The 72,089-nt window shown below is 37.5% G+C and overlaps 4 protein-coding genes across 8 annotated transcripts; 2 read left to right on the top strand and 2 right to left on the bottom strand.

Moving 5' to 3' along the window:
* Positions 1-4,610: 4,610 nt before the first annotated feature.
* On the top strand, positions 4,611-8,138 carry LOC104093092 (B2 protein). 2 transcript variants are annotated; one of them, XM_009598805.4, is made up of 7 exons: positions 4,611-4,758; positions 5,632-6,197; positions 6,733-6,833; positions 7,312-7,395; positions 7,516-7,626; positions 7,725-7,766; positions 7,802-8,138. In XM_009598805.4, exons 2-6 carry the CDS (start codon positions 5,642-5,644, stop codon positions 7,764-7,766), a joined length of 894 nt encoding a protein of 297 aa, XP_009597100.1. In that variant the 5' UTR covers positions 4,611-4,758; positions 5,632-5,641; the 3' UTR covers positions 7,802-8,138. The 2 variants fall into 2 exon arrangements, with proteins under 2 accessions (XP_009597100.1, XP_070042009.1); XM_070185908.1 differs by having other exon boundaries at positions 7,725-8,138.
* Positions 8,139-8,935: 797 nt separating this feature from the next.
* Positions 8,936-34,514, top strand: LOC104093091 (plastoglobule-localized metallopeptidase 48, chloroplastic). Of its 4 annotated transcripts, none has more exons than XM_070185906.1 (9): positions 8,943-9,260; positions 9,403-9,460; positions 10,190-10,257; positions 10,846-11,025; positions 11,413-11,509; positions 11,979-12,088; positions 12,187-12,320; positions 12,425-12,601; positions 34,271-34,514. In XM_070185906.1, the coding sequence occupies exons 1-8, from the start codon at positions 9,039-9,041 to the stop codon at positions 12,552-12,554; spliced, it is 999 nt and encodes a 332-aa protein (XP_070042007.1). In that variant the 5' UTR covers positions 8,943-9,038; the 3' UTR covers positions 12,555-12,601; positions 34,271-34,514. The 4 variants fall into 4 exon arrangements, 3 of the variants coding, with proteins under 3 accessions (XP_018625274.1, XP_070042007.1, XP_070042008.1); XM_070185907.1 differs by lacking the exon at positions 34,271-34,514 and adding an exon at positions 30,579-30,986; XR_011411103.1 differs by lacking the exon at positions 12,187-12,320 and having other exon boundaries at positions 8,937-9,260.
* Positions 34,515-34,813: 299 nt separating this feature from the next.
* Positions 34,814-43,631, bottom strand: LOC104098140 (uncharacterized). Its single transcript, XM_009604807.4, has 15 exons — positions 43,376-43,631; positions 42,681-42,795; positions 42,459-42,570; positions 42,312-42,356; positions 42,042-42,109; positions 41,879-41,933; positions 41,725-41,804; positions 41,558-41,641; positions 41,262-41,375; positions 40,539-40,657; positions 40,099-40,216; positions 37,619-37,749; positions 37,342-37,492; positions 37,080-37,159; positions 34,814-35,248 (listed from the first exon to the last, which is right to left on the bottom strand). The coding sequence occupies exons 1-15, from the start codon at positions 43,564-43,566 to the stop codon at positions 35,161-35,163; spliced, it is 1,551 nt and encodes a 516-aa protein (XP_009603102.1). The 5' UTR covers positions 43,567-43,631; the 3' UTR covers positions 34,814-35,160.
* A 1,532-nt stretch (positions 43,632-45,163) lies between these two features.
* Positions 45,164-51,578, bottom strand: LOC104098141 (triacylglycerol lipase 2-like). Its single transcript, XM_009604809.4, has 9 exons — positions 51,293-51,578; positions 50,978-51,088; positions 47,132-47,272; positions 46,886-46,996; positions 46,541-46,684; positions 46,404-46,444; positions 46,098-46,177; positions 45,894-45,989; positions 45,164-45,790 (listed from the first exon to the last, which is right to left on the bottom strand). The coding sequence occupies exons 1-9, from the start codon at positions 51,503-51,505 to the stop codon at positions 45,471-45,473; spliced, it is 1,257 nt and encodes a 418-aa protein (XP_009603104.1). The 5' UTR covers positions 51,506-51,578; the 3' UTR covers positions 45,164-45,470.
* Between the last annotated feature and the right edge of the window lie 20,511 nt (positions 51,579-72,089).

Consider the following 72,089-nt stretch of genomic DNA (forward strand, 5'->3'; position numbering starts at 1 on the left):
CTTTTTTGGACCAGATTTTGTGACATTCTTGCTTGAAAATGAGCCTCAAACTTTCAAAGTAGCTATGTCATCTTTTGATTTGACATTTTGGAAAGAGGCAGTCAATAGTGAGATTCAATCAATTTTGGATAACCATACATGAGAATTGGTTGATCTTCCTCCGGGAAAGAAGTCTTTAGGTTCGAAATGGATCTTTAAGAGGAAAATGAAAGTTGATGGCACTATTGACAAATATAGGAAAAGACTTGTTGTCAAAAGTTATAGACAAAAGGAAGGTTTTGATTACTTTGACACTTACTCGCCAATGACAAGGATAACATCTATTAGGGTTTTAGTGGCACTGGAGGCCGTGTATGGTCTTGAAATCCATCAATGGATGTTAAAACAACTTTCTTAAATGGAGAGTTGGAGGAAGAAATTTACATGGAACAACCTGAGGGTTTTGTGGTTCCTGGTAAAGAAAAGAAAGTGTGCAAACTAGTTAAGTCGCTTTATGGACTTAAACAAGCACCCAAACAATGGCATGCTAAATTTGACCAAACAATGTCGGCAAATGATTTTAAAATCAACGAGTGTGACAAATGTGTGTACATTAAAAACACTCAAGGTCATGAAGTCATTGTTTGTTTATATGTTGATGACATATTGATAATCAACAAAGATATGACAGATATAAATGCTACTAAGCGCATGCTGACTAGCAAATTCGACATGAAAGACTTAGGAGTTGCTGATGTGACCTTAGGAATCAGAATTCACAAGAATCCACAAGGTCTAGCATTATCACAGTCTCACTACATTGAAAAAGTACTTGATAAGTTCAAGTATTTGGATTTCAAGATTTTCAAGACTCCAATTGACGTGAGTTATGCACTTCAAAAGAATGAAGGTGAAAGTGACTCACAACTGGACTATGCAAGAGTATTGGGAAGTTTGATGTATATCATGAATTGTACACGACCCGATATAGCATGTGCTATTACAAAACTGAGTCGGTTTATATGTAATCCCAATCAAATACATTGGATGGCAATAAAATGAGTTTTGGGGTATCTGAAATATACCCAAGACTATGCTCTACATTATAACAAATATCCCTCCTTGGTTGAGGGATATAGTGATGCAAATTGGATCACCGAATCATCTGAAGTTAAATCCACCAGTGGATATGTTTTCACAATTAGGGGTGGACCAGTGTCTTGAAAATCATCCAAACAAATGTGCAACGCCCTTTTTACGATAGAATCTGAATTCATAGCTTTAGACAACGCCGGTGAAGAAGTTGAATGGCTCCGGAATTTCTTGGAAGATATTCCATTTTGGCCCACATCTTTTGCACCTATATGTATACATTGTGATAGTCAAGCAACAGTAGGTAGGGCATGGAGCGTTATGTATAACGGAAAATCTCGTCATATACGGCGGTGACATAATATCGTTAGACAACTACTCTCTAGTGGTGTTATCATAATTGACTACGTGAAGTCAAGGGATAATGTATCGGATCCACTTACAAAGGCCTATCTAGAGAGGCAGTTAAAAGATAATCGAAGGGAATGAGGTTAAGGCCTAGGACAAGTCATCATGGCGGTAACTCTACCTAGCAGACTGGAGATCCCAAGAGCTAGGTTCAAAGAGATCAAACAAAGTCATGAACGACTGCTCAACATTGTCAAATAACTCAACCTATTCTCGTGATGAAGACAATGTTCATAAATCAGGGTAAAACATTAAGGCTTTTTGATGAGTCAATAAAGCTTAAAGCTTCTTAATGATTTGCTAAGTCTGGTAGAAAATGACCAAATAGTGTGTCTATAGGACTACACGTTTAGAAATCACCTATGTGAGTGTGAAGTGTAAGCCGCTTCAAGGGGAATAAAAATAGAGGCCCATTCTCTAAGAACTCATAAAATCAGGCGGTGTTCATGGCTGAAACGAACATAACCGTGAGAACCATAGATGGTTAAGGGTTGATTGTGTGACGCATGTTGTCTAGGTATACAACAAAGCTCGACGGTTCAAAGATATCAAATCTACCGATTGACCGAGTATATCCGATATAAGTTCAATAAAACTCAAAGGGAAACCTACTTATCCAGATGCAATTAATCCTTACTTATAAATTACACACTCGTCCGTGCATTCCTTTGTCTTATAGCCATTCCCCATTCATGTGGGGGAATGTTGGGATTGAAGGTTCGTGAATGAAAAATGGAGGGAAGAAATATGAAGGAAAAGTGAGTTCCCTTATGCTTTGGAAAGAGCAATTGTCCCTCATTGACGGTGAAAAAAAAAGAGAATGTGCTTATATTAAGAAAGCACTTCTCTTGGTATTAAATGAGTTGGAAAAAAAGTAAACATCGCGCCGTCACTCGCTCGGGCTCGGCTTCGCCTTTGGATTCAGATTCGGATTTGGTCAAAGATTGATTGGACAAATATTTTTCAATTGTTTAATTAATTATCGAAAAGTCAACCCGGAATAAACCCAGGACCCGTGCGCGACGCGACCTGATCCGTTTCTTTTTCCGAATTATTTTAAATTCTTTTCCCGGAATATTTTTAACGTTCTCGCCTGTTCCAACAACTATGGTTGTTTCTTAAAGGTTGCAAATTTTCAGAAACAGTGTCAGGAAATGGCTATAAATTCGCCTTGATCCTAGAATTTTTCCTTACGAAATTTTCTGAACTTCTTCTCCTTCTTTTGCACAAATAAATTCGAGTATGATTTACAATTATTAAGTGGTTCGCAGTTCAATAGAGTTTTAGGTACCGATACACTGGTGAGTTAAATCATTATATTCTGGGAGGATAATATTCATACACCTCGGGTACTTGAGGGGAATAATTTCCTTAAGGACACACTGTGCATTCAACGGGTTCGATTTTATTCCAAAATTTATTTTTCCAGATTCTGTTTTACTGCTGATTTTCTGTATCTGTTTTCTGTTACAGAAAAATTTACCGTTTCTTAATTTTATAATTAAAATAGATTGATAACATCATCATCTTCCTGCTCGAAGCACTGAGATGCCTTGTCAAAGTAAACCTTGGCCTCATCTTGATAAGGATTTAAAAATGCATGAGATGTATGTGCATTCGCGAAGCACCACAAAGCGTCATGCTTTTCTGGATTAACCTCCAATGCTTCTCCAGGTTTAGTATAGCGTCAATATATACATGCAGTAAACAACAAAATTACAAAGTAAATAACAAGAAAGTACTTCCTCCAGCTGAAAGTATTTCAGAGCTCAGACTACTTTAATTTGGGGTGTCAACGCAATCGCATTTGTAGAGAGCAACCCATAAGCCGGATGCTGTAATTGCAGAGTTATAAATCGCATTCCCCATCACGATTTATGAATCGCATTAATGGATTACGATTTTTAAATCGCATCTTAAATCGCATTCATGGATAGCGATTTATAAATTGCATTTCGCATATGCTTTTGAGTCGAGGGTACACTGAAAACAGTCTTTGCATCTCCACAAAGTAGGGATAAGGTATGCGTACACACTACCCTCCCTAAACCCACTATGTGAAATTACACTGGGTATGTATATTGTTGTTGATTTATCAATCGCATTCATCGATTAGATTATAAATCGTATTGACGATTACGTTTTATAAATCACATTAGTCAATTGCAATTTATAAATCTAATTAGTCTATTGCAATTATAAATTGCATTCAACATCTCCGATTATATGTCGCTTTCACTTATTGCGATTTAAATATGTTGAAATTTATAAGTTATAAATAAGTTGCATTTAATTATTGCGATTTATAAACCGCATTCATCAACTGCTATTTATAAGCATATATAAATTCAGCATATATCACATTTATGAAATGTAATTTATAAAGCGCAATTATATTCTTATTCGAATCCCCACCGATTAATGGTTAATAACTTAAGATTAAACCAATAATAGCACTAATATAATGCTAGCTTAAGGAATAACTTGGGTTTAACAAAATTATATAATGCCCCAACCACTCCCCAGCTCATCAACATGTGGAACAATGGATGTGGCCTGAACATTGTAGTCTGTAGAGCACATGAAACAGAATTGAGACTAAATTTAATATTGCAGGAATCTGTTTTATTATCCTTTATTTTTTAAAAGGAAGATGCAGTCCTTTTTGATTTCTTACATAGTTTTGAAACAATGCCCAATAGCACACCAATATCATCACGGTAAATATTTATTAGCATCAAATATTTACGATAAGTTATAGCACTACCTTTATTCCCATACGACACACTTGATTAGTACTCTTAACACCCAATTTTTCGATTACGCACTTTTTCATCATTTTATATTTTTTAAGTTTATTTTATACAACAATATTTGATTGTACTCAACATTTAAGATATTAATTTAAGTTCTCAAGTATTTTAATGACAGTGGGAGAAACTATTAGACTAATTAATAAGTTAGTTTGATAAAAAGAATATCACATTAAGTAAATTTAAATAGTTAAAATAAACTTAAATTTTTATCACATTAATGAAGTTGGCATTGCATGTTAAAAACCACTAAATACTAAAAACTATTTTAATTTGTTACTCCATATATATTTGAAAGAGAAAATGTTTCTTTTCCAAGGGAATTTGAGAATGGGCATGGCAGTAATGTAATTTAGCTCATAAGCGTGGGCATCTCAGCTGAAAGTCTTTGCTATAAATATCCAAAAAGCTGTCCTAGCTTCTCCTCTGTCGCATCTTCCGGAGTTTCGCAGCGTAGCTGATAAAGGTGAGTTCTCTCTCTCTCTCTCTCTCTCTCTAGATTTGGATCCCAAAATCTAGGGTTATTCTGACTGAAGATTTTTTTTTGGCTGATCTGCTAATTAAGACCTCAATTTTCGTAGTAAGACTAGCTTTGAACTTCATTAATATTTGATTACATGCATCTGTGCAAGTCAAATCAGTTTATTGCTGCATTATACTTAGCATTTCCATGTCGATGCTCTGATCTGTAATTCATTGGATCGCCATAGCTTGATGTATTCTTAACTGTCCTGTCTCGGGCTTGATTTGAGAACTACTTTTCCTTTAATCACATTTTAACTTATTCTTATTTGGAGAACTTGTCTACTCTCGCTGAAGTTAAAAACCTTACTGAAATTTTTTGTTGATTCAAGCATTATTCTTAGGCAAACTCTTCTTCTTTTTTTTCAGCTTTTACCTGTGGTAAAATTTTGTTGCTGTTATCTCTACAAGATCGAATTGACATAATAATTGTTCACTTGAAACTCCTTTCCACTAAGCATTGCTTCGGTTTTTGACTCGTCTTGCTATGATATGTATATAGGTGATACCTGTTACCTACTAGCTGCGAATAGGTTTTAGTCTTGTAAGTTGAATTTGAACCTTTTGCTTTTCTAGGAGTATTTTGACCATATCATAGGTTTATACGCCATTAAAAATACAGAAAACTTCTAATTTTGTTATATATATATATATATATATATATATATATATATATATATATATAGAGAGAGAGAGAGAGAGAGAGAGAGAGAGAGAGAGAGAGAGAGACTCACTTGTCACGAGTACTTTAGGTTTTTTATCTGCTTCAGCTGAAAATGTATTTATGGTGATTCTTGGGGTATGTTTTTGTTGTCAGATACTGCAGCATGGACAGTCTTCACAGCTATTGGCAGTTTGGCGATGAGCTCCGAGGACAATCAAAAGTTTCAGAGGATCATCAATGGTCAACGGCTGCTATGAAATTGGCTCAGCAGATAAGGTCCAAGGGTGAGCGGAGGAATAACCTAGACCTTTCAAAGGGCTCATCTGAAATTAGGCCCAGGGATAATTTAGGGTTTCAGGAAGATAACAAGTGGGAAAGCCTTAACTTCTACATGTTGAATTTGGATACCAAGATGAATGAAAATACGTCGAAGAGTTCCATTACGAATGGCATGTACAACATGAATTCAGCTTATCTTAAACCCAACGTCAACAACTTGGGAAATGTGTCTTTAAGCAAGTTCAACATTGGGAACCACACAAAGGAAAGCAACAACAACAATAACAACAGTGAGAGTGCCAATGGGAATAATGCCACTGACAAAAGGTTTAAGACTTTGCCTGCTGCCGAGACACTTCCCAGGAATGAGGTTCTTGGTGGATATATATTTGTTTGCAACAATGACACGATGCAGGAAGACCTAAAACGCCAGCTGTTCGGTATTTCTCTAGCATCTTTAAGCTTTCTGCCAAAATGGTCTTGATTTTGTGACATGGAATATTATCATATTTATATCTTGTTAATACATAAGGTTATATAAACAACCTTTCTGCATTCTGATCCTTTTGATAAAAATTGTGGACGGAATAGTGGTCTTATACCTATTCTTTATTGTAGAAGGAAACCATATGGAAATGATAGAAAGAGTGATGATTAAAGGACCAGAATGTCAATTTTGTAACTTGCGCCTGTTTATATAAACATTATTTACCGTTTAAAAAAAAGATCTGCTTTGTTTGAGTTGTCAGTTATTATGCATCTTATATCTTGTTAGCTTTTTTGTGTTTGTGGCTGCCTTTAGTTAGAAACACTTGCAAAGAAAGGAGATTGAGATCCTTATTGGATTTGAACCTCGAGAGTTCTGGGATTCAATTTGTGCCAATAAAGCAAACTGAAAGTTGAAGCTATTGATAAGTTGATGGTGATGAAAAAGGAACTGTTTCCACTGTTACAAGTTCAATCATTCTTTTGCAGGTCTACCTCCAAGGTACAGAGATTCTGTGAGGGCGATAACACCAGGCTTACCCTTGTTCCTCTATAATTATACTACTCACCAGTTACATGGTATCTTTGAGGTTAGTTGCGACATTTTTGGTTGTTACTGGTGTGAACAGATGTAAGTCAACTGGTTTACGCTATTAGCTAGAAGGGCAGAAATTATGAAAAATTGTATGCATACATACTAACACCTTCATCCTTGGGAGGCTTGAACGTGCTTGCTATGGTTCTTTCCATAGTTTTTTCCTTCTTATTTTATGTTAAGATTTCATTATCCTTCATCCATAGTGGTTTGAAGAGTTGCTGTTTGCATTCCTTTCTTATCAAACCCCCCCCCCCCCCCCCCCCACAACACACACACACACACACAAACACACACACAAAAAAAAAACAGAGGAATTTCTGTTTGCAGTTTACTTGGTGAGGGGTCTTATTGTATTGCTGGCTTCTTATTTTATACCTGTCAAAAATGAGCTATACTAGTTCTCTGTTGCATGCTTCATTCAAAGCATAAAATCTCTTCTTTAACCATTTCTTTACCAATTTTCTGAACAGGCAGCAAGTTTTGGAGGTTCTAACATTGATCCAACAGCTTGGGAAGATAAAAAGTGCAAAGGAGAATCAAGATTCCCTGCTCAGGTAAAGATATGAATCCACAATTTATTTAATTTTTAAAAAAATGAAAAAACAATTCATTTTTTTTCTATAGGTATTTGATGCATCTGTATTGATTTTTGAGTTTCATGCATTTACACTTAGGTGAGGACCCGTGTTAGGAAAATCTGTAAGCCTTTGGAGGAAGATGCTTTTAGACCAGTTTTGCATCACTATGATGGTCCCAAGTTCCGTCTTGAGCTCTCCATACCTGAGGTAATATGATAAATGTTGTCATGGATTGTTTCCCCCACACGTACCAGTTATTATAAGGTTGAAAATTTGTTATCTAAAATCTTACTTGTTATGCACAGACTTTGGACTTGCTAGACCTCTGCGAAAAAGCTGATGTCTAGGTTTGCTGAAGTAATGCGAAAAAGCTGGTGTCTAGGCTTGCTGAAGTAATGGACTAATTGGCATAAACAAATTGTAGCAGTGTATGTGAATGTTATAGGTTGTGTTGTGCTTGTCAGTCGTGTGCTTTCCGCAGATTTTCCAAAGCGCAAGCTTGGGTGGTAAATCTGAAGGGACTTAGTCGTAGGATTGGCTTTTGTAGCCAAATAAGTGTAGTGGTTCTCTGTGGAGATGTTTGCAAAGTAGCTTCACAAATCTTGTAGTAAGCTTGAGAAGTAATTATGATTGTGTAATGAGTAAAGATCGTATGCATTTCTACTTCTGCATGTAACTCTGCGTAATCCAATTGTGCAGTGAATTCTGAACTTCATGTATCTCTGTCTTTGCTGGCTGCAATTGTTTTTGCCCGATCGAGTTTGTTCTGCCAAGCTCAAGAGTATTGAATTGATGGTGAACGGCAGTTGGGCTAAAAAGTTTCTCAATTACAACTTCTGGCTCGGTAGGAGAAATTGGTCATCTGAAAGTAGAAGATAACATGCCAATCCCTTTTTAAAAAGAACAAATAAATTTATGGATGTGGGGGATTATTATCTTACCTTTGCATGATGCATAAACGGTGTAGCAGGGTTTTGCCAGTGACTTGCAACAAACAGTAACAGATAATTTAGAAGTGGACAATAGTTTTGTTTCATAACATATTAGGAAGGCTTACATTCAATTTGAATTGGAGAAAACAAGTATCAACTTCAAAGAACCTTGGTCTAATTGTCGAGATAAATGTATAAAAGGCGACAAGGGTATGTCATATTAGTGTATGAAGTGAATGGAGAATCGTGAAGTCAGTTCAAATTTCATCGGAGATAAATGACTCTATGTGATCTCTTCCCATAATTATACTAGTACCACTTATATCTTTAAGAATAACATAAATATATAATTAAATAAAAACTGTACAAAAAGATTAGGGTAAACTAAAGAGTTAAGGAAAGTAAAATTCATATTAAGAAAATTTGTTTACCTTTTTGTGTAATTACAGATAAATGGAGATATTTAATTAAGCAGCTGATATTTTTTTAACAAGAGTCAAAGTCAAGGGACAATGAAATGGCGGGGAATAGTTACCAAGAGTACGGCTGTGGTCAGAAACTAAACTACGCTTCCATAAAAAGAAACAAAGCCACCAAATATTGCGTGTGGCGACTTTAATTAAACGAATTTCAGGATTGGGGATTAGAGAGAGCAGAATTCAGACGCTAACAAATCCAGGACCTCCAATGGCTTCCGTTCCTCTTCCTATGGCAGTGGCACCACTAAATTTGTCATCTCTTTTCATTAACTCTTCCTCTAACAATCCTCCAATCAGTTCACTTTGCACTGTTGGATTTAAGCAGCTGGAGACGAATCCAAAAAGGTTGAGGTCATTTGTGCGTCGAGCTGCTTCAGTAACTTTTCGTGATTTGGACGCCGATGATTTTAGACATCCTCTTGACAGACAGGTAAAATGCATACTATGTTATTGGTACAGTTGTTTCTGCCTCTGTCTTCCTATAAAAAAGGAAGAAGCAAATTTATTAGTACATTTTTGCATAATGTTAGGTTGATTTTGGTCTTTTGATGTTTAATTCTTATGTTGCTCAGAATACGTTGCTTTTGAGAGCCATACCTGGTCTCAACAACATTGGAAAAGCCTTACTTGGTAAGTGCTTTTGTTTACGAATCATGGTTGTTGAAGTTATGTAAATCGCCTTGTCTTAAAACATACCACTTATATTTATTTATTTTAAGTCTACAAAATGTCAAATGTAAGCTTTGGACCACGTTGGTGAAACATTTGATGGGTAAAGGTGAAACAAAGGCATATTTCTATAACGACCTCAAGTTAATTTATATAATAATAATAATAATAATAATAATAATAATAATAATAATAATAATAATAATTGGTTTCACAGTCAAATATTTATAGATATTTAATAAATTTCTTAATATATATACATGGTCTGGGCAAAAGCTACTTGGTTCACGTGAACCCATAACCAATACTATAGATCCGCTCCTGCAAAAATTTTACTCAAGATCCTTGCTTTATGTGATAATTGTTGAATTTTGTAAACCATCTCAGTTAGAAGCTTGAAGTGTTAGGGATACTATAGATCCGCCCCTGCAACAATGAGGAACCCTTCAGGTACTCTATATAACCTCTATAAACCAATAAGGTGAGAAGGAAAATAACGACAATTACTTGGTTACTTGCAAGTTCACCTGGAAAAAAGTGCCTTACTATCCTGTCATCTTGACATAGCGTGGAAATTGGGGCGTTCTCTTTAAGTAATAATGAGTTTTTATGTTAAGACAAACTGCCTTTTCTTTTCGTGACAAATGGTTGATGTCAATCTGTATGTCTGATCTGAAGATGTTATCGCAGGGAGTGTTTCGGAGCAAGTTATGCTTCTGGAGAACATAGGAACATCAGTTCTTGTTTCTGAAAATCAGGTCATTCATTTTTCAGTTTGGACCTTTAAGTGATAATGACTTAATCCTCCTGCTGTCAGATCTTTTCATAGCACTTCTTCTTGTGCCCTGTGGATGCTTACTTGTATAATAGGATCATCTCTTGAAATCACATAAAGTTGTCAACTTACTATTGGGGCCCCTTGTCGATGGTCTCAATAACTTGTTTCTAAAGCCTTCTCATATACTGATTGACATTCCAAGTTATGTTTACTGAGCAGACTATTCTTTAATTTTCATATGCTTGTAATTGGTTTTTCTATAAAGGTTCTGATAGTCATACTACATCAGCTTAACAGTTCATATACTTAATAACGAAACGGAATACATCTTTGAGGAGTAAAATGTTCTTCCATAGAGGTTTATCTCTACTCAGATTTCCCTGTTTTAATCATCACATTCAGCAACTCTGAGTTCTTCTTTGAGCTTGCATTGACTACTATGAACTAGCATCTTACATTTATTAGTATGTGGACTGGGACCTTGTGCTGGTTCCAACGTACTTTGCCATTAAAGATTAAGAGGTCAGAGAAATTTTCTCTCATCTAACTGATTTGGCATGTCTTTCAGCTCCCTGAACTTCATCGCTTAATGGTTGAGGCTGCTAGAATACTCAATATTGAGGCTCCTGACTTATATGTACGTCAAAGTCCTGTACCCAATGCATATACTCTGGCTGTCAGTGGTAAAAAGCCTTTTGTAGTTATTCATACAAGCCTTGTGGAGCTGCTGAGTCGAAAGGAATTGCAGGTCTTGATTCTTTCCTAAAATAACTTTCAAATCATTGCTTTTAGTATCCACTCTTGTGGTTCTTGTACGCATTTTCAAAGAAAAGGCAGGTATCAGTTGAACCATAAGATTCTAAGATTGCTTGAGACTTTTGTTAGTATATCCTTATGGCAGGTTTAAGAATCATTTTACAATCTTAATGTACTTCGATTTGTCTTTCTTATTTTCCTTTTTCATGCATTAAATCATCCTAACATTTTTAGCTAACTCGAATTCTCAAGCTCAGGATGTGATTCTTTCACTTTTGTCTTCTGTAGTTCCTTAATTTTCTTCTCTATTTCAACTTACAATTTTTGTTGCATATGCTTGATTTGCCTCTTTTATGCCCTTTGTTGTTTTAAATTCCAGGCAGTCTTGGCTCATGAGTTAGGTCATCTCAAATGTGATCATGGTTTGTGGTTGACATTTGCAAATATTCTCACTCTCGGTGCCTATACTGTTCCTGGTATGACTTACATTCTACTTTGCATAACACAGAAAATTGCAAAAGCAACAGAGAATCCATCCATTTCTGGTTAATAAATACTCAAAAGGGATAGGATACAGAAGTTAAACAATAGATAAAATAGGTTATTTTAGTAAGTTAACCAAGTTAAATTTCAGCTAGAAGTAGCAAGTATTACTATATTCGTATCACATAATTCTTATAGAAGCGCTTCAACATGAATGGGTTGAGAACTGATCTCTTTACATATTAATTTGTATATTTTACCGGATGTCCCCGAATGGGGACTATATCAGATATACTAAAATGTAAAGTTATGTAAGTTTAGGTAAGTGTTGCGCAAAGCTTTTATCTGTGAATCAATTGTTTCTTAGCTGCTAGGATGTGTTATATGGGGTTATAATTAAGTAGCTGCAAAAAAAGACGAGCTTCAGTTACAAATGATTTCGAATTCTTTTTCCACCCACAGGTATTGGTGGTTTGATTGCTCAGAGGCTGGAAGAACAGCTCTTCCGCTGGCTTCGAGCAGCAGAACTCACTTGTGATCGTGCAGCACTTCTTGTTGCTCAAGATCCAAAGGTAGAGGAAACCCAAACAGTAAATTCACATTTTAGGGCATTAACCACATTAGAAAATCTTATCCATGATATTCCTTTTTTTCCATGCTCCCACAAGAGGTGGTCGTTTCAGTACTAATGAAATTAGCTGGCGGCTGTCCATCTCTGTCGGATCAACTGAATGTGGATGCATTCTTAGAGCAAGCTCGCTCTTATGACAAAGCATCTTCAAGCCCAGTTGGGTGGTATATTAGGTATATATAGTAATATAGCTGTCTTGTATCTTGAGATAGTTCGGCTTGCAATTTTCTTATTTTCTTACATTCTTTTTAAGTTCTTCAACCTGCTTTCTTTTCAGAAATGCTCAAACAAGGCAACTTTCACATCCACTCCCCGTTTTACGTGCACGCGAGATTGATGAATGGTCGAGAAGTCAAGAGTATAGGTCTCTTCTTAAGCGTGCAATACAGACTGTGCAAAATCTTTAGCACTGCATGAGGATGAATGTCGAAATTGAATACGTGTAAATATCCAGGTATATGGTTTACTCTTATATGCTTTAATGTCTAGGAATTGGAGTTTTTTGTAAATGTTTTAGTACTATATATTCTTCCTTCCATTTCGGATTGGTTAGAGGGGTTGTTACTAAAGGTCTGAGGAGCATTTACTTTCGCTAGGTCTGTATAACTGTATTAAAGCTATTAGCTGAGCAGGATTCCATTTGAGAATATGCAAAGAAGCATTTATTAAGAATATATAAACGTCAAAGGTGCATGTTAAGCCAGAATTGCTAACTTGCGCCACTACGATGGCTCGCCGGAAACGGAGACCCCCTCAAGTCTATACCCCAACTATCACTACCAAAGTTCCCACCCTACAATCAACCCATTCACAAAGCCCTAATCAGGAGATAGAGGAACGAAATACACAAGAGGAAGTTTCAGTGGAACATGAAGACCAGTCGAAATCTAAAAGTCAGATGGTGGAGGAAGCTTCCCCAAAGGCAAGATCTGTAAGGCAGATTACTCTAGCTTCAGGGGTGACGCAAAATCTAGCCCCAATTCAACTAGGTAGCTGGATTTCAGGGGAATCGAACCAAAGGGAGAAGGATAGCTATATGTCCTTGTAGATTATAGCTATAAATAAGGACCTCTTGTATTGTATTGAGTATCTAATATCGATAATATATTTTCTCCCGTTGTTGCGACCAAACACACTCACGCAAGTATACGCGGTCGTCAAGTAATAAAGTGACTAAAAGTCGGATGTCGAACCCACGAGGACTTATGATTAACTATTAACTAAATTAGACTATCCTAATTATCTAAACAAGAATTAAACCTAAAAATATTTTATTCTAAACTAATTAAATAAGAAAAATATAAATAATAAACTTTGAACAGAGAAAGAGCAGATTTTAATGATATCAATGTAATGAAAACGATCTAGGGTTATGGGCTATCTAACAATCCTATTGTATTCTTCAATTGAATTGACCGACTAATTTATCTAGCTTATTGGTTGACAGGGTTAATATTGCTCATAAGAATCTGTCGAGTTCTTACTCGCCTATTCAAGCTAACCTAACGCCTATATGTCTATGGAGTTAGAATCAACAAGAACGCATTTATAATTCCTGTAAATCAACCAAGCAAGGCAATTAGGTATATGTCTATCCTAACCACGAATCCGTTCCCCGATGCCCGAGTTCAAGAACTTGCCCTACTCAATCCTGTATGCAATATAGAATTCCCACTTTCGAGTTCAATTCTAGATTCGTAGATAATATTGAATTGGTGATCAAGCAATTAAATAATTAAGCACAAGATTGAATAAATAAACTAATATGATAAATCAAGAAGTCAAAATCAATATCCGAATAACAATAGTCATGAAAGAACCACAACCCTAGAACGTGAAGTTTAGCTCCATATAGACATGATAGCCAAACAACAAATCATACAAAGAAACATAAAGATTACTAAGTTTGGTGGGAGAAAGATGAAACTTGATAAATTCCGGCCTCCACAGCTTTGTCGTGGCTTTTTCCCCTTCCCAATATGTTAGATGCCCTAAAAGAGGCGTTTTTAGCTTATATATTGCGTACAAAAGTCGTGGGCCAAAGTTCTCCTATTCCTAATCCGACTTGGCTACAGGGATTGATGCTGGGGTGGATGCGTCGCATCCACCTCGTCCTCCACTTCTCAGCTTCGCATGCTAGGGTGGATGCGTCGCATCCACCCTTTGTTCCTCCTTCTCAGCTTTGCCTAGGTGCGGATGCTATGGCGGATGCTATGGGCCGACTTCACTGCTAAGGGTGCACGAAATCCAACCCCTCTTCCTCTACCTAGAACACCTTTTCTTCATATTTTTGTACTCCAAACACCCTAATTCATCACACACAACTCAATTAGTCATAAAACCAATAATTAAACCATGTTGGGCATTTTAAAGATCAAATAGCATCAAAAAGCGGTTAAAACATGGGTAAAGTAACATCAACACATATCGAAATATGCCCAACATCACCACCCCACACTTAAACCTTTGTTCGTCCTCGAACAAACCATCACTATAGTAGACGAAACAAAATTAAGCTCTTATCATTCAAAGCATACTACACCTATGACCATGGTCATTTGCCACAACTAGGCTCTAGAATATGCATCATATGCACTTACCTTTACTTGTGTCATTCTTTTAAAAATATTCAAACAAAGACAACATGCTCACAACAATCCTAACCTCAAAAACCGACTCAATGTCACAATGCACTCATGGCTTGAACACCCAACATCATAGAGAAGTCTAATAACGTTACCTATCCCTCGTGAAACCATGTGCCCTCACAACAAGAACAAGAGAGCGAGTTCAGTCCACACATTCGAATCTCATGATCAAATATTTTAATGACTCACATATATCAAAGAAAATCGCTCACTCTCACAGAGAAGTCACATGCATGCAATTGGTACCATAGGCTTGCCCTTAATGTAAATCTCTACTAATGTAAGCTCGCTCGATCTAAAATCAATTAGGACTTTTTCATGGTTGTAATGTGGGCTAAGGGAAAGGTAGGATATATTTTAGGAATAGTGACTCAACCTCCTAAGCACTTTAACACATCATCAAATAACTTAAGCGCAAATTCTTCAACACCACTTCAATTTCACAAATAATATCACCCCAACAATATTTTCTCTTTCTTTAAGCACTACTTTAATTCATACCCACTAGCAAGAACAAGACAACAATTTATTCATCTATATTTTTCTTTCTTTTTTTCCAGATTTTTCTCTTCTTTTTTTTCTTCTTTCAATTTCCGCTAGTGGTGTATTATTTTACAAAATAAGTGCACCCTTCTTTCTTTCATTGGTTCCACTCAAAAGTCACCCCACACTTAGTCCCTTCTTACTTCTTTTAGCGCTCATCTAACAATTAAAGTGCTTTAAGAGGTAAAAGGATCAAAACAATGTCAATTAAAAATAAAAAGGGTATAGGCTTGTAATGTGGGTACCAAATAAAAGGTCTACAGGCTCAAAAGGGTTAACTAGGGATAGATTTTATTTGTGATAATAAATAAGCTCAAAAAGATCAAAGAAAGCCTAAAATTATTTTTCAAACCGAGCATCACCTAAAATTTCGCTTCAACTCACATACCGGGCAAGTTCTAGACACAAGTACAATACATGGACAACACAAAAACCTCACCACACATGGCACATGACTCACTAAAGACGATCACATTCCGACTCTCAAGCAATGCAAGTATTCACGGAGTCACGAGATATTAAGTATTAAACACAAGGTGAACATAAGTCATGTAAACGAGACATAGGCGCCACAAAACATGCTATCCAATTTAACAAGGCATCATCAATAAATTCAAATCATACAGAAGATACTACACGTGCCAAAGCATAAATATGTTACTATCAAACAAGTCAAGGGCGCCTAGGTTCATCATTCTTGCTCCTTTTATTCCCTAAATTCCTAATCTACTCAGAAAGAAAAACTACCCGGTTCAAACTACATCCCATGGAAAAGAACCGAGGCACAAAGAAAAACCACAGGGGATTATTACTACCTAAAGAAAGCTAAAAGACATATTTTTGAATTTTTGTTTAGACTTTAATCCCTCAAGAAAACTGTCTAGGAGATCAATCGTCGGGAAAAGTCTAATTTTTCTAATTTTTCATTTTTTTTCCACAAAAGCTACTACACTTAAGAATGAGTACTACAACTAAGCTAAAATAGCACAGAAACTCATCCAAACGATCTCCTCACCCCACACTTAAAATTTTGCAATGTCCTCAATACACACTATAAATAATAAGAGGGTAAACGAGACTCCCTGGTAGGCCAAAGGCCGAAGCAATAGCGGCTCACGAGGTACTCAGACTTTCCCCAGGCATCGTCCTTTGTGTGGGCACCCCACACTTAGTCCTCACCATCTAGCTCGCTTTTGCACTCTTCTAATGGCTTTGCTTCCTATGCTCATAATCCTACAAAACAAAAATAAATACTATAAAATAATAAAAATAAAATAAAATAAAATAGAAAGTAAACAAAAATAAAAAAAAGCAAGCGCTAAAGCTGGGTTGCCTCCCAACAAGCGCCTGATTTAACGTAGCGGCACGACGTGAATCATTTTTTGCCTCCACCTCGAACTTATGAATTGAGCCCCTAACATGGCATCCAGTTTGCGGCTATGCTCCAGTGGTGGGGCTACAATGATAACCAGGCCAAGTAATAAATTTTTCACTCTACACTTCTCGGCCTTTAGATGAGGAATGTATTTTTTGCTTTTTGGCATGACAAATTCAAGAATACAAGCACTCTCATCCTCACTCTTTGACTCCCCCATAGGCTCAGATGTCTTGATTACTATCTTACTATCTAAACACAATGTGGAAAAATGATTGGAATGAGGACCAATACGCCCTAACTCTAGAATTGTATTACTCTTTACATCCTCATATTTACATACACAAGAATCTTCAAATATAACATTATCTACTTCCTCACATGGCTCTAGTGTACTTTTCTCAACATGGGCATCATCAACAAAAATATTCTCGAGTGATTGGCTCTCCACTTTTAGCTTCTTAATTTGGCGTATAAGCTCATTTTCAGCTTTACACAACTCATTACTGTTTTGTTGAGCGTTAGACGCATCAACCTTTGTATTCAATTGAGCCTCTAAGTCGTGAATAGTAGTACCAAATTTATCGATCTCTTGTCCCAATTTGGCTCTTCCTTCTATAAAGTATCTCATCTCATTTGTAATTTCCTCACGTTGAGCCTCATATATTTCTAATCTTTCGGATTGTTCCACCAGCGACATATGGCTCAAAATCTCCACTTTTTCAAAATTATCTGTTTGCTGGTACTCGCTCTCTTCATTCAATTCTTCCATATTGGCCTTCATTCTTGTGATTGCTGCCCTCATTCTTTTCATATCTTTTTTGAGTTCATCCTGTTGCTCTGCTACTTGCCTCAGAATATTCCTAATATATGCATCAGGCTCCATATCCTGCACTTCATTGCCCCTATCAAACTCAGAAACATCATTAGAAAGATCATAATAAGGGCTCAGAGAAGGATGAACAGGATTAGGACAACCATCCCAATGGCCATCTTGACCACCACACATATTACAAATATTCCACTCAAAGGATTGAGATTGTGCGCACAAATCGGCCCCGGGAATATTCTGACAATTTTTCCACCAGTGGGGTCTTCCACAATATGGACAAGGATCATCAAAATAAGAATAACCATCATTCGAATAATTTTCATTCCAAGATGCCATGTTAAAATAAATAACAAATACTAACTAAACAAAAAAAATGAATAGATAAAAAAAATGTCTAATCTAGAAAAATAGCTAATTTCTAAGTCCCCGGCAACGGCGCCAAAAACTTGTTGCGACCAAACACACTCACGCAAGTATACGCGGTCGTCAAGTAATAAAGTGACTAAAAGTCGGATGTCGAACCCACGAGGACTTATGATTAACTATTAACTAAATTAGACTATCCTAATTATCTAAACAAGAATTAAACCTAAAAATATTTTATTCTAAACTAATTAAATAAGAAAAATATAAATAATAAACTTTGAACAGAGAAAGAGCAGATTTTAATGATATCAATGTAATGAAAACGATCTAGGGTTATGGGCTATCTAACAATCCTATTGTATTCTTCAATTGAATTGACCGACTAATTTATCTAGCTTATTGGTTGACAGGGTTAATATTGCTCATAAGAATCTGTCGAGTTCTTACTCGCCTATTCAAGCTAACCTAACGCCTATATGTCTATGGAGTTAGAATCAACAAGAACGCATTTATAATTCCTGTAAATCAACCAAGCAAGGCAATTAGGTATATGTCTATCCTAACCACGAATCCGTTCCCCGATGCCCGAGTTCAAGAACTTGCCCTACTCAATCCTGTATGCAATATAGAATTCCCACTTTCGAGTTCAATTCTAGATTCGTAGATAATATTGAATTGGTGATCAAGCAATTAAATAATTAAGCACAAGATTGAATAAATAAACTAATATGATAAATCAAGAAGTCAAAATCAATATCCGAATAACAATAGTCATGAAAGAACCACAACCCTAGAACGTGAAGTTTAGCTCCATATAGACATGATAGCCAAACAACAAATCATACAAAGAAACATAAAGATTACTAAGTTTGGTGGGAGAAAGATGAAACTTGATAAATTCCGGCCTCCACAGCTTTGTCGTGGCTTTTTCCCCCTTCCCAATATGTTAGATGCCCTAAAAGAGGCGTTTTTAGCTTATATATTGCGTACAAAAGTCGTGGGCCAAAGTTCTCCTATTCCTAATCCGACTTGGCTACAGGGATTGATGCTGGGGTGGATGCGTCGCATCCACCTCGTCCTCCACTTCTCAGCTTCGCATGCTAGGGTGGATGCGTCGCATCCACCCTTTGTTCCTCCTTCTCAGCTTTGCCTAGGTGCGGATGCTATGGCGGATGCTATGGGCCGACTTCACTGCTAAGGGTGCACGAAATCCAACCCCTCTTCCTCTACCTAGAACACCTTTTCTTCATATTTTTGTACTCCAAACACCCTAATTCATCACACACAACTCAATTAGTCATAAAACCAATAATTAAACCATGTTGGGCATTTTAAAGATCAAATAGCATCAAAAAGCGGTTAAAACATGGGTAAAGTAACATCAACACATATCGAAATATGCCCAACATCACCACCCCATACTTAAATCTTTGTTCGTCCTCGAACAAACCATCACTATAGTAGACGAAACAAAATTAAGCTCTTATCATTCAAAGCATACTACACCTATGACCATGGTCATTTGCCACAACTAGGGTCTAGAATATGCATCATATGCACTTACCTTTACTTGTGTCATTCTTTTAAAAATATTCAAACAAAGACAACATGCTCACAACAATCCTAACCTCAAAAACCGACTCAATGTCACAATGCACTCATGGCTTGAACACCCAACATCATAGAGAAGTCTAATAACGTTACCTATCCCTCGTGAAACCATGTGCCCTCACAACAAGAACAAGAGAGCGAGTTCAGTCCACACATTCGAATCTCATGATCAAATATTTTAATGACTCACATATATCAAAGAAAATCGCTCACTCTCACAGAGAAGTCACATGCATGCAATTGGTACCATATGCTTGCCCTTAATGTAAATCTCTACTAATGTAAGCTCGCTCGATCTAAAATCAATTAGGACTTTTTCATGGTTGTAATGTGGGCTAAGGGAAAGGTAGGATATATTTTAGGAATAGTGACTCAACCTCCTAAGCACTTTAACACATCATCAAATAACTTAAGCGCAAATTCTTCAACACCACTTCAATTTCACAAATAATATCACCCCAACAATATTTTCTCTTTCTTTAAGCACTACTTTAATTCATACCCACTAGCAAGAACAAGACAACAATTTATTCATCTATATTTTTCTTTCTTTTTTTCCAGATTTTTCTCTTCTTTTTTTTCTTCTTTCAATTTCCGCTAGTGGTGTATTATTTTACAAAATAAGTGCACCCTTCTTTCTTTCATTGGTTCCACTCAAAAGTCACCCCACACTTAGTCCCTTCTTACTTCTTTTAGCGCTCATCTAACAATTAAAGTGCTTTAAGAGGTAAAAGGATCAAAACAATGTCAATTAAAAATAAAAAGGGTATAGGCTTGTAATGTGGGTACCAAATAAAAGGTCTACAGGCTCAAAAGGGTTAACTAGGGATAGATTTTATTTGTGATAATAAATAAGCTCAAAAAGATCAAAGAAAGCCTAAAATTATTTTTCAAACCGAGCATCACCTAAAATTTCGCTTCAACTCACATACCGGGCAAGTTCTAGACACAAGTACAATACATGGACAACACAAAAACCTCACCACACATGGCACATGACTCACTAAAGACGATCACATTCCGACTCTCAAGCAATGCAAGTATTCACGGAGTCACGAGATATTAAGTATTAAACACAAGGTGAACATAAGTCATGTAAACGAGACATAGGCGCCACAAAACATGCTATCCAATTTAACAAGGCATCATCAATAAATTCAAATCATACAGAAGATACTACACGTGCCAAAGCATAAATATGTTACTATCAAACAAGTCAAGGGCGCCTAGGTTCATCATTCTTGCTCCTTTTATTCCCTAAATTCCTAATCTACTCAGAAAGAAAAACTACCCGGTTCAAACTACATCCCATGGAAAAGAACCGAGGCACAAAGAAAAACCACAGGGGATTATTACTACCTAAAGAAAGCTAAAAGACATATTTTTGAATTTTTGTTTAGACTTTAATCCCTCAAGAAAACTGTCTAGGAGATCAATCGTCGGGAAAAGTCTAATTTTTCTAATTTTTCATTTTTTTTCCACAAAAGCTACTACACTTAAGAATGAGTACTACAACTAAGCTAAAATAGCACAGAAACTCATCCAAACGATCTCCTCACCCCACACTTAAAATTTTGCAATGTCCTCAATACACACTATAAATAATAAGAGGGTAAACGAGACTCCCTGGTAGGCCAAAGGCCGAAGCAATAGCGGCTCACGAGGTACTCAGACTTTCCCCAGGCATCGTCCTTTGTGTGGGCACCCCACACTTAGTCCTCACCATCTAGCTCGCTTTTGCACTCTTCTAATGGCTTTGCTTCCTATGCTCATAATCCTACAAAACAAAAATAAATACTATAAAATAATAAAAATAAAATAAAATAAAATAGAAAGTAAACAAAAATAAAAAAAAGGCGCTAAAGCTGGGTTGCCTCCCAACAAGCGCCTGATTTAACGTAGCGGCACGACGTGAATCATTTTTTGCCTCCACCTCGAACTTATGAATTGAGCCCCTAACATGGCATCCAGTTTGCGGCTATGCTCCAGTGGTGGGGCTACAATGATAACCAGGCCAAGTAATAAATTTTTCACTCTACACTTCTCGGCCTTTAGATGAGGAATGTATTTTTTGCTTTTTGGCATGACAAATTCAAGAATACAAGCACTCTCATCCTCACTCTTTGACTCCCCCATAGGCTCAGATGTCTTGATTACTATCTTACTATCTAAACACAATGTGGAAAAATGATTGGAATGAGGACCAATACGCCCTAACTCTAGAATTGTATTACTCTTTACATCCTCATATTTACATACACAAGAATCTTCAAATATAACATTATCTACTTCCTCACATGGCTCTAGTGTACTTTTCTCAACATGGGCATCATCAACAAAAATATTCTCGAGTGATTGGCTCTCCACTTTTAGCTTCTTAATTTGGCGTATAAGCTCATTTTCAGCTTTACACAACTCATTACTGTTTTGTTGAGCGTTAGACGCATCAACCTTTGTATTCAATTGAGCCTCTAAGTCGTGAATAGTAGTACCAAATTTATCGATCTCTTGTCCCAATTTGGCTCTTCCTTCTATAAAGTATCTCATCTCATTTGTAATTTCCTCACGTTGAGCCTCATATATTTCTAATCTTTCGGATTGTTCCACCAGCGACATATGGCTCAAAATCTCCACTTTTTCAAAATTATCTGTTTGCTGGTACTCGCTCTCTTCATTCAATTCTTCCATATTGGCCTTCATTCTTGTGATTGCTGCCCTCATTCTTTTCATATCTTTTTTGAGTTCATCCTGTTGCTCTGCTACTTGCCTCAGAATATTCCTAATATATGCATCAGGCTCCATATCCTGCACTTCATTGCCCCTATCAAACTCAGAAACATCATTAGAAAGATCATAATAAGGGCTCAGAGAAGGATGAACAGGATTAGGACAACCATCCCAATGGCCATCTTGACCACCACACATATTACAAATATTCCACTCAAAGGATTGAGATTGTGCGCACAAATCGGCCCCGGGAATATTCTGACAATTTTTCCACCAGTGGGGTCTTCCACAATATGGACAAGGATCATCAAAATAAGAATAACCATCATTCGAATAATTTTCATTCCAAGATGCCATGTTAAAATAAATAACAAATACTAACTAAACAAAAAAAATGAATAGATAAAAAAAATGTCTAATCTAGAAAAATAGCTAATTTCTAAGTCCCCGGCAACGGCGCCAAAAACTTGTTGCGACCAAACACACTCACGCAAGTATACGCGGTCGTCAAGTAATAAAGTGACTAAAAGTCGGATGTCGAACCCACGAGGACTTATGATTAACTATTAACTAAATTAGACTATCCTAATTATCTAAACAAGAATTAAACCTAAAAATATTTTATTCTAAACTAATTAAATAAGAAAAATATAAATAATAAACTTTGAACAGAGAAAGAGCAGATTTTAATGATATCAATGTAATGAAAACGATCTAGGGTTATGGGCTATCTAACAATCCTATTGTATTCTTCAATTGAATTGACCGACTAATTTATCTAGCTTATTGGTTGACAGGGTTAATATTGCTCATAAGAATCTGTCGAGTTCTTACTCGCCTATTCAAGCTAACCTAACGCCTATATGTCTATGGAGTTAGAATCAACAAGAACGCATTTATAATTCCTGTAAATCAACCAAGCAAGGCAATTAGGTATATGTCTATCCTAACCACGAATCCGTTCCCCGATGCCCGAGTTCAAGAACTTGCCCTACTCAATCCTGTATGCAATATAGAATTCCCACTTTCGAGTTCAATTCTAGATTCGTAGATAATATTGAATTGGTGATCAAGCAATTAAATAATTAAGCACAAGATTGAATAAATAAACTAATATGATAAATCAAGAAGTCAAAATCAATATCCGAATAACAATAGTCATGAAAGAACCACAACCCTAGAACGTGAAGTTTAGCTCCATATAGACATGATAGCCAAACAACAAATCATACAAAGAAACATAAAGATTACTAAGTTTGGTGGGAGAAAGATGAAACTTGATAAATTCCGGCCTCCACAGCTTTGTCGTGGCTTTTTCCCCTTCCCAATATGTTAGATGCCCTAAAAGAGGCGTTTTTAGCTTATATATTGCGTACAAAAGTCGTGGGCCAAAGTTCTCCTATTCCTAATCCGACTTGGCTACAGGGATTGATGCTGGGGTGGATGCGTCGCATCCACCTCGTCCTCCACTTCTCAGCTTCGCATGCTAGGGTGGATGCGTCGCATCCACCCTTTGTTCCTCCTTCTCAGCTTTGCCTAGGTGCGGATGCTATGGCGGATGCTATGGGCCGACTTCACTGCTAAGGGTGCACGAAATCCAACCCCTCTTCCTCTACCTAGAACACCTTTTCTTCATATTTTTGTACTCCAAACACCCTAATTCATCACACACAACTCAATTAGTCATAAAACCAATAATTAAACCATGTTGGGCATTTTAAAGATCAAATAGCATCAAAAAGCGGTTAAAACATGGGTAAAGTAACATCAACACATATCGAAATATGCCCAACATCACCACCCCATACTTAAATCTTTGTTCGTCCTCGAACAAACCATCACTATAGTAGACGAAACAAAATTAAGCTCTTATCATTCAAAGCATACTACACCTATGACCATGGTCATTTGCCACAACTAGGGTCTAGAATATGCATCATATGCACTTACCTTTACTTGTGTCATTCTTTTAAAAATATTCAAACAAAGACAACATGCTCACAACAATCCTAACCTCAAAAACCGACTCAATGTCACAATGCACTCATGGCTTGAACACCCAACATCATAGAGAAGTCTAATAACGTTACCTATCCCTCGTGAAACCATGTGCCCTCACAACAAGAACAAGAGAGCGAGTTCAGTCCACACATTCGAATCTCATGATCAAATATTTTAATGACTCACATATATCAAAGAAAATCGCTCACTCTCACAGAGAAGTCACATGCATGCAATTGGTACCATATGCTTGCCCTTAATGTAAATCTCTACTAATGTAAGCTCGCTCGATCTAAAATCAATTAGGACTTTTTCATGGTTGTAATGTGGGCTAAGGGAAAGGTAGGATATATTTTAGGAATAGTGACTCAACCTCCTAAGCACTTTAACACATCATCAAATAACTTAAGCGCAAATTCTTCAACACCACTTCAATTTCACAAATAATATCACCCCAACAATATTTTCTCTTTCTTTAAGCACTACTTTAATTCATACCCACTAGCAAGAACAAGACAACAATTTATTCATCTATATTTTTCTTTCTTTTTTTCCAGATTTTTCTCTTCTTTTTTTTCTTCTTTCAATTTCCGCTAGTGGTGTATTATTTTACAAAATAAGTGCACCCTTCTTTCTTTCATTGGTTCCACTCAAAAGTCACCCCACACTTAGTCCCTTCTTACTTCTTTTAGCGCTCATCTAACAATTAAAGTGCTTTAAGAGGTAAAAGGATCAAAACAATGTCAATTAAAAATAAAAAGGGTATAGGCTTGTAATGTGGGTACCAAATAAAAGGTCTACAGGCTCAAAAGGGTTAACTAGGGATAGATTTTATTTGTGATAATAAATAAGCTCAAAAAGATCAAAGAAAGCCTAAAATTATTTTTCAAACCGAGCATCACCTAAAATTTCGCTTCAACTCACATACCGGGCAAGTTCTAGACACAAGTACAATACATGGACAACACAAAAACCTCACCACACATGGCACATGACTCACTAAAGACGATCACATTCCGACTCTCAAGCAATGCAAGTATTCACGGAGTCACGAGATATTAAGTATTAAACACAAGGTGAACATAAGTCATGTAAACGAGACATAGGCGCCACAAAACATGCTATCCAATTTAACAAGGCATCATCAATAAATTCAAATCATACAGAAGATACTACACGTGCCAAAGCATAAATATGTTACTATCAAACAAGTCAAGGGCGCCTAGGTTCATCATTCTTGCTCCTTTTATTCCCTAAATTCCTAATCTACTCAGAAAGAAAAACTACCCGGTTCAAACTACATCCCATGGAAAAGAACCGAGGCACAAAGAAAAACCACAGGGGATTATTACTACCTAAAGAAAGCTAAAAGACATATTTTTGAATTTTTGTTTAGACTTTAATCCCTCAAGAAAACTGTCTAGGAGATCAATCGTCGGGAAAAGTCTAATTTTTCTAATTTTTCATTTTTTTTCCACAAAAGCTACTACACTTAAGAATGAGTACTACAACTAAGCTAAAATAGCACAGAAACTCATCCAAACGATCTCCTCACCCCACACTTAAAATTTTGCAATGTCCTCAATGCACACTATAAATAATAAGAGGGTAAACGAGACTCCCTGGTAGGCCAAAGGCCGAAGCAATAGCGGCTCACGAGGTACTCAGACTTTCCCCAGGCATCGTCCTTTGTGTGGGCACCCCACACTTAGTCCTCACCATCTAGCTCGCTTTTGCACTCTTCTAATGGCTTTGCTTCCTATGCTCATAATCCTACAAAACAAAAATAAATACTATAAAATAATAAAAATAAAATAAAATAAAATAGAAAGTAAACAAAAATAAAAAAAAAAGCGCTAAAGCTGGGTTGCCTCCCAACAAGCGCCTGATTTAACGTAGCGGCACGACGTGAATCACTTTTTGCCTCCACCTCGAACTTATGAATTGAGCCCCTAACATGGCATCCAGTTTGCGGCTATGCTCCAGTGGTGGGGCTACAATGATAACCAGGCCAAGTAATAAATTTTTCACTCTACACTTCTCGGCCTTTAGATGAGGAATGTATTTTTTGCTTTTTGGCATGACAAATTCAAGAATACAAGCACTCTCATCCTCACTCTTTGACTCCCCCATAGGCTCAGATGTCTTGATTACTATCTTACTATCTAAACACAATGTGGAAAAATGATTGGAATGAGGACCAATACGCCCTAACTCTAGAATTGTATTACTCTTTACATCCTCATATTTACATACACAAGAATCTTCAAATATAACATTATCTACTTCCTCACATGGCTCTAGTGTACTTTTCTCAACATGGGCATCATCAACAAAAATATTCTCGAGTGATTGGCTCTCCACTTTTAGCTTCTTAATTTGGCGTATAAGCTCATTTTCAGCTTTACACAACTCATTACTGTTTTGTTGAGCGTTAGACGCATCAACCTTTGTATTCAATTGAGCCTCTAAGTCGTGAATAGTAGTACCAAATTTATCGATCTCTTGTCCCAATTTGGCTCTTCCTTCTATAAAGTATCTCATCTCATTTGTAATTTCCTCACGTTGAGCCTCATATATTTCTAATCTTTCGGATTGTTCCACCAGCGACATATGGCTCAAAATCTCCACTTTTTCAAAATTATCTGTTTGCTGGTACTCGCTCTCTTCATTCAATTCTTCCATATTGGCCTTCATTCTTGTGATTGCTGCCCTCATTCTTTTCATATCTTTTTTGAGTTCATCCTGTTGCTCTGCTACTTGCCTCAGAATATTCCTAATATATGCATCAGGCTCCATATCCTGCACTTCATTGCCCCTATCAAACTCAGAAACATCATTAGAAAGATCATAATAAGGGCTCAGAGAAGGATGAACAGGATTAGGACAACCATCCCAATGGCCATCTTGACCACCACACATATTACAAATATTCCACTCAAAGGATTGAGATTGTGCGCACAAATCGGCCCCGGGAATATTCTGACAATTTTTCCACCAGTGGGGTCTTCCACAATATGGACAAGGATCATCAAAATAAGAATAACCATCATTCGAATAATTTTCATTCCAAGATGCCATGTTAAAATAAATAACAAATACTAACTAAACAAAAAAAATGAATAGATAAAAAAAATGTCTAATCTAGAAAAATAGCTAATTTCTAAGTCCCCGGCAACGGCGCCAAAAACTTGTTGCGACCAAACACACTCACGCAAGTATACGCGGTCGTCAAGTAATAAAGTGACTAAAAGTCGGATGTCGAACCCACGAGGACTTATGATTAACTATTAACTAAATTAGACTATCCTAATTATCTAAACAAGAATTAAACCTAAAAATATTTTATTCTAAACTAATTAAATAAGAAAAATATAAATAATAAACTTTGAACAGAGAAAGAGCAGATTTTAATGATATCAATGTAATGAAAACGATCTAGGGTTATGGGCTATCTAACAATCCTATTGTATTCTTCAATTGAATTGACCGACTAATTTATCTAGCTTATTGGTTGACAGGGTTAATATTGCTCATAAGAATCTGTCGAGTTCTTACTCGCCTATTCAAGCTAACCTAACGCCTATATGTCTATGGAGTTAGAATCAACAAGAACGCATTTATAATTCCTGTAAATCAACCAAGCAAGGCAATTAGGTATATGTCTATCCCAACCACGAATCCGTTCCCCGATGCCCGAGTTCAAGAACTTGCCCTACTCAATCCTGTATGCAGTATAGAATTCCCACTTTCGAGTTCAATTCTAGATTCGTAGATAATATTGAATTGGTGATCAAGCAATTAAATAATTAAGCACAAGATTGAATAAATAAACTAATATGATAAATCAAGAAGTCAAAATCAATATCCGAATAACAATAGTCATGAAAGAACCACAACCCTAGAACGTGAAGTTTAGCTCCATATAGACATGATAGCCAAACAACAAATCATACAAAGAAACATAAAGATTACTAAGTTTGGTGGGAGAAAGATGAAACTTGATAAATTCCGGCCTCCACAGCTTTGTCGTGGCTTTTTCCCCCTTCCCAATATGTTAGATGCCCTAAAAGAGGCGTTTTTAGCTTATATATTGCGTACAAAAGTCGTGGGCCAAAGTTCTCCTATTCCTAATCCGACTTGGCTACAGGGATTGATGCTGGGGTGGATGCGTCGCATCCACCTCGTCCTCCACTTCTCAGCTTCGCATGCTAGGGTGGATGCGTCGCATCCACCCTTTGTTCCTCCTTCTCAGCTTTGCCTAGGTGCGGATGCTATGGCGGATGCTATGGGCCGACTTCACTGCTAAGGGTACACGAAATCCAACCCCTCTTCCTCTACCTAGAACACCTTTTCTTCATATTTTTGTACTCCAAACACCCTAATTCATCACACACAACTCAATTAGTCATAAAACCAATAATTAAACCATGTTGGGCATTTTAAAGATCAAATAGCATCAAAAAGCGGTTAAAACATGGGTAAAGTAACATCAACACATATCGAAATATGCCCAACATCACCACCCCACACTTAAACCTTTGTTCGTCCTCGAACAAACCATCACTATAGTAGACGAAACAAAATTAAGCTCTTATCATTCAAAGCATACTACACCTATGACCATGGTCATTTGCCACAACTAGGCTCTAGAATATGCATCATATGCACTCTATCACAAAGTAGATCGGCCTCCGACGACCAACCCATAAAAATATCTCCGTCAGAAGACCCTCCACGCGCTCCCATGCGCCGTCGGAAGAAATTTTTCCGACGAAGTTCCGACGTCACGCGCCAGCGCGTGGGGGCCCTTTCCGGTCACTTTTTGGAAAAAATTCTTTGGGGCAGATTGTTCGCAATGGAATTCCGAGCCTACCCATCCAGGTTACACCAAATTCCGACCACTTTTATATTTTTCCGGTGTGAACAGTTTTTGTTTCTGGCAGCTACAGTAAGATTCCGACGACTACAGTATTTCCTTACTCTGTTTCAGTGGATTACAGTTGATTCTTTCTCTTATTTGGTAATAATTTGCAACGATGTCTTTGGGATTTGATGTTTTTGGGTTTAGAAACATGAGTTCTGGAAGCTTAGTGTAATGATTACCTCAGAACCTTTAATGGGAAGTGCAAACTACTTAGCTTGAGCTTCATCTGTCGAGTTGTGGTGTAAAGGTCAAGGTGTTCAAGATCATCTAATCAAACAGTCTAGCGAAGGAGATGAAAAGGCGATAGCACTTTGGGCAAAGATCGATGCTCAGTTATGTAGCATCTTGTGGCGATCTATTGATTCCAAGTTGATGCCCTTGTTTCGTCCATTCCAGACATGTTATTTGGTTTGGGCAAAGGCTCGTACCTTATACACTAATGACATATCTTGCTTCTATGATGTGATATCGCGGATGACAAACTTAAAGAAGCAGGAATTAGATATGTTTACTTACTTGGGTCAAGTACAGGCAGTCATGGAAGAATTTGAGAAGTTGATGCCAGTTTCTGCTAGTGTTGAAAAACAACAAGAGCAACGACAAAAGATGTTTCTAGTTCTTACCCTCGCTGGACTTCTTAATGATCTTGATTCAGTACGCGACCAGATTTTGGCTAGTCCGACTGTCCCCACGGTTGATGAAGTATTCTCTCGATTACTCCGCCTTGCTGCAGCACCAAGTCACCCAGTGATCTCATCACATATACTTGATTCCTCTGTTCTCGCATCCCAAATAGTGGATGTTCGGGCGTCTCGAACTATGGAGAATAGACGAGGAGGAGGTCGTTTTGGAAGATCTAGACCCAAGTGTTCTTATTGTCACAAACTTGGACACACTCGTGAAATGTGCTATTCCTTACATGGCCGTCCACCCCAAAATGCTTACATTGCTCAGACCGAGACTACATGTAACCCGGGATTTTCTTTATCTAAAGAAGAATATAATGAGCTCCTTCAGTATCGTGCAAGTAAGCAGACATCTCCACAAGTAGCCTCGGTTGCTCAGACTGATACTTCTGTTGCTGGTAATTCTTTTGCTTGTGTTTCCCAGTCTAGTACTGTTGGACCATGGATCATGGACTCAGGCTGTTCTGATCACATCTCTGGTAATATATCACTTTTGTCGAATGTTGTATATTTACAGTCTCTTCCCATTGTTACTTTAGCCAAATGATGTCAAACTAAGGCAAAAGGAGTTGGACAAGCTAATCCCTTGTCTTCTATCACCCTAGATTCCGTTCTTTATGTCCCTGGTTGTCCTTTTAGTCTTGCATCTGTTAGTCGTTTGACTCGTGCCCTCCATTGTGGTATATATTTTATTGACGATTCTTTTATTATGCAGGACCGCAGTACGGGACAGACATTTGGTACAGGACGTGAATCAGAATGCATTTACTACCTTAACTCACTCAGTCCTTCCACAACATGTCTAATTACAGATCCTCCAGACCTAATCCACAGGCGTTTAGGACATCCGAGTTTATCCAAACTTCATAAGATGGTACCTAGTTTATCTAGTTTGTCTACATTAGATTGTGAGTCGTGTCAGCTTGGGAAACATACCCAGCCCCCTTTCCGCGTAGTGTTGAGAGTCATGCAGAGTCTGTTTTCTTCTTAGTTCATTCTGATATATGGGGTCCTAGTAGAGTTAGTTCAACTTTGGGATTTCGTTATTTTGTTAGTTATATTGATGATTATTCAAGATGTACTTGACTTTTTTTAATGAAAAATCGTTCTGAGTTATTTTCTATATTCCAGAGTTTCTGTGCTGAAATCAAAAACCAATTTGGTGTTTCTATTCACATTTTTCGCAGTGATAATGCCTTAGAATATTTATCTTCTCAGTTTCAGCAGTTTATGACTTCTCAAGGAATTATTCATCAGATATCTTGTCCTTATACCCCTCAGCAAAATGAGGTTGTAGGGAGAAAGAATAGGCAACTTATTGAGACTGCTCTCACACTTCTAATTGAATCTCGTGTTCCGTTGCGTTTTTGGGGCGATGCAGTTCTCACAACTTGTTATTTGATTAATCGGATGCCTTCATATCCCATCAAGGATCAGATTTCGCATTCAGTATTGTTACCCCGGTCACCCTTATACTCTCTTCCACCTTGTGTTTTTGGGAGCACGTGTTTTGTTCATAACTTAGCCCCTGGGAAAGATAAGTTAGCTCCTCGTGCTCTCAAGTGTGTCTTCCTTGGTTATTCTCGTGTTCAGAAGGGATATCGTTGTTATTCCCCTGATCTTCGTAGGTACCTTATGTCAGCTGACGTCACATTTTTTGAGTCTAAACCTTTCTTTACCTGTGCTGACCACCATGATATATCTGAGGTCTTACCTATACCGACCTTTGAGGAGTTTACTATAGCTCCTCCTCCACCTTCGACCACAGAAGTTTCACCCATACCAACCGTTGAGGAGTCTAGTGTTGTTCCTCCTAGATCCCCAGCCACAGGAACACCACTCTTGACTTATCATCGTCGTTCGCGCCCTACATCAGGCCCAACTGGTTCTCGTCCTGCACCTGACCCTGCTCCTACTGCGAACTTGTCTCTTCCTAGTACACGATTGCACTTCGAAAAGGTATACAGACCACACTTAATTCTAATCCCCATTATGTCGGTTTAAGTTTTCATCGTCTGTCATGGACAATGTGATTCTGGCTCATGAGCTTGTGAAAGGTTATGCAAAAAAGGGAGTATCACCTAGATGCATAGTGAAGGTGGATATCAGGAAGGCATATGATTCTCTGAATTGGGATTTTGTGAGACAGGTCTTGCTGGAATTTGGAATCCCTCAGAAGATAGTAAACATGATCATGACTTGTGTATCCACAGTTAATTACTCCATAGTGTTGAATGGTGGCCTAACCCCTAGATTTCAAGCTAAGAGGGGCTTGAGACAAGGAGATTCTTAAGTCCCCATACCTGTTTGTCTTGGCTATGGAGTATCTAAATAGGTCCCTGAAGCAACTTAGACACAATCCTGATTTCAACTACCATCCCAGATGTGCTAACAGGGGAGTAGTGCACATTTGCTTTGCTGATGACCTATTAATGTGTTGTAGGGCTGATCAGATGTCTATATCCCTGATGATGCAAGCATTCAATCACTTGTCTAGTGTATCTGGACTGAAAGCTAATTTGGAGAAGAGTTTCTTCTATGTTGCAGGAGTGACACAGGAGTTTAGTTCTCAGATAATGCAAGAGATGCACTTCTCTAGGGGAGAGATGCCATTTAAATATTTGGGGATTCCATTGTCTTCTAGAAAACTGTCTATCCATCAATGCCTTCCATTAGTTGAATAGATCATTGCAAGACCTAAATGCTGGACTACCAAATTTTTATCATATAGTGGCAGAGTACAACTTATCAAAAGTGTACTCTTTGAGATGCAGACATACCGGGCGCAAGTGTTCTTATTGCCTAAGAAGATATTGAGTATGGTGACAAATGTTTGCAGAAGCTTCTTATGGACTGGTAGTAATGAATATTCAAGACGGGCCCTAGTTGCTTGGAGCACTACATGCATGCCTAAGGCTGCAGGAGGATTGAAAATTTTGGATTTCTTTATCTGGAACAAAGCTGCAATTTGCAAGCTATTATGGGCTGTGGGTGAAAAGAAGGAAAAGTTATGGGTGCAGTGGATCCATAGCATATATATAAAAGGAAGAGACCTGGCCAGCATGCCTACCCCAAATCAAGCTAGTTGGATGGTCAGGAAAATATTTGAGGCAAGGAAATGGATGACTCAATCTGGAAATCCATTAGATGATCACAAAGCATGTGAGGAAAGAGGGAAGTTCAGTATCAAGAAGGCATATCAAACCTTTATGCCTCAGCTCCAGAAAGTTTCATGGAAACGCTTGGTCTTAGCTAAGGGAATTGTTCCTAGACACCACTTTATACTATGGCTGACAATGCATAAGAAGTTGTCCACTGTGGATAGACTTCACAAATGGGGAATTCAAGTGGAGCAGGAATGTGTTTTATGCAATACCATTGCAGTGGAGACATTGGAGCATCTTTTCTTTGGTTGTGGCTATTCAAAGTTCATATGGAGCACACTGTTACATTGGCTAGGGGAAAGGAGACCAATCAGAAACTGGGAAGAGGAAATCGAATGGGCAGCTAGAAGAACTAATAATTCTAGAGCAAGAGCAGGCATCATTGGATTTCTGTTTGCAGCAAGTGTCTACCAAATATGGTCCGAGAGGAATGGAAGAAGATTCAACAATCAACAAAGAGAGAGCAGACAGCTGATAAAGGAAATTATACTACAGTTGCACGCTTATGGGCAGAGACAGAGCAAGTGGCGCCAACAGTTGTATTGTTTAAATAGTTACCCAGTATAACACTAAAACATAGAGTTGTATTCATGGATAGCGTCAGTAGTAGATTTGATGGTTGAAGAGAGTAGAGGTAGAATAGTTCCAAAATGTATGAATACTGAGATCTGTCTCTAGAGTCCAAAGAGTCAATTGTACATTCTGATATACTTGGTTAAATAAAATTTTCCGATTAACCAAAAAAAAAAAGGATGCCATTTGAGAGAGGCCTGTGAATATAAACCAGGAAAAAGTGCTTCATGTGTATGGTTTACAGTTGTGGCAGATCTAGAGGGGTTCCACAGGTTAAGCAGACTTACGATTATCAGCTCGAACCCTATGTGTGTGTGAAAATCGAGTATACAATAAGTTAAATGTGTATTTCAGCCAAACTCTCTTCTCAAAACTGTAGTATCGAAATTTTAAAAGCTGCCACTATTTTACAAGCCGCTATTTCTATCAAATCCATCTGTCAGATTTTGCATATCCCTTTTCTTCCTCCTCATAACTACATTTGTTAAAAGATGACGGAAAGGTTTCCTGCCTGTCAATGGCAGTTAATGAGAATTGGTATCACCAAATACTATACATTTTGGTCTTATATGGCATGCGACCTTTACTTTTCTTTGCTTTGTAAGTCATTGTTTAATAAGGTTCTTGTAGTCTCTTTTGAGCATCTTCTTCCTAACATACAATTTTGCAGGATTATAGGGTACAAGTGCAGCTGCTCAGGGCGCAGATTTTACGTGGAATATAAACCCACTTCAGCAGTTGATGACTTGATATCTACTTACCATTGTAGTTTCGATTGTCGAAGTACTAGCTTTGAATATATTTCCTCGGTCAATATAATGTAAAAGAGGTATGATCTGAATTTGTATAGTCATTAACTATGTGTATATCTCCAATAGCTCTGTACATTCAAATACAAAGAAACTTTGGTTTGATGATGGTCATCAATGAGTAGAACTGACCGACAGCCACGATTATCCTGCATTTGAGCTCTGACTCTTGCACGATCTTGAAAGACCTCTTGGAAAGGAACTTCCATTGATGTCTGGCCATTTAGAATAAGTATTTTAGTACATTTATCATCACATACGTTTGCATATCATAGAGTAAAAGAACAATAATATTGCTACTATATACTTTCATTAGATAAAGCATCCAGAGATCCAACAGTTACGTGCTCTGTTACCCAGAAAGGAGAAATGATGGAGACCAAACAGAAAGACCGGGGAGATGCTTGAAGAGCCAAAAGATTATTTCTTGCTATACATGAAACCATGAATTCTTCTCCCTACCCCAAACCCCTACATTATTTGCTTCTTGCAACTACAATGCTAAGGACGTGAAAGATACCAGAAATGAGTGAAATTTCGTATCTAAAAAGCATTTTAAATTACACACTAAATGACTTGCACAGCATTAAATAATACAGCAGTTGGACTGGCGTGAGTCATTCTTTGACCCATACGGCAAGAAGAACATCATGAAGAATGCTCTTATGCCTTCGAAAGAATTCCAGAATGTGGGCTTCTCCTTTCTACAGTTGTGTTCCTTCAACATTGGCTTCTTCTTCTACTGAGTTATTCAGTGGGGTCTCTTTTGTTTTTTCCCCGATTTCTTCTTCTTGGTGCTAGCTCCTCTGCCTCGTTTAAACACAGCTAGAATCTCAATACTGCATCCAGTCAGATTAATTTCTTTAAAATGATGTTATGAAACTATGCCCCACAAACATAAAAGATCACTGAAGCAGTCAAACGAATGAAGGTTCAAGCAAAAGCATTTGAGCATCACATACCAACAAAGCAAGGGACAGGGATCTTAAAACAGATAAGAACATGCATAAGGTAAAAAAAAGAAGTTGACAAAAAAGAGGGGACATTTTTATATTTAACAAGAATTATCTTTATGCCCAAAATAGAGGAGATTTTCTTTCTTAGTTTCTTTAGAAATTAGAATGTGAGCATCTACAAACCCTGCCCCTCCAACCTCTTGGTCCTCTGCAATGTCTATTTCATTCCCTTGCTATCTCCAATGGGATTGGTGAGTTCCAGTTGAAAGCTATATTTTCTCAACAATCAGTGAACACTAATGCACAATCTCAAATGTAGAAATGTCCTTATTACAGGCATACTTAAAATTAGTAAGTCCCTTCCACACATCTAACAAACATCAAGTAGCAATTTCCACATAGAAGTGCTATTCATAGGCATGTCCGAGTATTTGTGAGCGGTGATTCCTTGGATCCATAAACTAGGTGATAATGGAAAGGAAAAGAACTGAAAAATAATAATCTAAAAGAGAGAAATATCATCTCTCCCATATAGATGTTCCTATACAGAATTACCAAGAATCTTCCATCCTCTTCTCCATAGTGGCACAAGCATAAAGCCTTTTCATTTAGGGTGTGTTTGGTATGAATTTTTCAATTTCCCATGTTTGGTTGGCTTAAATGTTTTGGAAAACATTTTTCTCATGAACTCTTTTTCCTCCAATTGGAACCTTCCCCACCAATCCCCAACAACCCACCCCCACCTACTGACCTCACCCCCGCCCACCCTACCCCACCCCACCCTCATCCCTACCTCACCCCCCACCCTAAATAGAAATATTATTAATAGTGCTTTCTTTTTTATGTTATAGATAGATTTTTTTTTATTTCAACAAATGAGTATTTCCTTTTCATGATATAAAAAAAATATTTTTTTCATTTTAACAAAAAAATTACTTTCTTTTCATGACGTATAAAAAGTATTTTCTTTCATTTCAACAAAAAATGATGAAGTAAAAAGTATTTTCTTTCATTTCAACAAAAGGAGTATTTTCTTTTCATGATGTAGAAAAAGCATTATCATTTCAACAAAATGAATATTTTCTTTTCATGATGTAGAAAAAGTATTTTCTTTCATTTCAACAAAGTATTTTTTTTCATTTCAACAAAATGAGTATTTTCCTTTCATGATATAGAAAAGTATTTTTTTTTATTTCAATAAAATGAATACTTTATTTTCATGTTGTAGAGAGTACTTTACTTTTTTTTTCAACCCAAAAAAGAGTATTTTCTTTTTAGCTATGGAGCATAAATTTCAACGTTTTTGTGTAAAAAAGTAGAGCATCACATTAGTTCTTTTGGGTATTTTCCGGAAAAAGTTTTCCACTCGCCAACCAAACAAGGGAAAATAAGTGATAAAACCACTCATTTTCCATAAAAACATTTTCTAGGAAAACATTTTCCATGGAAAACATTTTCCTTCATACCAAACACACCCCTAGTTTCTCCCCTTATTAGAACACTATACTGGAAGACCATTCAGAATTTTTTGTGCAACACACAGTTTCTTCCTTCAAGCAAATGTGTTTATTATGCATATACGTGAATGAAAATAATAAATAATACTTCATAGTTATTTGTAATCATATTCGATGAAATTTAATTTTAGTTGACACAGATGCAAGTTTAAATTTGTTTGTAGGACTACATGAATTACAAGAGGGAATGACAAAACCTTTGTGTTCCAGGAAAGAAATTAAAGCCATGGGCTTTATGCAAATGCCATTCCTTACTAGCTAGCAGTGACAAGCAATCCTGCATGAAAAAGGGCCTATAATCAGCTTCAAGATGACATAGTTCAGTGCCCAAAGTTGAATTGCATCTTATGAACCAAAAACTTGATCAAATTGAATGGTAGTTCAAACGAATTGTATTAAGACGCAGAGATCAAAGAGCTGCATCTCAATCTAATATGGATTTGAAGGAAGGCCACATACCTCTTTAAAACTTTCCCAACCACAGCTAATATAGATAAGAGTCTGAGGCAATGATTGATCTTCCTCATGTACAGTTGTGTTTTCAATTTGAATTGCAGCTTCTCTGGCACGCAGGACCCACGGTCTCTTCTCGTCTCTGACCTTTTCAGGTCTACCATAACAAATAAAACATAAGTGGATGACAGGAACACATTGAATGCTGTAGCACATCAATGATCGTGAATTTTCATAACAATATAGCAACCCACATACTTCCCAGAATTTTCTCTTACTCTACCTTTTAGATGAATTGGCTCTCAGTTTCAATGCTGAGATATGCCGTAGTTCCTTCACCAAGGACGGGTCCAACCCTTTCCTCGGAGGGTCAACCACAACAACATCCGATCCCAAGAGCCATGAAGTTGGTTCCTATGCAAGTCGTTACTTGAAGTGAAAACTTATACAACATCAAAATCATATACAGCTATATAGCATACCAAGAGAGTTCTAGGGTCCGGAAAAGAAGATTTAACAAGTTGAATCCATTCGGACAAAGCAAAGTTTCCACCAGTAGAGTTTCTCTCCGGAATTGAATTAAGAGGTCAAAGAGATAACATAATGGTAATTATGATGAAGCAAATAAATGACCAATACACTATATGATGACATTTAAATCACATGCAAGACCCCGAGGATACTGATGAGAGCTATTAGAACAAGAAACCCCCCAAGGAGGTGTGTTCTATCTCCACATCACAACAAAAACTTTTTTAAAAAAATCTTTTTTATTATTCTTAGGGGAGGAGAAGGGGAATTAGGGAGGAGATTACAAGGTGGAGAATCGACCCCCCACAACAAGGTGGAAGTTTAGGTAGCCAACCAACTGGGCTACCATGATTCCCCACAATAAAAGCTCTTCATGCCTACGGAACGAGCTTGACTGGTTTTCCCCTCTTTTGGTTAAAGGTGGTAGTTTTTTTCTTTTTTGGTTTGGGGTTTGGGGGGGGGGGGTTGCTACCCATTCTCACTACTGAATCCAATCCATACAAGGAAGTGAGGAACATTAAGTATTTGGGAGAAATAGGATTCTCAACACTGATTAACACTAAGAACCAAATGCATTGATAACTCCTTTCTCAGGAAGTCTCCAAGAGACTCAGCTTCCTCTAAAAATTAAACAATTTAAGGAGATTTAATACTTATTCCAAATGATCTGTTACTTTAACAGGGGAGCATCCTGTACCTCCCAGGGAATATATCCCATGCTATCAACCTTTATGCCACAAAACTGTAGATCAGAACACTCAGTGCAGCAATTGCTCTCCTTTACCATCATAATGATGCAAAATTTTCCATTAAATGGGTGCCATGCCAGCTTATATATAGGCGTACCTCTATTTATCTTACACTAAACTGATCAAGCTATTACATGTTCTGCCCACCTAAAAATCAATATGTAGCCTACATTTCCAGGTGATTTTGAATTCTTAATCTTTGTCCGTATATAAGTCCCCCCTCCCCCCCCCCCCCCCCACAATCTCCCTCTTTCTTCACCTTATACTGTTTAATTAATTGCAGACATTCATGAAGAACGGACCTCCTTCCCGATTCCCTAGCTTTACAGAGTAAATCAATACCTCTCCATATATTGCTGCTTTTTTTAAACTTCAAACAGAGGGAACAAAGAAACAAACATACATGCACATGTACTGCCAAAGTCACATAATTATTACTTGGGTGTGGGTTATTGCAATGCCCACACTTCATTACACAGTATCTAAATGAGATGGAATATCTATAAGTATGTTTTGTTCTGTTAATATTTTAGGGCAATTAGGGCTTACATGTTACTCCACTGTGACTAAACTCATCAAAGTGGGAAGCGGAATTGGCCAAGTGGAAGAAATTGAATTTAGATGACTCATTGAGGCAGTTCTTCCTATAATACAGGACCGAAGAGGTCATTTTCTGAACTACATCCAGCTTCTCAACCCAAAGACTTAATGAAGATTTGAGGATGACAGTGACCAGGTTTGTTTGGAACACCTTTGTCAGTGTAAACAACATGTCTTACTATTAGCTCCATTCTATGAATTTATGTAGGATCAGATTGCTACTAAGACTTCTGAAATAAGGAATCTCCATTTAATTAAATCTCCTACTCTGTGATACTACTACTGAACAGCCGCTCGTTTAGAGGGCAGTCCAAAACTGCTTGATGAGAACGTGGATTGGTGCAGATGGCTTACTGAGTTGCCATAGCTGATCCAAGATAGTCAGTTGTTCAATTGACAAAAGTGTGTAGTGAAATGGGATTAGCTACTAGTCTGCATTTTGTTCAGAAAATAAAAACAGAGCCTTTCAAAATAAGCAAATCCCTTTGAAGTGTTTGTATAGGACAATATTCACTACTCTGCTTAGGGATTCTAGGTGTATGCCTGTATGGCATGTGCCATGATTGAAATACCATTGGGAACTTAGTCTTAGCTTAGGGATATTTTGAGTAGATTGTCATGTTCCTCCTACTGTATGCCCCTTGTATCTTTGTAATGCTACATTTTATCTATTCTTGAAGCAATTATATTATACTTAAAAGAAAAAGATCTATGTGTAGGTGTACATGATAAAACAAAAATGTGTTTCTCAGAGTCAGTATGACCACATGAATAGATTTGAAAACCATATATTGAAGTAAAAATGCAGACAAGTTTATGTGACTAAAACCAAAGTTGTGCATGTTTGTGATGACTTATATGTAATTGACTTGTTGAGACTGACTATTGAAGCGTCTGCATGGTGCCAGCTGATATTGCTTTCGACATTGGTAGGCAAGCGCTCAACTGTCTTCTCAAAAGATTGCTTGGACTCTTTATTAACCTCAACACATTTAACTGACCTGAGAAGAAACATAAATTTAAAGAGGAAAGTTCAGACATGTTATCTTTAGACAAGTTATCAGATTTAAGTTTGTCCTAGAAGATGTGAGAGGGTATTCATCCACAAAGAGGGGGGGGGGGGGGGTTAGTACCAAATGTCACATCAAATTCAAAATAATACGTTGGAAAAATAATTCACAATAACACGAAGTGATTTTATCAAATGTTAACTTCAATTTTTGAATCCAATAGATTTTTCCATTTCCAGAGAGATTAATCTTTTTGGGAGTGACTAAAACAAAGAGTAGGTCAACAAAAGGGGTAGAGGACTGTTATTCTGACCGGCATTTCCTTGAAAAAGCCAAAGATAACCCAATTACACCAGCTCCTGCATAGAGATCAACAACTGATGCACCGAGAGGGACATATTTCTGTAACTTCCGCAGCAAAGAGTCAAAAGCCTGAAGAAGGACAAATGATTAAGTAAAATCGAGAGAAAAATGTATCGTAATGGGAAAATCGGTCAAGGTTGTGTGGTTGGGTTACCAAATTAAGAAAAAAAGGATAATCAGAAATATGCCCCTAGAAGCAAAATGCATGGACTGTGGCTCAAACCAAGTTTAGTTCATCGTTAAGTAGGTTTAGTGTAAGCTAAAGTAGGAAAATAATCATCAAAAACATGCCATTACATGGTCAGAAATTATGAATTGGCCCAAGACAAACCAGAAATGGAATAAAGTGGGGGAAAGAATGAAACTAAGTTATCTACCCAAAAGAAGACATGTCCAATGTAAAGAATAAGGATTCTATTCATTTTTTCCTGATAAGTGATGTGTAATAAGGATCTATTGGCACTTATCCTGCCGTGTCTAAATTTACTGGAGAACTAAGAACCTCATTCATAGCAAACTTTGGCTGGAGAAATCCACTATTGTGCTTTATCTGAGAAGTATGTTCTATGTCTCGTCTGTGCTACTCAGAGTGGAGGTCAAGAAAACGGTTATAAACATGATTGCTCTTTCCCTTAAAAAAGAACAAATAGAATCCTTTTTTAAAGAGCTCTACCCGTGTATTTGCTTGCCCAAAGCTTGATGGAGCTAAAGAGACATCAATCCCTCCAATGTGCTCCCAGAAATCTCTTTCCCCTGACAAATGCCTCCATCTGTTTCCAAAGATAATCTGCATACCAGCACGAAGATATCAACTAACTGCTGCACTCTTATAAAAGATATCACAGTACTGGCCAAATTATGAGCAACACATTCCAATCACATATATACTGAACATCCATTCATATGTGTGCATATCCATGGGGGGAGAGAGAGAGAGGGAGGGAGGGAGGAAGGGAGATATTTGCTCACATTATTTGATGATGTCTGGAAGTTCGCCCAAACTGAATGAATTAAATGAACTTTTCTCTTTGGCCCACCATTTGCCCAGAGGAACTACATTAGAAGGTGAAAGTTTGTGTAAAATTAACGCAATCCATTGATGAAGAAGTCTAGTTTTGCTAACATCACACTCTTACATGGGCTAAAGCATTTAATTTTCCAGAGTTTGCTGAATTCTCGCTTCTTGAATTCCAAACCAAAGAGACCTGCACTTTACCTGAAATAAGACAATTTTTATCAACACCATCAAAGATCATCCTAAGCCTCTTATTCACTATAACATGTACAAACCATTCTTATATCTCTCCGGGATAGGAAGGGACGTATCATGCGTAGTGACGGCCATCTGCACAATAATTAGTTGCATCTCAGATAAAGAACACCAAAAATCTCATTCAAACTATCTCAGCGACCTAATTCTTTCCTCTGCAAACTTATACTATGTATTACTCACCTGAACATACCTCAGGTCACCAGTGCCTTGATCTTCATCATATGGTTCAACATTCAACTCAATTATCCCTGGAGGGACCCAGACAACGCCAACAGTGAAAGAGAAAAAGAAAATCCAAATGAGAGTAAAGAATAGACAAATAAATACAGCGGCTGTTGTTTAAATAGGTACGTTCACACTATTTAATACACTTCGAAAGAGAATGACACACAAATTATTACATAAATTGGGGGGGGGGGGGGGGGATAGGATGCAGGATTAGGAACAAGCCTCGCTTCAGGAGCTCCACAGCAGCATTGATGTTCGGATGATGAGCTGCAGAAAGAGAGTCACATAATTGCACTTAGATAATTCTATTGTCTATGCATAGATAAGTGTACCACAAAAACCAGATATGCGGATAACCAAATAGCAGACCTTTACAGTCAGGGATATCAACTACGTTATGAGTGCCCTCCTCATAAAGCCCAATCAGAGGCTTGCTTGATGAACCTCGAACAGCGAGCTTTGCACGACATCTCCATCCCCACTGCATCCAAAGGACAGTTAATCTAGCTCATAATTGATGCCATAAAGTAACTCCACCAAAAATACAACAAATCAATTTAAGGCACAATAAGATTTACATCAATCACGTACTAATCTACAACTATCAAATGAAAAATCTTTCACGCCAAGCTTCTTGAAGTAACCTATAGCTTCATCAATTACTACTGGATGGTGAAGATCAAAGTCTTGAGTGCAACCAGAACACCTGTAAAACCACATCCAAATTGAGGCAGTCAAACACAATATTATACTACAATCACAAACATCCACCACTATACACAATATTATACTACAATCAGAGGTGGATCCAGTGTACCAACATTCAACATCTATCTTCCACTCGAACTATATACTACTGGAAAAAGGTTTAAATTTGCACCTATACTATCCGAAATTGCTCAATTTTGTGCTCCATTTCACTTTTGGTCCTTTTATACTCTTGCTATTAGCAAATCGTCTCATATTTGATGAAGCTCCAGAGTAGAATTGGTGGACTCCATGTGTCCAAATTCTTCGATAGAAATGATCCAAATTTATCCCTCAAATTTTAACTATGGTTTAAAATTAAGCTCAGGTTGGCTAGAGTTCAAGGGATAAACAAGACTTTTTCCTAATGACAGGAGTAACATTAGACCAAAAGTTTAACGGAAAGTAAAGATGTCTTATGCTATATAATAAAAATTACTGAGCTGAATACAGATATTAAGAGGGATAGTCAATAATGAATAGTTATGAGCTAGTGGAGCTAAGAATAATGAAACCACAGGAAAGAAAAAGGTACGTACGACTGGAAATGAGTGCAATTGAGGGCGCAGGATAAGGAAGGTGGAGGAGGAGGGATAGGATTATTAGGGTTTATAGAGAGAGCTGATGATGATGGGGCAGAGACACATTCTGCGCACAGCTGATTGCTCGTAGCTTGACAGCTAATAATGCGATGGATTGAAACTGCCGGAGAGAAGAAGCTCAGTGCCATTGGAAAATTGGAACTGCTTTCTCAAAGTGTTCGTTACAGTCTCAGCTGCCTATGGCGGGAATGGATAAAATATTTAAGAGCAGTATCTATATCCGATATACTAATATCTCAGCGATGCCCGATTGCCCGTTCTCATCTCTGGGTGGGCCAATTCAAGTCGAATTATTTGAACCCGAGCCGTTTTGTTTTATGTATTAGCTTTACTTAACATAATACCAAATATGATGTATAACTTATGCTTGTATTAGTTATACATAGGTTGAAAAAGTGTATCAAACAAGATATTACTAATATACAAAGTTAATGCACTCTACCTACCTCTAAGGGGTCGTTTGATAGGATGCATTAGCTTTGTGTATTAGTAATACTTTATTTGGTACACTTTTAAGCATATGCATTAGTTATACACCCTATTTGGTATTATCCTATGCATAACTATTGCATAAGAAATTATGGTTTTAACAATGCAATCAATTTTAATGTATGCATTAACTTAGTTAAAGATAAATTTCTCTAATGCACTCTACCTACCTCTAAGGGACCGTTTGGTAGGATGCATTAGGTAAAATAATGCATGCATTAGCTTTGTGTATTAATAATACTTTGTTTGGTACACTTTTAAGCATATGCATTAGTTATGCAAATATTAGTTATACACCCTATTTAGTATTATCTTATGCATAACTATTGCATAAGAAACCATGGTTTTAATAATGCAATCAATTTTAATGCATGCATTAATTTAGTTAAAGACAAAATTGTCCTTCAAAATTTATGCTTGATTAAAATATGCTAATATATTAATGCAAGTTTGAAATAATCCAAGAAAGTGAGAAATAAAATTATATCGCTAGTAAGTAAATAAATACTTAACATATTTTCTTTTTTATAAATAAATATTAAGTTCTATACTATAATATAGGTAGACAAATTAAATAATTTTTTAAAACCTTTTTCATATAAAAATATTCCACAACATATGTTTCTTTTAAGAAGATAACGTGATGGACTGGTTATAAGGGTATTTTTTTAAACAAACAATTCTTTTAGAAATTGTGCAATACTTTAATACATCAAACCAAACAACGGATAAGAAATATGTCAGCATAAATTAATAATGTCAGCATAACTAATATCAGCATTACTAATACACCATATTCAGCATTATTCTTACACACTCTACCAAACGACCCCTAAAAGTAATATTGACCATAGAGGGTTATATGTCTCGTACTTGAAAATAAATTGGGAAAATGCTTAAATATACTACTAAACTTAAGAAAATGGCTCATATATGCCACTCGTTAATAGTTGGTTTTGAATATGCCCCACTTTTACCATTTTTGGTCATACGTGCCATTACCCACTAACTGCATCCCACCTTGTCTAATTACTATATTAGATTTTGCCACATGGCATTATCTATACCCTCCATTATTTACGAGTCCCCATTCCTTCTTACCTTCTTTTACGAATGATATATGTGAGCTATTTCGCTGAACTACATGGCATATTTGAGCCTTAAGCCCTTAACATCTGTAGTTTGCAAATAAGGACAACATTAAATCATTTTTGTGAAGGCAAGGATACCAAACTATTAAGGAAGACAAATGTAAACTATTTTCGCATAATTTAGGGGAAAATTTGGCGTTTTCCTCCTTTTAAAGATAAATATGACAAATCATTGCAAAGAAATTAGTCTGCTAATGTTTGTCCCTGACATTCTTGTGTATATATCGCTCGACTTATTGTGAATGATACTGAAAATCTAGCTCTTATCATCTGTTAACATGCAATTAAAAGAAGCTGAAATTGAAGCTTCTTACATAAAATTTTTTAGAAAATCATGATGAATTCCCTTCTTGCTTTTATCTTTCTTTTTCTTTTTCTGCTCCTCGGGGTGATTAGCCATGGTTTCTAAAAAAGGAAATAATCTGGTTATAAACAAGATCCTTGGCAGTAATTCCCATGATAAAGTCAGCATGAGCATAATTCTTGATATACTGAACTGTCAACTTGTTTACATCATGGAACTTTAGAGCGTCGAGCAATGTCTCAACGTCTTTGCCATCAGAGAGTGCATCTTGGCCTCCATAGCTGAGAAATAGAGGAAAATAGCGAGGAATGTTGGTTAAATTATATTTGGGAGGTTTCGCTTCACCATAATGCGCCAAATTGTAGTCGCTCCCATAGTCATATTTTGATAGTATACCGTCTCTAACAGCTGCATTAATTTCAAACAAGTTAGAGTCAGTTATATGAATCTTTAAATGCGTATTTGAATTTTTGCGCACTAGATTATTGTGTAATTATTTGAGAGAACTTACTCTGAGCCAAATGCACCAGGTTCTTGGTTGAAGTGGATTGAGGCTCGTCATTCAAGAAAAGCTCGACGGTAGAGGCATTCAAACAACAGTTTTTCCCTTTATTCAAATGGAAGGTAATTAATTACATTTGTAGAGTAATTGGGACATTAATATTTATTAACTAAAATTTGAATAATTAAGTCTACTTTTGGAGAAGTTTAGTACCAGTAAGCGCACTCATTAAGTCATAGCAGTCCACCCCTGGCTGAGCACACAAGAACTTGAGTAAATTGGATACAGGTCCACTAAAAACACACAAAACAAAGAAGTGTCATTAACTAATTGAGATAAATTACCCAAAAAAAACTGTGTTGCTCGGACTATTCAAAACTGTCGTCAGGTGCGTGCCGGATCCTTCAGATATAGTGTATTTATAGAGTATCCGACACGGGTGCAATAACAATTTTGAGGAGTTCGAGCAACATAGCTAAAAAAAAAGTAGGGAGTTGAAAATTGAGTGAAGTTATTTACCCTTTTGGATTAAACTCTGCGAGACCAAATATTGTGGTGATCTGTGAACATGGTAAAAAACACAAATAAGTAAGTTACTTAGTAATTTGGTAACTAAGTGAAAAGGAAAGTTTGAAGAGAATTAATTAAGTACTAACTTCACCAACAAAAGCTCTAGCAGCAACATCACCAAGTGCAGTTGTCATATGGCTCAAATAAGCTATTGGACTGAGCAATACTGCTGATTTGACCTTGTCTACCTGTCTTCCTTCTGAGAAGGATGCCAGTGCTATTAAAGTTCCCTGTAAATCCTTAACATATCTAAATTAAATTTCATCACACCATAGACAAGTGAAGTTATAAATCCTTTTATCAAAATCTTTTCTTATACCGTTACATCTATTCTGAGTAGAGGAGAACTACGATTTCAACTTTATTAGTTATGAATTTTTGAACTACAATTTCAATCTACCTCGGCCCCTGATTTTAAACTCTGAACTTACCATTGAATGGCCTACATAGTGAGTTTTTTGTCCTGTTTGTTTGAAGATGAAGTCAATGACAGCTGGTAAGTCATGGGCCACCAAATCATCCCATGTCCAATTCCAGAATTCCTGTAAACCATTATAATTTATAATACAAACTTAAAGCCACTTTACATTATTAACAGCACAATTCTTTACTTAGTTTTTTACTGTTGACCTAACAAGAAAATGTATTGTTCTTTGAGGATTGGAAGGTGATATTACCGAATCGTTAGGATCAAGGGTAACGTGACGACGACTGTATCTGGTTCCCCTGATGTTGGAAATCCAAACATCAAAGCCATTATCTGCCAAGATCATCGCTAGTGATTGTTCAGGTGGATTCAACAGCCATGTCGCGCCATCCTGCAAATAAAATAGCCAATTTTTATATTTCATCACCCTGATTAATTTTTTTTTTTTAATAATGGTAACAAACCCTGATTAAATTTTATAATCCTAACGTTTTCAATTCCTTATACGTTACACAACACATTTCCCATTAATACTATTCCTAGTTGAGTTTAAGTTATATACATTGTCACTAAAAGAAATTTTTATATCACATGTGACCTGTACTTCAGGAATTCTATCTTCAAATTCAGGATTTTAAGTATATATGTTCAACCTTTAAGATTCTTAATATTAAATACATTATATTTTAAAAGTTATGAGTTCATAACTATTATTTATTGTAATTTTACTGGACTTTTACACGTAAATATATGTTACGCGCCGAAAATAATAGTTTAAGATGAACTCGGTATGACTATGTTGCATCTGCCCTAGCAAATATCACATTTCAATATAACTTACTTGTAAATATTCTTTTGTTGACCTAATAGTGTAAAATACTTTTTGCGGACTTATTACTTTTTGCGGGTTCGAGTCATTAATGAAGCAAAGTGAGTCGCTCTTGGGGAATGAAAAAAAGAAGATGGTCCGGATTGGATATCATTGCTAGTCTGACTTTTTTTTAGCAACTTAGAAAATAGTTTAAAACTGATTGAAATAATGTGTTCTTTACCTTTTATTGCGAGAATAAGTGAAAAATAATACGCAGAACTTCTGTTACTCCGTAAATCAAGAAAAAGTTAAAGTAGGTTTTCTTACTTTGTGAATTGCTATATGCTGCAAATGCTTTCCTTTTAAGAAAGAGAGGATAATATTTTATATGACCTCATATATACTTCTGATGATACTCAATTAATCAAGGTAAGTTAAGTACTCTTCACTTGTGTGAAGAAGTAAGGGAGTTTTAACAAAAGATTTGGTCTTAGGAATTTGTAATGTTCTTCTTCCATTTAAGAGTAAGTTTATGTTTCTTTGCTTATGTGAAGAAGTAAGGGAGTTTTAACAAAAGATTTGGTCTTAGGAATTTGTAATGCTCTTCTTCCAATTAAGAGTAAGTTTATGTTTCTTTGCTCATAAGTGGGATCACGAACTACAAAATGATACTCTCCAAACACGTTCAGTAGTGCTCTGCAGCAGGCTTGGGTTGAAGTAAGGGTGGCATGTGGGCCGGGCCCGATTCTAAGCGGCCCGGTCCTAAACGAGGCAGCTCAAGCGGGCCTAAGTGGGTCCAACAGATACTTTCTATTTTTTAAATTTTTTTTATAGAAGTTAGACAAAAAAAATGGTAATAAAAATATCTAAGACAATTCCTTATAAATTATATTATAGAATTGTCACCTAAAGTTTTTAATTCAAATTTAAAGACAAAAGTATTGTAAAGAGATATTCAAAGCAATGCGTTATTATATATATATATATTAAGACGTATATATAATATAGTATAGTATATATATAAGTTATATTCGATATATATAAGCTTATATATATAATATACTATACTATATATACATCTTAAGATATATACGCTATATTCGATTTACATAGTATATAAGCCATATTCGATAGTATACATCTTAAGATGCGAATAGTATACATCTTAAGGTATATAAGCTCTCTCTATATATATATATAATATACTATATTATATATACATCTTAAGATATATAAGCTATATTCGATTTATATACTATATATATATCTTAAGATATATAAGATCTCTCTCTCTCTATATATATATATATATATATATATATATATATATATATATATATATATATATATAGCTTAAGATATATTAGAATATATAAGCTTATATATATACTATACTATATTATATATTCGATATATATACATATCTTAAGATGTATATATAGTATATATATAAGCTATATTCGATATATATAGATATATACTATACTATATATACATCTTAAGATATATGCTATACACTTAGTATATATATAAAAGCTATATATATAAGAAAAAGTGTAATTATAAAAAAATTAGGGTTAAAACAAAGTTGGGGGGTTAAATGCCTATTTATAAATAGCCAACGGCTATTTTGGCAGGTAAAACGGTCATATTTTAAATGCCATAAAGGCTATAATATGGCAGATTCTTTTTTTAAAAAAGTTTAGCCCTTGGTCCCGGATAGGCCCGTTTAGGATCGCTTGAACCGACCCACTTCTCAGTCGATCCCGGTCTCGCGGGCCTCGCCTATGGGACCGGCCCACTACCCAACCCACCTCCCCACGGTCCCAGTCCTATCCGGTTAGAACCGTTTAGGCTTACTACCCATTTGGGCTTGCGGTCCTGGACCGGGTCCGGTCCTAACCGGCTCACATGCCACCCTTAGGTTGAAGGGATCCTAAGGAGATTAATCTTGCTAGTGAATGATGGTTAATATGCTACCTCAATGGACAAAGGCTTAACGGCAGAGGCAAAATCATGATTTAAAGCTTATGAGTTTGAGTTTCTAATATTTTTAAGTTAAAGAGTTCTAAATTAATAATTTATACATATTCAATAAATTTCTTAAAAAAAATATAACTTTGGATTAAAGATAATGGATTCAATAGTACATTGCTAGCTCCCCCTACTTAATGGTCAAGATTGAAAGATATATTAAAAAAAAAAATCGAATATTCAACCTCCTTGTTAATCTTGCAAAGTATACCTTGTGCAAATGATAAAGGACATTGGCACATTAAGGTCCACCACTTACTGTCTTCACTTTTTGATGGAAATAAGTAATTGATACCTTAGCATGCCCGAGGCAATATTATCAAGAAGACGCGCAATTGCACTGTTTTGCCCATATGGTCAACTTTTTAATGCAGATTTCACACTGTAAATCCTCCCCTTTTAAGAAATCATGATGAACCCCTTCTTTAATCAGTGAGCTTGTCACTGAGAAATCATCATCACTCTTTAGTGTTTTTGTCCTTAAAATAATTGGACAGATAATTTAATTTTTTTACTCGAGCTGACCAGTCAAGCGAAACGAATCATGATAAAGTTCACTATCTCCAAGTTTTACTCCATGAAAATCGGATCTGTTTTTCTTTATATTATTATTTATATAGTTTAATATCTATTACAGTAAAGTTTGTTACCATACTTATGAGATTACTAGCAGGGGATGCTAGAATTTTTGTATGAGGTGTGACTTTTATTAAAAAAAAAGTTTAAATAACTTTAATTATTATAGTTCTGGACAAGAAATAGTCTTAAAATATTGGTTTGTTGAATTTTAAGTTAGAAAATGTCCGAGTTCCATTATATATAAGCACAATTTTCACCACAGAGGATCTCTCAAATAGTCGCAAAAAAAAGTACTAGTTGCCTCGAGCAAAATCAAACACATAACCAACACACCAAGAGACAATTTATGTCAAGTGGTGTTAGTTTTTCTTCCGTTTTCTCACAGTATTTATACATATATTTAGTAAAAAATTTCGATGAAGCGGTGTATCAAAGCTCCCGATTACTAGGTAATGTTACATATCTTAGAGATTTATCTATGATTACTTAATTAATGACATGATTATTGAAGATTCTATTTTAATTTATGAATGTATAAAACTTAAAAACTTCGGAATGATATAGTTAACTTTTTTTGTTGCTGAGAGAATCGCGTTCGTTAGTAATTTCCTCAAGATGCAAGTGATGTACTAAAAGTAGAGGTAGAGCGTAAAAGTAAAGCTTCTTAATTACCACAAGAACACCGTGCTGCAACAATACTGGCTGCCTGTTTTGCCCACCACCACCTAAGCGGCCTTCTGGAATTCTTTGCACGCTTAGTATGTAGCCATCATCAGTTTTTACCTGAGATATGCAAAAAAAGAAACACATAAAGACCGCAGAATCAACTAAAAGTACAGTCCGGTGCACGAACATGTCGCACTCTCGCAGGGTCCGGGGAAAGGGCGCACAGCCTACCGTGATACAAGCATTAGTGGCTAATTCCACGGTTCGAACCCGTGAACTATAGGTAACACGGAGGTCAACTTCATATACAAAATTAATTACCTCAAATTCTTGGCATTTGTAACCATGAATGGCGACAGTGGATGCGCACATGCCAGCGGGTGGTGCAGTATCCCCGCCATTAATATCATGGTTGATGAAGCCAAAATGGCTTCCCCTGCTTGAACTAAAAACTCGACAAGGCTGATCAAAAACTAAGATAACTAATGACACTAGGCTCAAAACACGCAGACATGACAAGATTCCAAACGCCATTAATTCTGTTTTAGCTAAGTAATGGATCAGAAGGGGAGGTGGGGGCAATTTGCAATGGTGGAGTTGAGAAAGCTCAAGAGAAATATATTTATAGAGAGACAGAACAGAGTGAGATAAAAAGGGTGGTACGTGAACAGAAGAGGAATGGACACCCACTGGGAATTATCGGGATAAACAAAGTGTGAAAACGATTTTCTTTTGTTCTGATGAGCTTTTCAACTGACTAACTAAACGATTTTATCTACCTTTTTCAAAAGAGGTTTTAGTTTTTTGCTTTTCTATATCACATTACTATAATTTAGTTTCAAGTGTGAACAGAGTCAGGCAGTGTCCAAATAGTTGGCCGAATTTATTATTTATGTTCCCTGGCCAACGTATAAATTATTATACATATATTGTACATGAATTTTACATATATTATATATCTGTCGCCTTTAAGTATAAGGGGTTAATGAATGAACGACTATTTAGGTTAATCCTTCCAAAAAAATTAAAAAGTGATATACACAACATACTTTGCGACAAAGGAGGTTCGAACCCCTCACGTCCGCCAGCTCCGCCCCTAGTCAAGGCCCACAAATTTCGGAAGTTTTGTATGTTCTTTTATCATCACCATGCTATTTGGGTCAACGTAACTGATTATAAATGAATGTACGTGCATATACATGCATATAATGACATTCAATTGTGACAGAGAATGTAATAAAAGTAATTGTATACGGTCGAAATCGAGCATGTTAGATTTCATAGGCACGAGGAGCTGCCTCGAGAGTAAGCTCGTAATAAACTAGGCTCGAGTTCAATGGCAAAGTACGGAGCACGAAGATCGAAGTGCTCGCTGAAGATCGAGACCAAACATGACCGACTTCGAGTAAGACATAATAACGGAATGGCGAGATATTAGCAACCGACCGAAGATATCGGCGAAAATCTCGGAACATATCAAATCAAGCGGTTATTGACGTCAATCATGGGAATTGTTTTTGTGATTAGAATTGTACCTTATTTAGGATTGCTCTACTATATAAAGAGGGACCTTATTCATTTGTAAGGGGCCTTATAAAAATATACAAAAACACTGCTCTCTATTTTACTTACTATCCATTACTGTTCATCATTGTTCTTTACTATTCTTCTTACCCAACCTCGAGACCATCTCGAATCGAGGTCGAAAGCGATACTAGAACACCGGTTTGATTTATTTTACTATTCAGATTATCTATTTCAATTCTTTGTTTGTCAATTGATATTTGATTAAATCGCGTATCCTTAAAACCACTAAACAAGTTTAATTGTTACTCGAATTTTAGGGTAAACAGTTTGGCGCCCACCGTGGGGCTAAGGATAATAGTGATTGTTCAGTACTGATTCTGGTAAAACACACTATTTTACGCTTGTTCTTGTTGAGTGCCTTTGCTTTCAGGTTAAAATATGTCAAACTCACAAAACGCATCCACACATGGTAACAATGGCCTCAGATTCCACGATGAAAATGAAAATGTGATCGCTCCAGGAATCAAGGTGCCACAGGCTAATCTCGGGGCAGCACCGGTTTCCAACCCAGTCAATGTCAGTTCGCACGTTGCTCTAAACGCGAACCTAGGCGCAGATCTCGATACGCAGAGAAGGCTGATCTAGTGTCCAAGGAACACATGGCAGATGAGACGAAGGAGTCAGTCTCCAATTGATATTGGAGATGCTTCAGGCTCAGCAAGCTGCTATTGCTCAATTACAAAATCGACATAGAGCTCCGAATAGGGTCGAGCCAACTTGCCGTATCGGGCCAGTATCGGAAAGGTAGAATGGTAACGAAACGGAGACTAATCTTGTGGTAATGAAAATGCTTGAGGAGCTCACCAAAAGAATTGAATAAGGGGAGAAGAGAATCGAAGCCAACGATAAAAAAGTGGAGACATACAACTCTCGAGTTGATCAGATACCAGGGGCACCGCCAATCTTGAGAGGGATGGATTTGAAGAAGTTTGTACAAAAGTCGTTTCCTCCAAGTGCGGCTCTAAATCCTATTCCAAAGAAGTTTCGTATGCCAGACATACCCAAACACAATGGGACTACCGATCCCAACGAGCATGTTACTTCATATACATACGCCATTAAGGGTAACGATTTAGAGGATGATGAATCGAATCCGTGCTGTTGAAAAAATTTGGACAGACCCTTTCGAAGGGAGCAATGATTTGGTATCACAACCTGCCACCAAATTCCATCGATTCATTTGCCATGTTAGCAGATTCTTTAGTAAAGGCACATGTCGGAGCCATAAAAGTCGCAACGAGGAAATTGGAACTTTTCAAGGTAAGACAAAGGGATAATGAAATGCTAAGGGAGTTCGTGTCCCGATTTCAAATGGAATGCATGGAGTTGCCACCGGTCATAGATGATTGGGCCGTTCAAGCTTTCACCCAAGGGTTGAACGAACAGAGTTCGATAGCATCACGGCAGTTGAAACAAAATTTGATCGAGTATCCAGCTATAACTTGGGCAGATGTACACAATCGATATCAGTCGAAGATCAAGGTAGAGGACGACCAATTATGAGCCCCTTCCGGTTCAGTATATCCAAACATGTCGATAGTTAAAACCAGAGGCACGTCGACAGGGAGCCAAGGTCGAACATGGACTGATATAAACCATATACCGCAGATCGAAGCAACAATGGTTTAGGATGCAATTCCGCCTGGAACGATCGAATAAGTGATCGAGGACATAATTCTTGGGGACTTATGAGCAAAAGTGGTTTTGACAAGTATGTTGATCCCACAGAGGCACCTCGATTATCGGAATATAACTTTAGCATCGATACATCAGGCATTGTTTCGGCAATCGGAAGAATCAGAGATACTAGGTGGCCCAAACCCATACAAACCAATCATTCCTAAAGAAACCCAAATTTGATGTGCAAGTATCATGGCGTGCATGGTCACAAGACCGAGGATTACAGGCAATTAAGGGATGAGGTAGCCCGTCTATTCAATGAGGGTCAACTTCGGGAGTTCCTCAGCGATTGAGCCAAGAATCTTTTCAGAGAAAGGGACGCCAACAGGAAAAATGAACAGGAGGAACCCCAACATGTCATTCATATGATCGGCGGTAGGGTCGACATCCCATAGGAACCTATATTCAAACTCACTAAGGTATCAATCATTAGGGGAAAATAAACCCGGGATTATGTGCCCGAAGGCACTTTATCATTCAACAACGAAGAAACAGAAGGCATTTCTCAGCCCTACAACGATGCTCTGGTAATTTCTATCTTATTAAGTAAAGTTCAAGTTAAGTGTGTTTTAGTGGATCCAGGTAGCTCGGCAAATATCATCCGATCGAGGGTCTTAGAGCAACTCGGCCTACAAAGTCAAATCGTACCCACAACTCGAGTCTTAAACGGCTTCAATATGGCCAATGAAATAACTAAATGGGAGATTATTCTACCAGTGAACGTGGCTGGAACCATTCAAGATACCAAGTTCCACGTAATCGAAGGCGACATGAAGTACAATGCCCTGTTTGGAAGGCCTTGGATCCACAATATGAGGGCAGTCCCTTCGACTCTCCACCAAATAATGAAATTCCCGATGTCGGACAGTTTAAAAACAGCATACGGGGAGCAACATGCTGCAAAGGAAATATTTGCGGTCAATGAGGTGACCTCGATATTGACACTATCAACCTCGAAAAGGTCGGGCATCAAATATAAACAGAAAGTCAAATAGCAATCACAGCCACCAGCCTCGACCGAATTAGGGAAGCAGGATATAGAAGAAGAAGAGGAGGAATTTCTGACCCCTCGAACTTTTGTTGTTCTCGAAGATACTGATGCCACCAAATCAACGGTCGAAGAGCTGGAACATGTTATATTGATCGAGTACTTGCCCGAGCGAAAGGTATACCTGGGAACGGGATTAACCCCCGAACTCAGGAAAACACTTATCCAATTTCTTGTTAATAACATAGATTGTTTTACTTGGTACCATTTAGATATGACAGGGATTTCACCGGAGGTAACGACACATTGGCTAAGCCTGGACCCTAGATTCAAACCGGTGAAGCAAAAGAGAAGACCCCAGTCTGAAGTAAAGCACGAATTCGTAAAGGACGAGGTAACTAAACCTCTCAAAATAGGATCCATTTGGGAGGTGAAATATCCCGAATGGTTAGCCAATGTAGTTGTAGTCCCTAAAAAAGAGGACAAACTTATAAGTGTGTAGATTATAAGGATATAAACAAGGCGTGCCCCAAAGATTCTTTTCTACTGCCTAACATCGATCACATGATCGATTCCACGGCCGGCGACGAGATCCTTACTTTTCTCGATGCCTATTCCGGGTACAATCAAATCCAAATGAACCCGGAAGACCAATAAAAGACTTCATTTATCACTAAGTATAGAATATATTATTATAATGTAATGCCCTTCGGGCTAAAAAATGTAGGAGCTACTTACCAACGCCTAGTAAATAAAATATTCGAAGAACAGATAGGTAAATCAATAAAGGTTTATATTGATAACATGCTAGTTAAGTCCCTGCGCGCAGAGGACCATTTGGCTCATTTGCAGGAAACGTTCAAGATTTTAAGGAAATACAACATGAAGCTCAACCCCGAGAAATGTGCTTTTGGGGTTGGTTCGGGAAAGTTCCTTGGCTTCATGGTATCAAATCGGGGGATCGAGATCAACCCCGATAAAATCAAGGCCATCGAAGACATCGCCTTCGTGGATAGTGTAAAAGCCGTACAGAGGCTAACTGGACGGATAACTGCCTTAGGCCGATTCATTTCGAGGTCATTGGATCGAAGTCACAGATTTTTCTTTTTACTCAAAAAGAAGAGCGATTTCACCTAGACCCCGGAATGCCAACAAGCATTGGAAGAGTTGAAGCGATACCTATCGAGCCCACCACTACTTTATACTCCAAAGGCAAATGAAAAACTTTACTTGTACTTGGCAGTATCAGAAATCGAGGTAAGTGGTGTCCTAGTTCGGGAAGAGCAAGGTACGCAATTTTCTGTTTATTATGTAAGTCGAACCTTAGGAGAAGCAGAAACTAGATATCCACACTTAGAAAAATTGGCACTTGCACTGATAAACGCCTCTAGAAAGTTAAGACCATACTTTCAATGTCACCCCGTATGCGTATTAACCACTTACCCACTTCGTAATATTTTGCACAAACCCGAGTTGTCGGGTCGATTGGCCAAATGGGCCGTCGAACTCAGTGGGTACGATATCGAATATCAACCCCGGACGGCCATCAAGTCTCAAATTTTAGTGGACTTCGTGGCCGATTTCATGCCAACCCTCGTACCCAAAGTTGAAAAGGAACTCTTGTTAAAATCGGGTACGTTATCGGGGGGTATGAACCCTTTTCACAGATGGTGCTTTAAATGTGAAGGGGTCCGGGCTAGGCATCATTTTGAAGCCGCCCACGGGTAGCACTATTAGGCAATCTATCAAAACTTCTAGGTTGACTAACAATGAGGCCGAGTACGAGGCCATGATTGCAGGTCTCAAGCTAGCTAAAAGCCTGGGGGAAGAAGTCATTGAAGCCAAGTGTGACTCTTTACTGGTGGTGAACCAAGTAAATAAAACCTTCGAAGTTCGAGAGGATAGAATGCAAAGGTATTTGGACAAGCTGCAGGTAACTTTGCGCCGTTTCAAGGAATGAACTTTACAACATGTACCTCGAGAACAAAATAGTGAGGTCGATGCACTTGCAAACTTGGGGTCGTTAGTCGAGGAAGATGAGATCAGCTCTGGAACTATCGTTCAACTCTCGAGATCCGTGATCGAGGAAGGCCATGCTGAAGTTCGAGAGGATAGAATGCAAAGGTATTTGGACAAGATACAGGTAACTTTGCACCGTTTCAAGGAATGGACTTTACAACATGTACCTCAAGAACAAAATAGTGAGGTCGATGCACTTGCAAACTTGGGGTCGTTGGTTGAGGAAGATGAGATCAGCTCGGGGATAGTCGTTCAACTCTCGAGATCCGTGATCGAGGAAGGCCATGCCGAGGTAAACTCTGCAAGCTTAACCTGGGATTTGAGGAATAAATATATTGAATACTTAAAGAATGGAAAGCTCCCATTAGAACTTAAGAGTCAAGGACCTTACGAACCAAAGCTGCTCGATTCACATTGGCTGAAGATGGAACATTATACAAAAGAATATTCGATGGACCATTGGCAGTATGCTTAGGGCCGGGAGGCACCGATTATTATATATTGATAGAAAAGGTTATGTACAAGAGACCGATCAAGGTCTTACAAAAAGAGAAACTAAGTCCTAACTACGGCCGGTTTTGACCTCTTCTTCAGGAGAAACTTCTCCTTCAGGCCCCTCATCGGATCCACCTTTACTGCCTTCTTCATCATCGTCTTTGTTGTCAAAGAAGGCAAGCTGCCTGGCTTCAGCCTCAAACACCTTAGCTCGGGCTATCTCCTCAGAGAGGTCAAAACCTCGAGTATGAATTTCCTTGAGGGTTTTCCTCCGGGATTGATACTTTGCCTAGTCAATGATCCATTGCTCTCGGTCAGAAGCCTCCCTTACCTGCATTTGAGCAGCCTCAGTATCGTCCCGATACATGGCAATGGACTTGTTCGCCATGACTTTTGTCTTCTCGATCTCTGCCTTGGCCTTAGCAAGCTCGGTTTCAAGCTCCTCGATCCTCTTGGCTTGGGCGAAACTTTTCTCTTTGACGCCCCGGAGTTGAACCTCGGACGATGACAGTTTGGCCGAGGTAGTTTCTTTTTTCGCAGTCAGGCGATCCATATTCTCCTTCCACCGATTACAATCGGCCTTTACTTGATCGACTTCTCCCCGAAGCAACTCGATCTTTTCAACCTTTTGTTGCAGCTGAGATAATGAAGTATTAGCCTCCACAGTTAGGTCGAGTCCGTACTTTATCAAAAGGATGCTCACCTGCTTATCTAGCTCGGCCTCTTTCTCATGAGCCTTGGCCAAATCCGCTTGAAGGCCTTTATAGTTTTGTCTTTTTGGCCACAAAGAAGCTTCAAAGCGTTCCTCTCCTCCGAGACCCTTTGGAGCTCGATTTCACACTGGCTAAGGTCAGCTCGAAACTTGGTGAAGGCCTATACAAAGAAGGAAAACACAAGTCAGATTTAGAGAAAAAGAAAAAGAAGAGTAAAGAAAAGAAGTGTAGTAAACTGATTCTTACCCGAGATAAGAGACGTTGGACCTCTTCTAAAAGAATAAAAGCATCACCGATATTAGAGGCATCATCAACTCCAGTAAAGCAATCCCGAAAGGGATCCCCTACACTAGAGCCTCCGCCTATATTAGGAGTCTTCAACTCTCGAGCTTCCCTTAGTGCCTCCTCGAAAATGGTCGGGAGAGAAGACAAGTGACTTGCTGTCATGGTCCCGTGCAAGTCGCTCAGGATGCTCTGATCGATCTTCGGGGTCTTAGAACCGGCCCCGTGCGGTAAAGTTGCAGATGGCCGAGCAACGGTATCGACCTCTGGTAATTCGTTATCCTCACCCAATTTTTTTTTGTAAGCCTCCTCGACATGAGGCTTGATTTTAACAGCCGTCGTAGGATCAGAAAGTTTGGTGACCTCGGTGGCTTTCCTAGGTCGGACCGTCAGTGCCGAGGCATTTTTCTCTTCTTCTTCTTCGTCTTCTTCTTCTCTCAGTTTTTGGACCGAGTCCATCGTGAGAGCGATTACTTTCCTCCTTACCCTTCGATGTTTGGACTTGGGGTCCTCGGACTGCGAGGCAGTTTTCCTCTTCTTGTCTTCCCCCAGCTTCGGAATCGAGGACTTGGTTTCTTGTTCGCCACTTGAAGGCCTCAAAATGGCATCCTTAGTCAGGCTTGCATGAAAAGAAAATTAGTGATGAATGGAGTATAAAAAGTGTTTCAGAACATGAAAAGGGAGATCATTACCGTGGTTCTTGGCCTCCCATCTGCCCTTAGCCAAATCACGCCATGCACGTTCGACATATGTGGTAGTTGAGGCTAACTTCTGAACCCAATCTTTAAGGTCAGGTACCGCTTGAGGCATCCAAGAAACAACTGCATATCGAAAGGGGATGTCAGGCAAAGTCGAAGATGGTACGAATGGCAAAATTTAAAAGATCACTTACGGTTGAAGTTCCACTCCTCAGGGAATGACATCTTCTCTTCCAGGATAATGTCGCAAGTCCTCACCCGTATAAAACGGCTCATCCAACCCAGATCCTTGTCCCTATCGATGCTCGAGATCAAGGCCTTCGTTGCTCGGCATTGGAGCCTGATTATTCCTCGGTAGATTTTAGGCCGGTACAATCGCATGAGGTAATTTAGAGTGAACTCTAGCCCCTCGGCCTTATTAGAGAAGAAGCGCAACATGATTACTATGCGCCATAGAGAGGGGTGGATTTTGTTATACCTCATATTTTCGTACGTGGAAGTACGCCATAAGTAAATTGATGTAAGCTCGGAAATGAGATGTTATATTCCGCATTTTCGTACGTTAATGTTTCATCGTAAGTTAATCGACGTAAGTTCGGGAATGAGATTTATTTTGGGATTATAAGTATTACGCTATTTCAAACAAGTGATTAAGTTAATTCGTGAAGGTGAGAGAGTAAGTGAATCGAAGAAAATGAGTTCAATTAAAGTTTCGCAATTTGGGAATAAAATACGGTCCAAGTATAATACCCCGTATTCATGGACTAGTGCCACACAAGGTACCACATGACCATGATAGTAAGGTGTATAAAGTGTGTTAAAAGCAAATAGTATTTTAAATAATTTGAGATAATTTCTAATTATGGGGATAATTGATTAATGGTGGGATAATTGTGGTATTAAGAAGGATTAAGTTGATAAGGATATTTTGGGGGTTGCCACATGGCATTAAGCCAAGCCAAATAGGCAAAATGTCCATGATGAGTCAAAAGACATAAAGTTGCCTTGATTACACGTTCTCCTTTGGATAATTTAGAGAATTGGACATAAGTTGCCTTGGTTGGTTTCTTACTTGGGAATGCAATTTAGAAGATAGGACCAGCAACATTGCTTATTTTGGTTTCTTATTGATGACGTTGCTTGCAAAGACCAGCAACATTGGATACTCTGACGGATGGAACTTTCTTTCTCAAGGAGATTGTTATGAACCATTATAACACTACGGTAGCGCGTAAAATGCGATTCTAAGGAAGCACAATACAATCTTTCTTAAGAACATCATACGGATATTTTTCTATTTCGATCCGTCGTTACGTGTTTTGTCGCAATTGACATGTATTAGAGAGATTGTCAAGAGAATCGACTTAGGTATGTTAAGGCTATACCTTCTTTCCTTTTGGCATGATCCATACGATACAAACGAAACGAGAAAAGGCATAACTTTCATAAAATAACTCTATTCATAGAAATGCTAGAAATGCCTATATTCTTGAATTCCCATATGTCCTATTATTTTATCGTCTGTTCATGGGTCTCAGAAAATACGTAAGTTGATAAAGTTTATTTCATGATATTAATCAAAAGTATAATGGTCTTATGTCACTCTGAAAGATTTTATTGACATACCTCTCATGCATTACATTCATTTACATTGACCCATGACCAGATGACGTTATATACGTGTATATATGTATATTATATGTATATGGGATATGGAAAAATGTTACGGCGTTATATACGCACCATCACCTAATCAGCTGGTATACGTTGATGATTTGCCCGCAGTGGCCAAAATAATATGATGGGATGCCCTCAAAGGCTTGATGATGTTAATGAACGCACATACCGATGCTTGGTATGACATTTATACGCATATGCATGATATTGTAAATATTAATGATTCATAGAGTTATTCAGACATACATGTCGAGCCTTTTACTCCATGTTTTTCTCATGCCTATGGTTTACTGATTTTTATTCCTTACATACTCGGTACATTATTTGTACCGACATCCCTTTTTCCTGGGGACGCTGCGTTTCATGCCCGCAGGTCCCGATAGACAGGTCGAGAGTCCTCCAAGTAGGCTATCATCTCAGCAGAAGATGCTGGTGCGATCCATTTGCTCCGGAGTTACTATTTGGTCAGTATGATTAGGACCTCTATTGATTGGTATGGCGGGGCTCTGTCCCGACCTTTATGATATTTATGTACTCTTAGAGGCTGGTAGACAAATGTCATGTATACGGATACTTGTACGGCCTTGTCGGCCTATGTTTTAAGTATATAATGGATCACATTGGCCTTATAGGCTCTTATGTCTTATGTATAAGTTGGCATTTCATGTTGTATTCAACTTATCTCACGGCAGCCTCTCCGGCTCAGTTATCTATGATAGTATGATACGAATAGATACGTTATGTTGGTACTCAGGTGCGTAAGGTATCAGGTGCCCGTCGCGGCCCATCTGTTTGGGTCATGACAAAAGTGGTATCCGAGCAGTTCTGTCCTAGGGAGTCTACAAGTCGTGTCTAGTAGAGTCTTATTTATAGGTGTGTTGTGCACCACACTTATAAGCAGGAGGCTGTAGGCATTTATGACTGCCATTTTCTTCTTACTCTAGATCGTGTGGTAGAGCTCAGTTGTAAGAAATTAATTTCCTAAACTCTATCTTATTCATAATACGACGATGCCTACATCTAGAAAGACGGTTGGTAAGAGATTGCATGTGGCTGTGAAAGAGTTGAGTCAGAGGGACTCGATTTTGCATGATGCTTATGATGAGTAAATGTAAGGTCTTTAGTAGATCATGCGTACACTAAGACATGTAAGCCTCTTGATAAGGATCCTTAGGGCAAGAATATCTATCCACCCCTATGGTGAAAGGCAATGAGAGATTCAGAATATAGATACAAGTTTCAACAAGTAAAAGAAGCAAGATGAAGAAGGGTACGAGGTTCCCAGTTAATGAAGATTGTCAGTATTTACAATTCAGACAGAGGAATATAAGCCTTTTGAGTTACCTTCAACAATAATAGAGGTATGTGCAATTAGCCACACCCATCTCATTTATGCCCTATGGGGGCTAACAGAAGTAGTATAAGAGAAGGACGAAATATCAAGATCCGGCTGGGGTTAGAGTAACCCAAAATGGTGAATGGATTTTTTTGCGTTAGTTGACATTTTCGAAGGATATTGCAAATATGCTAGTAGGTCTTCTTGCGAGACACCCAGATGGAGCACTCTAAAATAGTACAACTAGATATGAGTACTATAAAATAGGCATTAGAAGCCTGGAAGGGATAGATATTATCTTAGTGTTGCTCCCGTCCCTAGTAGAGAAGGAATGTTAGGCAACCCGAAGGGCCGGTGGATGGAGCACGGGGAGCTAAAGGCAAAAGAATATCTTGTTGAAGTTTTCAGAATATAGTGATAGAAAGAAATGTTAGCATGTAAATAAGAAGGGAGTTAAGGAAGCATTATGAGTAAGATATGATACATGGATGATAATGGTAGATCAAAAAGTTGACAGTATTATAAAGTCTATAGTCAAGTGAAGGAAAATACGAGAGGTGACAGGCCTTGAGGCAACAAAAGAGTATAGATCATAAAGTCATATCCTCATTTCGAGAAATAAGTTCGTGACTCTAACGTGATTACCAGAAGGAAAAGTTAGACCCAGAGTAATAGAAATCAGTATGGGTTGGTGAACAAGATAAACTAAACATGAATTTGGAACTGAGTGATTTGATAATAGTCGGCATCATGAGAATTTCAGAGATTGCATTCCGGCAATAATAGAATGGACGATAGAAGAATAACCTTTAAAGGTCATTCAGGAAGGCGCTTTCCTAAGAGCAAGAAATGTGAGCAAAGTTAGGCTGATATGTGTGCCAGTTACACTAAGTGTCGACCTCGCAAGTAAGGAAACTTGTTACCCTTGGTACAAGAAGATTACCGCAAGGCGAGTAAGGATCATCGATGATGTATAAAGATGCCTAAGATGAAGAGGTAAAATATTTATACGTAGATCATCATAGCACTAAATGCTAGTACTCCCCTAAAAGGGGGGGGGGGGATGTGTAGTGATGTGGCATTAAGTCAAAATTAAGTGGTTCTAGCAACTATGGAACGGTAAAGGAAGAATGCGATAAAAATGAGAAATGAATGATTGCACTTATTCAGATCCTACGGATATGCTACGATTCCAGAACATTATGCAAACATGACGTCAAGGAAAGGAAGTAAGGGTTCTTGCCCGAGATGTCATTGATAAATAAGGAGCCAGTGCGAGATGTAAGTTAAGACAAAAGAAATGACCCAAGAGAGATCACGCGGAATATTGATATGAATGGGCCAACGAGTAGTTAGTAGTTAATTCAGGAAGAGCCTAGTTATGGTTGGACAAGAAGATACAGACAAATCAGCAGATCATGCGAGATAAACATAGTGAACCCCAACATAGTGAATTCAGTCTCGCAGTTATGATATTGTAATCCTTGAGAAATATTCAGATAGTAATGGGGTAGTTAAAGGTACCATATGAGTGTTACGAAAATAAAAGAGAGTGCCACTGGGAAGACAGTCAAAATATCAGTTCATAAGCAACCCTACAAGCATAATGGCGTAGAGGTAAGTAACTACGGATAATTATAGGCAAGGAAGGACATCAAAAGGTCCGTAGAATATTCAATGTAATAAGCTTACAACTTTACAGGAGTCATAGGATCCTCCCTAAATACTACAATGAAAGACTAGCTGAGAAAATAAGGAAGAAGGCTTCAACCTAAGCACAATGACCTAAAGAGGAAATAGTTGTGTAACAACAGTCTCACTACAAAATTGTATGCACACCAAAAGAAAGTGGTACCTACCAAAAGTAATATTCGAGACCATATGAGTTGCACAAAAATTTCGGCATGCGTGAGAACTCAGATAAGCTAAGTATGCACGCAACAAGGGGGCAAAAAGACCAGAAAAAGCAATTGCTTACGTTTGAAGAAAGTTGAAATGGAACGAAAGGAATTATTCGATTGCCGTAGAAGACTCCGGTATAAGTTAAAAGAAGGAATTGGATCCAGGTCATAGACAAAGGATTGAATCATTAGAAGATTGTATCATGGTTTTTCATAGCGTCCATGAAAGGCTAAAGTAATAACTAAATGCCATGAGCCGCAGATCGGAAGATAGCTTAAGCCTACATAAAGGTTGATTAGAAGGAAGAGGAAACTAAAGAGTTACATTAACCAAGTAAATCAGGAGTCTAATTATTGGCCCTAGACAATTATAGAAATCGTATTGAGAACATTGCAGAATCACTCTTAATATCAGAGGTACAAGAGAGATAGTACAACAACCATATTCTATAACGACTCTACGATAAAGCCAGTTAGAAGAGTATCAACCTCATAAGAAGTCAGTATGAAGCTCTCACCGGATTGTGTCGGTGTAGGTATTATAATAGAAGTTCAAGATGTGGATGTGAATTATACCTATGTGGAAGGGAGGTCATGAAAGAGATAGAAGATGTGATGCGAGACTTTAAGGTAAGTAAGGTAAAGGTGAACAACGTACGAGATACTCAAATGCAGAAGGTTGAGAATAGTCCATACTTCGGATAGAAGTATAGAAGCGCGGGGATTCAATATCCAGGAATGATAACGGCATCATCAGTGGCATATCTTCCAACCTATGATTTCTAAGTACCAAGAGATATAGTTAAGAGAGTAAAGCAGAATAAGAGACGATGTGATGACTCGCTTGATGTTCCAGAATAACACAAGAAAATCTATGGTGCAAGAAAGTTGAAGGAAGGTTGCGATTAATATAAATAGATATATATATAGGTCGCAAGCTAAAGTATGGTAAAGCGACAAGGTTTGAGGAAGACGGGAGTAATAATAAGAAAGGGCAAGCGAGAATGTGACAAGAATAGATAAGTCCTCAGGTTAAGCCCATGAAAACAAGAAGAGCTGATGGTTTCTCTAAGTTATACAAAGCTCAGTATAGCCTGAATGAACTCAAATGAGCAGAGACTGATGGCATTTAGAAGAGATGGAATGCTGCCCTGGTAGTAGAATAAGGGTGTAGTTATGGTAGATAAAGGATGACGTTTGGGCCTTCGATTGAGTTATGGTTTGGAGAAAAAAAAAGGGGTATTTCATGAATTGTACATGATTAAAATTCCCACGTAAGATGAATCACATGTGAAATACGGTTATGAAAGCATGGTATCGCCCCAGGTGGATCAGTCTAATCATTTCAGATGTTCCCCGATGAGACGTGAGCCCTAGTGATTGCGTAAGAGGTTTCAAGTTATCAGTGGTAGATTGTAGATCAATATTAAGGTGAATCAACAACGGATGGACAAAAGTCACAAAGTACAAGATGAGATTAGGCCGTCATTCTTATGATGAACAATAAAGAGGAAGCATTAAAGGACTTAGATTTATACATATGGGATAACAAACGAAAGTAACCTGGAGTTTGGTGGCAGACCTCAGTAACGATAGATCGAAGTAAGAGTTATTGTATAGTATGACCTACCTAGATGCAGTAAAGTCATGTGGATAGATAATCGGGCCAATGAAATAAGATATAGCAATATTCGTAAGTTCAATAAAGTACCGAGCGAAGAACTTCAGTATACCCATAGATGCCCAGAGGGACATCTTATCAAGCTCTGTATATGTTTACAAAGTAAGGCCTAGAGATTGGTTAAAAACCGGAGAAAAAAAAGGAGAGAAGAGTCGCATAGGTGTACTTATAAGGTCAGAGTCGTACAAGCTGCATGACAGAAGGTAGCAACAATTACGAGATTGAAAGTATTCCGACCACAAGTCATGGTGTGAGAAAGAGGCCTAAAGGGGGGAATGCCCTGGCCTTTGGATTTATTCATAGAACAATTGCCTAGATAGAAAGGAGAGTACTAAAGTATTCGCAAGAGCTATATGTTATGATAATAATAAGTGCATCAGTCAACATTCGAGGACGAATGTTCCAAAGGGGGGAATGATGTTACATACCATATTTTCGTACGTGGAAGTACACCATAAGTAAATTGATGTAAGATCAGAAATGAGATGTTATATTCCACATTTTCGTAAGTTAAAGTTTCGTCGTAAGTTAATCGACGTAAGTTCGGGAATGAGATTTATTTTGGGATTATAAGTATTACGCTATTTCAAACAAGTTATAAGTTAATTTGTGAAGGTGAGAAGGTAGGCGAATCGAAGAAAATGAGTTCCGTCGAAATTTAACAATAAAATACGGTCCAAGTATAATACCCCGTATTCATGGACTAATACCACATGACCCTGATAGTAAGGTATATAAAGTGTGTTAAAAGCAAATAGTATTTTAAATAATTTGAGATAATTCCTAATTATGAGGATAATTGATTAATGGTAGGAATAATTATGGTATTAAGAAGGATTAAGTGGATAAGGATATTTTTGGGGTTGCCACGTGGCATTAAGCCCAACCAAAGAGGCAAAATGTCCATGATGAGTCAAATGACATAAAGTTGCCTTGATTACACGCTCTCCTTTGGATAATTTAGAGAATTGGACATAAGTTGCCTTGGTTGGTTTCTTTCTTGGGAATGCAATTTAGAAGATAGGACCAACAACATTGCTTATTTTGGTTTCTTATTGATAACGTTGCTTGCAAAGACCAGCAACATTGGATACTCTGACGGATAGAACTTTCTTTCTCAAGGGGATTGTTATGACCCCTTATATCACTACGGTAACGTAAAATGCGATTCTAAGGAGGCACGGTACAATCTTTCTCAAGAACATCATACAGATTTTTCCCTACTTCAATCCACCGTTACGTGTTTTGTCGCAATTGACATGTATTAGAGAGATTGTCAAGAGAATCGACTCAAGTATGTTAAGGCTATCCCTTCTTTTCTTTTGGCATGATCCATATGATACAAACGAAACGAGCAAATGCACAACTTCCATAAAATGACTCTATTCATAGAAATGCCTATGTTCTTGAATTTCCATATGTCCTATTATTTTATCGTTTGTTCATGGGTCTCAGAAAATACGTACGTTGATAAAGTTTATTTCATGATATTAATCAAATGTATAATGGTCTTATGACACTCTGAAAGATTTTATTGACGTACTTCTCATACATTGCATTCATTTACATTGACCCATGCCCAGATGGCGTTATATACGTGTATATATGTATATTATATGTATATGGGATATGGAAAAAGGTTACGGCGTTATATACGCACCACCACCTGATCATCTGGTATACGTTGATGATTTGCCCACAGTGGCCGAAATGATATGATGGGATGCCCTCAGAGGCTTGATGATATTAATGAATGCATATAACCATGCTTGGTATGACATTTATACGAATATGCATGACATTGTAAATATTAATGATTCACAGAGTTATTTAGAAATACATGTCGAGTCTTTTACTCCATGTTTTTCTCATGCCTATGGTTTACTGATTTTCATTCCTTACATACTCGGTACATTATTTGTACTGACGTCCCTTTTGCATGGGGACGCTGCGTTTCATGCCCGCAGGTCCCGATAGACAGGTCGAGAGTCCTCCAAGTAGGATATCAGCTCAGCGGAAGATGCTGGTGCGCTCCATTTGCTCCGGAGTTGCTATTTGGTCAGTATGATTAGGACCTCTATTGATTGGTATGGCGGGGCTCTGTCCCGACCTTTATGATATTTATGTACTCTTAGAGGCTGGTAGACAAATGTCATGTGTACGGATACTTGTACGGCCTTGTCGGCCTATGTTTTAAGTATATAATGGATCACATTGGTCTTATAGGCTCGTACGTCTTATGTATAAGTTGGTATTTCATGTTGTATCCAACTTATCTCATGGCAGCCTCTCCGACTTAGTTTTCTATAATAGTGTTATATGAAGAGATACGTTATGTTGGTACTCGGTTGAGTAAGGTACCGGGTGCCCGTCGCGGCCCATCGGTTTGGATCATGACAGATTTAGCCGAGGGTGACCTGATATCTTTTACAGAGATCAATAATTACTGGGTCGAGGGGACCCAATGTGAAGGGGTAAGTGTAAACACTTAAGAACCCCTCCACATAGGCAGTGATGCTCTCTTCAGGAGCAGGAATTTGCACCACGACCTCGGGACCCCAGTTGCAGTCCCTCTTCACGGCCTCGAGGTGACTCTTCGATATTGAGCATATGTACATCGACACATGCTCACATCGGCCTGGGATCGATAAAGGGTATTCGACCTTGAAGTCGAATTTTAGAGTACACGGGCCAGGAACATATTCATGGGGAAGCGGCTCCGCCGGCGCCTTGCCGCCGGACGACCGGGAAGAGGAGCAAGAAGCTTTCTCCTTTTGCGGTACAGTTTTTGAGGTTTTCGCCATTTGTATAAGTAAAAAAGAGCGAAAAAAGATGAAAAACTGGTGGTTTCGGTGCTAACGGCGGTGGTTCTACAGACGGCGAAAAGGAGGAGATGAAAAGAGTGAGAATACTTAGAGGTTTGATTAGAGCAAAAGTAAAGTTTGATTCAATGAATGGGCGGGTATTTATAGGTTCACGGCGACGGTTCGGTGGCGTTAGTGGCCGACCGCTAACTGACAAGCATTAATGATTTGGGGAACTGAACTGACGGGACGCTTCGATCACATCCGTCACTTACGTCACAAGGACGACATCATGATCGAGGTTTCGGAAAATCAAGGCTCAAACCGTTTCTTATCATTTTATTCCACGAAACGCGGGGACTATCTGTATACGGTCGAAATCGGGCATCAGATTTCATTGGCACAAGGAGCTGCCTCGAGAGTAAGCTCGTAATAAACCAGGCTCGAGCTCAATGGCAAAGTACGAAGCACGAAGATCGAAGTGCTCGCTGAAGATCGAGACCGAGCATGACCGACTTCGAGTAAGGCATAATAACGGAATGGCGAGATATTGAAAATCTCGGCGAAAATCTCGGCACATATCAAATCAAGCGGTTATTGATGTCAATCATGGGAATTAGTTTTGTGATTAGAATTGTACCATATTTAGGATTCCTCTACTATATAAAGAGGGACCCTATTCATTTGTAAGGGGCATTGATTCACTGATAAAAATATACAAAAACGTTGCTCTCTATTTTACTTATTATCCATTATTGTTCATCATTGTTCTTTACTGTTCTTCTTACCCAACCTCGAGACCATCTCGAATCGAGGTCGAAAGCGCTACTAGAACAATGGTTTCATTTATTTTACTATTCAAATTATCTATTTCAATTCCTTGTTTGTCAATTGGTATTGGATAAAATTACGTATTCTTAAAACCACTAAACAAGTTTAATTGTTACTCGAATTTTAGGGTAAATAGTAATGTTAAATGGATATTGTCTGATGTTGAAGCTAGGGGCGGAGCGAGAAATCAACCTACGAGTTTGTATTAAAAATTTACTGAATATGTATAAACATTAAATATAGAACTCAATTACTAAAATTTGATATCGCTATTGTAGAATTTAAATGAAGCTCACTGCTAGTTCCAGTTAGAAATTTTATTAATCAAATAAGATCGAACCAATATTTAGGGAGATGGATAAAGTGAGGTCAAGTTGTCGGCTTTGGCGTATCTTGTTGAAATTGAAATTAAGGCCCAATCTGCTTGTTACACATTGTTAGTTGACTTTTGGCTACTTGTATATAAGAGTTAGAGAGGATAAAATCTCGAGGATGTACTCCTCATTCTGTTATTAAACCTTAGTAAGTTACAACTTTCACTACTTCCACCTCTGACTATTAAACAAGGAATCCATTTATATATGCTGATGGTATAAATTTTTAATGCAATAACAAGTTATTTAAAATATAATTATAATTAGTTGTCTATATTAATTAAAAGAATTAGTTGTCTTATAACTTTTTATCTACTTAAACTACAGTGGTAAAATAAAAAGTTTATATAGTCAGTATATAAAATTTAAATCAGATTAAACAATTTTCTCGTAAGCAACTGCATTTTATATCTGGCTTCAGCCTGTTGCAATTGTGGCGAAACTCAATGAGTAGGACATATACTATCGGAGATCGTCCACTGGCTAAAACTATAACGTAATTCATACATATGGTTATAAAAAAAAGAAGGAAAAAATGACAATGTATAGCTACTCTCAAAATAATAGCCGAAACCAGACTTTTTAATTTCTCTCTCTCTCTCTCTCTCTCTCTCTCTCTCTCTCTATATATATATATATATATATATATATATATATATATATACTATAAACGTTATATACAAAAATTATATAAATTTTAAATAATTTTTTGATTACCAAATATAAATAATTTTTATCGCGGGCTAAAAGTGAAAAAAAACTCAATAAAAATATCTGATGTTGTGGGAAACTTGAAAGGGAAAAAATAAAATAAGAGAAGTAGCAAACGGAAAAGAGGTTTGGAAGGTGTTGTAATTGGTAAACATCCACACGTCAAAGCAATCACGCCACTGAGTCATAGTTCGTGGAATCTGTTGCTGTGCTCATTTTATTTTCTTTTTATGTAAGTATTCCCATATTTTTTTTGTGACAATGAGAGTTAAACTACCTAATTTTTTAGCATAATTTTTTTAAATTAAGTTTACATATTAAAAAATTAAATAAAATAATATAAGTCACAATAGTTAACAATTCAAAATATTTAAAAAGTTTGTAAAATCATGGTCAATAAAAACTACTTTAACTTTTCAAATAATAATTGATAACATAAACTAGAACACATTGAGTATTATATTATTATTATTATTATTATTATTATTATTATTAGGAGGATTAGGATACTTCCTCCAGATTTGAAAAACCGGCGTGACATTAAGAACTAACCAACAAATAGTAATGGCAAGAAAATGGGAAAAAGCATTCTGCACTTTTTAGCTCCGACCAAAAGAAGTATGAACATGTCTTTCATAAAATGAGAATAGATGCCATTCTTGCATTTCAATATCTATTTAAAAAGCAAAGGGAAGATTTGGGACGATAATTTGAGCCCAAAATTATTTGACCCGCTCATTTGTTGAACGTAACCCATCTTGATTCTAGGCCATTTCAGTTCATCTAAAGTTGAACTGTTTATTAACCCAAATTAATTCATGAGTAACTTTGCTAAAATATATTTAAAATTATTCTTGTTTTGTTTGATATGTTATATATGACCAAAACAAAAGAAAAAAAGTCTTATTTGATAATTAACAATTCATAAGAAAATAACACACATTAATTAAAGCTTGATAAAAATTGGACGAGTTGAGCTATGACCTAAATTTTAGTTCATCTTGACCCAGCTCATCTCGACCCAAGTAACTTTTAGGCGAATCATTAACCCGTCCATTTATTGACTCGGCTCATGTTGACTAGCCCAAAATCAGCCAACCCGACCATTAGACAACCTTAGGGAAGATACTCAAGTGCCTATCATCATATGCTTAACAACCACTATGGCTGCTTGGTACCGGATTTACCCCTTTAATTTTGAAGAATTAATCTAAATAGTCGTTCATATCTGATCGCTTAAATAACAATGATTATGGTTCATTAGGTCGTTTCTGATGCGCCCAAAAAATTATTTGCGATTTGGGTCCGGTCGCCCGAATTCATGAAGATGGCATGGACATT

Source organism: Nicotiana tomentosiformis, chromosome 9, assembly GCF_000390325.3.
Source record: "Nicotiana tomentosiformis chromosome 9, ASM39032v3, whole genome shotgun sequence".
Taxonomy (NCBI): Eukaryota; Viridiplantae; Streptophyta; class Magnoliopsida; order Solanales; family Solanaceae; genus Nicotiana; species Nicotiana tomentosiformis.

Excerpts from the sequence above, each read along its gene's own strand:
- LOC104093092 (XM_070185908.1), top strand. The coding sequence starts at position 5,642 with ATGGACAGTCTTCACAGCTATTGGCAGTTTGGCGATGAGCTCCGAGGA. Across the intron at positions 6,198-6,732 it reads CCTAAAACGCCAGCTGTTCG|GTCTACCTCCAAGGTACAGA; the intron begins GTATTTCTCTAG and ends ATTCTTTTGCAG. Across the intron at positions 6,834-7,311 it reads AGTTACATGGTATCTTTGAG|GCAGCAAGTTTTGGAGGTTC; the intron begins GTTAGTTGCGAC and ends TTTTCTGAACAG.
- LOC104093091 (XM_070185906.1), top strand. The coding sequence starts at position 9,039 with ATGGCTTCCGTTCCTCTTCCTATGGCAGTGGCACCACTAAATTTGTCA. Across the intron at positions 11,026-11,412 it reads TGAGTCGAAAGGAATTGCAG|GCAGTCTTGGCTCATGAGTT; the intron begins GTCTTGATTCTT and ends TTTAAATTCCAG. Across the intron at positions 11,510-11,978 it reads CGGTGCCTATACTGTTCCTG|GTATTGGTGGTTTGATTGCT; the intron begins GTATGACTTACA and ends TTCCACCCACAG.
- LOC104098140 (XM_009604807.4), bottom strand. The coding sequence starts at position 43,566 with ATGGCACTGAGCTTCTTCTCTCCGGCAGTTTCAATCCATCGCATTATT. Across the intron at positions 41,642-41,724 it reads AATTAAATGCTTTAGCCCAT|TTCCTCTGGGCAAATGGTGG; the intron begins GTAAGAGTGTGA and ends CTTCTAATGTAG. Across the intron at positions 40,217-40,538 it reads GCTTTTTCAAGGAAATGCCG|GTCAGTTAAATGTGTTGAGG; the intron begins GTCAGAATAACA and ends GTTTCTTCTCAG.
- LOC104098141 (XM_009604809.4), bottom strand. The coding sequence starts at position 51,505 with ATGGCGTTTGGAATCTTGTCATGTCTGCGTGTTTTGAGCCTAGTGTCA. Across the intron at positions 46,445-46,540 it reads CTAGAGCTTTTGTTGGTGAA|ATCACCACAATATTTGGTCT; the intron begins GTTAGTACTTAA and ends CCATGTTCACAG. Across the intron at positions 45,990-46,097 it reads CTTAATGAGTGCGCTTACTG|GGAAAAACTGTTGTTTGAAT; the intron begins GTACTAAACTTC and ends ATTTGAATAAAG.